Source organism: Arvicanthis niloticus, unplaced genomic scaffold (genome assembly GCF_011762505.2).
Source record: "Arvicanthis niloticus isolate mArvNil1 unplaced genomic scaffold, mArvNil1.pat.X pat_scaffold_65_arrow_ctg1, whole genome shotgun sequence".
Taxonomy (NCBI): domain Eukaryota; kingdom Metazoa; phylum Chordata; class Mammalia; order Rodentia; family Muridae; genus Arvicanthis; species Arvicanthis niloticus.
The window spans coordinates 26,146-98,234 of record NW_023046273.1 but is presented as its reverse complement, the minus strand read 5'-3'; the positions used below and the strand labels follow the sequence as shown (position 1 = coordinate 98,234).

The window sequence follows — 72,089 nt, the reverse complement described above, 5'->3', positions numbered from 1 at the left end:
TTTCTTAGGACCATGTGCTTGAAAAAAATGTTTTCCAGCTTTTTATTCTAAGGTAAAGTCTGTCTTTGTCACTGAGGTGAGTTTCCTGTATGCAGCAAAATGCTGGGTCCTGTTTACATATCCAGTCAATTAACCTGTGTCTTTTAATTGAGGAATTGAGTCCATTAATGTTAAGAGATATTAAGGAACAGTGATTGTTGCTTTCTGTTATTTTTGTTATTAGAGGTGGAATTATCGTTGTGTGGCTATCTTCTTTTGGATTTGTTGGAAGAGGATTACTTTCTTGCTCTTTCTAGGGTATAATTTCCCTCCTTTTATTGGAGCTTTCCTGCTATTATCCTTTCTAATGCTGAGTTTGTGGAAAGATATTGTGTAAATTTGGTTTTGTCGTGGAATAACTTGGTTTCTCCATCTATCGTCATTGAGAGTTTTGCTGCGTATAGTAGCCTGGGCTGGCATTTGTGTCCTTTTAGGGTCTGTATGAAATCTGTCCAGCATCTTCTAGCTTTCATAGTATCTGGAGAGAAGTCTGTATAATTCTGATAGGTCTGCCTTTATATGTTACTTGGCTTTTTTTCCCTTACTGCATTTACTATTCTTTCTTTGTTTTGTGCACTTGGTGTTTTGATTATTATGTGACGGGAGGTATTTCTTTTCTGGTCTAGTCTATTTGGCATTCTATAGGCTTCTTGTATGTTTATGGGCATCTCGTTGTTTAGATTAGGGAAGTTTTGTTCTATAATTTTGTTGAAGATATTTATTGGCCCTTTAATTTGGGAATCTTCACTCTCATCTAATACCTATTATCCTTAGGTTTGGTCTTCTCATTGTGTCCTGGATTTCCTGGATGTTTTGTGTTAAGAACTTTTTGCATTTTGCGTTTTCTTTGACAGTTGTGTCAATATTTTCTATGGTATCTTCTGCACCTGAGATTCTCTCTTCTATTTCTTGTAGTCTGTTGGTGATGCTTGCGTCTATGACTCCTGATTTCTTTCCTAGGTTTTCTATCTCCAGGGTAGTCTCCCTTTGTGATTTCTTGATTGTTTCTACTTCCATTTTTATGTCCTGGATGCTTTTGTTCAATTCCTTCACCTGTTTGGTTGTGTTCTCTTGTAATTCTTTAAGGGATTTTTGTATTTCCTTTTTCAAATTCTTTGAGAGTGTTATTTATGTTTTTCTTAAAGTCCTCTATCATCGTCCTTAGAAGTGATTTTAAATCTGAATCTTGCTTTCCTAGTGATATGGGGAATTCAGGACTTTCTTGTGTGGGAGAGCTAGGTTCTAATGATACCAAGTACCCTGGGCTGCTGATGCTTATGTTCTTGGGCTTGCCTTTTGCCATCTGGATCTCCTTAGTTTTACCTGCCCCGTCTCTGACTGGAGCCTGTCTTTCCTATTATTTTGGTTGTATCAGAACTGTGTGGGCTGGGTGTTGCTACTGGGGTTAGAGCTGGGGCCCAAGATCTGCTCAGTGCTCTGGCCCAGAACTGGAAGGAACCAAGGCTCCGGACCAAGAGTGTGACTTCCTGGGTCCTAGTGGGTCCCAGCTACTCCCTGTCTGGGGTGTGTGTTGCTCTCTCCTTACCAAAGATACTGCCTGGGTTAGAGTTCCTGGAAGGCCCACTTCCTCTGGTTACTGTGAGATTGAGGGCAGAGCTGCCACCTGGAATATGCTCAGTGCTCAGGCCCAGACTGAAAGGAACTTGACATTTTCATAAATGTATATAATTGATTCTTATCACTGTTAACCATTCTATTCTATGTTATTTCCTTCCTACCTCTTGTTAATCCCTACTCCTTCCTACAAATTTCTTCCTTACATTCTTATTTTGTTGTTGCGTGACCCACTGAGTTTAATTACAGCCATAGGTTGGTAGCCTGGTTGGCTCACACATGGATATACAGCTGAAGACAATGACTCCTCCTCTCCCAGCATCCATTCATTGGCTAGTAGTTCAGAAGGGAAGGTCAGACTTCATAAGTTCCTTCCCTGTCATTGCTCATTCATTGACTGTGCCAGTCTTGTGTCTATTCATCCTTGATTGTAATGATTGAAGTGACCAGAAGATGACAGTAAATAGATCTTCTTTTCTTTCACATTCTACATTCTTTCTTTCTCTTCTGTGATGGTCTATGGACTTAGAGATTGCAACATAACTCTTTTTTAGGTATAAGACAGTATCTTAAAACAAGTTCCCTATTCCCCTGGATTTGAAGATTCTTTCAAACCACCTTACACAATGAAATTCTATGCAGACAGCCTTCTCCTGAACCTAAGTCGTGTAAGAAACTGTATGTGTTTCAGATTTAACATTTAAGTCTTTGACCCATTTGGAGTTAATCCTTGTGTGTTGCAGTAGATACAGGGCTAATTTTATTCATCTACATGTGGACATCTCATTTTCCCAGCATCATCTGATGAAAATGCTTTCTTTTCTCCAGTTTATGGTTTTGGTATCTTTGTCAAATATTAAGTGGCTGCAGTTACATGTATATATGTTCACCTTTCAGATTTGTTACACGTGACTATTTTTGTGGGAGAACCAAATTATTTGTATTACTATGGCTTTGTGATTTATCTTGGGATCTGGAAAACAATTCCTCCAGCATTGTGCTTTTTTGCTCAAATGTTTTTGGTACCATATGACTTTCATTTCTCTTTTTGTAATGGACGAGATGAGTATTTTGATGGGCCTGCATTGAAAACTTAAATAGCTTTTGGTAGAATGGTAAAATTCACAATATTAATTTTACCAACTTATGACCATGAGAAGTCTTTCTATTTCCAAATGTCTTTTCTGTCTATTTCTTCAGAGTTTGAAGGACTTAATTGTAAATATCTTTCTACTTGGCTAGGCTTATTCTGTGACATTTCGTTTTCCTTGAGGTTACTGTGAATGGGAATGTATCCAGGAACTCTTTCTCTCTATATTTGTTGTTGGTGTATAGAGAAACTATTGATTTGTGCAAGCTGTATTCTGTATCCTGCCACATTTCTGAATTTGTTTATTATTGGTAGAAGGTATCTAGTGAAATTGTTGTAAGTTTTATGTATAGTATCATGTCATTTTTCCAAAGCAACAGTTTGACTTCTTTTCCTAATTTAACCACTGAACTCATTGTACTTGCTTTATTGATCCAGCCAGAGCTTTAAGCACAGAAAGTGTTCTTTCTCTCTTTATCTTTTCTTGATAATTTTGGTTTGAAGTCTATTTTTATCAGATATTAGGGTAGTGACTCCTGCTTGTATCTTAGTACTATTTGAATGGAATACTGTCTTCAACATGTTACTCTACTGTGGTATCTGTATTTCAGCTATCATTTGTTTCTTGTAGACAACAGTTAGATAGATTTTCCTATTTCTATCAATAAAATAAAAATAAAGATCAAAAACAACAACTAATATAAGGATTTTATACAGCATATTTTGTTCACATTCTTTTCTTTAAACCAACTCCTTCCAGATCCTCCTTTCCCTGACCAACAATCTTCATGTTTTTTTCTGTTTCTTAAATACAAAAATAGACCAAAAAGCATGTGTCCCTGTGATTTGAAGGTCTGAAATTTTTATACGTGTGCTTCCTTTATGTAATAAATCTATCCTCTGTTGTAAAATAATTAAACAATTATATTTTAGGAGCTGGGCATGCTAATGTATATCTGTAATCCTAGCTCTTGGGATGTGGAGGCAAGAAGAACTAATGTCTACTGTTATCTGTAGCCACATACCTAGTTTGGAGACAGCATGGACATAATAAAGCCCTATTTTTAAAAGAAATTTTTAAAATTTCACTTACTCTCTCTGGTCATTTCCTGCAGGGCAAAGAACAATTTTGAAATGAGACAAAAGAACTCAAATGAACAAAAAAATGGAAAGTTTACTTGTCCTAAAGATTTAAATACTAATCAATCTGAAACAGATGAGATTAATATACTAAACCATAAGGTATGTTTTAATTGGTTTCAGGGTAAAAAACTAGTTACTATAATTCTTTCAATTATTTTATCTATGTAACAAAGAACTATAAAAATTTTATCACCAGAAGTCATTGAAATGGTTAGTTTTCTATTCACATATATATGCTATACATTTATTTCTGTCTTTACACTGGGCTGCGACTTAATGCCAGGTCTGTGAGGTGGTGGCATATACCTTTGATTCCAGCACTAAGGAGGCAGATGCAGAGGGATATTTGTGAGCTTGAAGCCAGTTTGGTCTGCCTGTCAAGTTCCAGCCAGCCACAGCTACATAGTGAGACCCTTTTTCAACAACAACAAATCAAACGTGGTTGTCTACACTTGAATCAACCCTAAATCACAACTATCAAGTCATAGATTCTCCATTCTCTTGAATAAGTTTTTTGCATTTACCATCTTTTAGTCAACAAATATGGAAGCATAATACACTTAATAGGTCAACACAAGGATGACAGAATAAATTGTTCAACTTACTTGAAGAAGTTAGTCTAGGGCAGAAAATTTGAAAGTCACAAAGTTGAGGTAACATGTCAAAAACAGTCAAGGCAGTAGACTGAATTTCCAATATTAAGAGTCATTATGTATAATATGGAAAATTATGTGTTCCAACATAACATGTAATGACATTTGCAAATAAATGAGCTAGAAATAAAAAATAATAAGCTGTAGTAACTATATAAAAATAGAGAACATGTTCTCAAGTTCTTTATGTTGAAAAGACACATTTATTTTATCAAGGAGAAAACTGAAAATGAAACCAGGCATAGTTCAGTGTCATAGTTCTTGACTAGACTGTGTTTATATCAAAGGTTATTTTTAAAAAAATAGTGAATTCATTATTTGCTCAGGGTGTACAGGTTTGCATACACATGTGATTGGATGCATGTATAATAGTTTGTATGTGAAATGAGAAGTCAACTTAACTTACAGAAGCTAGTTCCCTCCTTCCTGCCATGTGGGTCCTGGGGATCAACCTTAAGTTTCCAGGTTTGGAGACAAGTACCTTCTTCACCTGTGCAGTCATTTTCTCTCCTGATTATGGTTTAAGTCTTAAATTGATTTCTTGTCAACTTATTTATTTATAGACACTATTAATTTCTTGATGCAGATTGATCGTGCCAAAAAGAGCCTATCCCAAGTGTCATTTAACTGTGAGAGACTTAAAAACGAAAACCAGTCTGTGCATCAGGAGATCTTGGCTAACACAGCCTTCCAGGAGAAATGCAAAATGCTTGAAGAGAGAGAGGAGAAGCTGAAACAGGAATTATCAATCCTTGAAAATGACATGCAAAAGACTATGATAGACCGAAGAGAGGCAGAAATCTTATTGCAAGAGACTGAAGAAAGATGCAGACTCCAACTAGAGGAAAAGAATCTTGAAATCACTCTGTTTTTACAGGTTAATATGGTTATCTTTCAGTGTGCTTTTTTTCATTACAAGCTGTATTTTCAATGTACATTTTCCATGAAATGTTTTCTTCCTTTATAGCAATTTGTTTTATACACTTTCAAAATAAGTCTACTTTTTCTATTAAATGTTATTGTTCATAATATTAAGTAAACATGCCTCTTGAGAAAATGTTCTGAAGAATCATCTGAGTTTTTAAGATTAATTGGCAAATATATCTGCTTGCAGAAAGTTAAATTGTATGCAGAAATTACTATCTTACTACATTGTTCATAAAGTTCATTATTTAGTAGAAATTTTTGCACTCATATGATTACTTTCATGGTCAAGTAGTTTCTTAGTATGGACAAGGCGATGGACACATGATGAAGTATGGTCTTCGTCTGTAGAATATAATTTTCATTAAAAAAATAATTCTTAGCTGCCAGTGCTGGTACACAACTTTTATCCCAGCACCCAGGAGACAGAGGCATGCAGATCTCTGGGAGTTTGAGGACAACCCGGTCTACAATAATAGTCATAGGTTAGTCAGGGTATATAATGAGAAAGCCTGTTTCAATACAAAAGTAATTATTTATTGCATATGATATTGAATATAACTATTACTTTATTCCTTTACATTTATATGATGTTTGTATTTAATCATGATTTTTTTCTGGTGTCTTAATTTATTTATACCCCAAGTGCTGCCCCTCCAGGTGCTCCCTAACAGAATCCATCCCATTATCTCCCTTCCCCTTCTCCTCGAGATGGTGGGGCACCAGGCATATTCCCTTACCCCAGCATGTCCAGTCTCTGGAGGGTTAGGTGCATCCTTTCCCACTGAGGCTAGGCAAGGCAGCCCTTTTGTGGAATGAATTTCACAGACAAACAACAGCTTTAGGCAACAGCCTCTGCTCTAGTTGTTGGGTGAGCCACTGGAGACTGAACTGCACAGGTTCATATGTGCCAGGGGCCTCAGTCCAGCCAATGTATGCTCTTTTGTTGTTGACTCAGTCTCTAAGAGCTCCCAAGGGTCCAGATTAGTTATGTCTGTTAGTGTTCCTGTGGAATACCTATCCCCTTTAGGGCCCTCAATTCTTCCCCCAACTTTTCCATAAGAGTCCTGAACTTCATCCGATGTTTGGTTGTGAGTGTCTGCTTCTATTTCAGTCAGCTGCTGAGTGGAGCCCCTCAGAGGACAGCTATGCTGGGCTTCTGTTTGCAAGCACAAGAGAATATCACTAATAGTGTCAGGGACAGGTGTTTGCACATGGGATGGGTCTCATGTATGGCCATTCCCCTAATTTTTGCTTCATCTTTTGATCCTACATTTTCTTAAGGCAGGACAAATTTCGAGTTGAAAGGTCTGTGGGTGGGTTGATATCTTTATTCTTCGACTGAGTGTCCTGCCTGGCTATAGGATATCTCCTCTTCAGATTCCATATCCACACTGAAGGCTATTTCAGTATACATATTTTAATGAATCCTGTTGCAGGGTTCCTTCCCGCCTTAGACCATATATGTTCCCAAATGAAAGGCTCATGCACAGCCTTTATTATTTAGTATGCCTTAAGCAGCATAATAGTTGGGCCACTGCCTAACTTCCATGCTGTTAGAATCTACCTCCCACAGACAGCTCCAAGTTACTACCTACTAATTTCTATTTGACTTGACTGCTTTTGTTCAAATTGAGTAGCCCACGGGTCTGTGTTTTGTTAGCCCATTTACATGGCAGCTATTTCTTCCTCCTGTGTTACTACTCTTCCATGGCAGCTTCTCTTCCTCCTTCCTCGTGGTTCCAAGTCTGAAACCCTAAATCCTGTCCATGTCTCCTCTCCCCAGATATTGGCTACTGGCATCTTTATTTACCAACCAGAATTAGCTGGGACTAGATTCCTGGAAACTATGTGCAGATACTGTTGTGCAAACAGTTTTGGGGTAACCAATTAGCATTAGAATACAAGCAGCTACAGGCTAAGGATATCCACATTGTCTCCTGGGAGGCTCCTCCACCCCAGGTCTCTGGCACTTCCTAGACATTCCCCCCAACCTGACCTCCAGCTTCTACTAGCTGCAGATTTCTATTTATTCTCCTGGAACTCAGGCCTCCTCTTCTGTGCCTTCTGAAACCTGATCCTGAATCTCCCACTATTCCCCCTCCCCTTTCTCACTCAGTTACCTCCCTCCATTCCCATTTTATTTTACCTTATATGGGAGATTCAAGCATCCTCACTTGGGCCTCTTTCTTGTTTGGCATCTTTCAGTATTTGGGGTATATCATAGGTATCCTGACATTTATGGCTAATAAAAGTGAGTACATACCATGCATGTTCTTTTAGACCTGTGTTAACTCACTTAGGATGATATTTTCTAGTTCCATCCATTTGCCTGCAAATTTTATTATGTCCTTGTTTTTGATACCAGAACAGTATTCCATTAAGTAAATGTATTATATTTTTTGTATCCATTCTTCAGTTGAGGGATATCTGGGTTTTTTCCAGCTTTTATTAATATAGCTGCAATGAACATAGTTGAGCAAGTGTCCTTTTAGTATGATGGAGCATATTTTGGGTATATGCTCAGGAGTGGTATAGCTGAGGCTTCAGGAAGAAATATTTTCAGTTTTCTGAGAAAACTTCAGATTGGTTTCCAAAGTCATCTTATAATTTTGCAATCCTTCCATTTGTGTAAGAGCGTTCCTCTTTCCAAGCATTCTGTCCCACATGTGCTGTTTCTTTCTTTGTTTAGGCTTTGTGTGGTTTAGTTATTAGTGTAACTGTGGTCTCAGAGAATGAATTTGGAAGTGTTCCTTTGTTTTGGCTTTGAAGAGTATTAATATTAGTTCTTTTTTGAAAGTTGTGTAGGGTTCTTTGCAAAAACCATCTGACCCTGGGCTGTTTTTGTTGGGAGATTTTTAATGACTGCTTCTATTCCCTTAAGGGTTATTGGGCTGTTTAGATAGTTTATCTAATCTTGATTTAACTTTAGCAAGTGAAATCTGTCTAGAAAATCATCCATTTTATGTAGTTTTTTGAGTTTTGAGGAGTACAGGCTGTTGAAACAGGCCCTAATAATTTTGTTTTAATTTCCTCAGTTTTTTTTTTAATTTTTTATTGGATATTTTATTTATTTAAAATACAAATGTCATCCCCTTTCACCATTTTCCCTCCCTAGAACCCCTCCTCCTTTATGCTTTTATACCATTTTGATTACATGCATGTATTAAGGTCAGTTCTAGGTTGAGGGACTAGCAATAAAATAGATGCAAATAGTCAAGGAGCAAGCAATACAATAAACACAAATAGTCAAAAAAAGCAAGGCATTAAACACAATTACATGAACACTCCTGTGATCACTGTTTTTAAGGGCTTATTAGGATGACCAAAGTATCTGAGCCTACTTCCCTATCCTAGCACAAGGTCATTTTCATGTCTGAAGCCTACTTCCTTGTTCTAGCCTAAAATTTAGAATCCTGTCTGAAATTACTTCTTTGTTCTAGCCTAAGATTTAGATTCCTAACTGAAATTACTTCTTTGTCCTAGCTAATGTCAGATTCCTGCCTGGAGCCTACTTCCTTGTCCTTGGCCAATGTCATATTCCTGCCAAGCAGCCCATTTCCTTGTCCTTGGCCCATGCCAGATTCTTGCCAAGCAGCCCCAAAGGCTCTCTGCCCCTCCCCTTTCATATTTCATTAGCAAGACTGAGCCAGTCTTAGGTCATTCTGACAAAAATGCCTTCCTTACCCATCATGGAATATGAATTATCAAAAACAATGCACCTCTGTCTTAGGTTGGCAAGGCTCTGTGGAGAATCTTACCTGTTCTTGGCTTGCCAGTTCATTAATTTAATAACTCTATCTGGGGGTCCATTTTTCAGGTTCAAGCCTTATACTTGGCTGCCAGCATGTTGCTGTTGTTAAAGAAAAGCTTTAACACGATGGGCAGGAATAAAAGTATTCCCAGGACAAAAAGGACTAGCATGATAAAGATATATGTGCCATTTTTGAAGCTTGACCAAAATAGAAATATTGACCTCTGACCATGGGTAATTTTATCTGTAGTAGCTACTGCATCAATTCTCAGCAAAGCAGCATTTTTGAAATTCATAAGCTCCCTATGTATCATTAAATCTTCAGGCGGTGTTAAAATTATGCTGAATACACTGCAAGTGTCATTAAACTTCTTCCTAATTATAATGACTACCACTATAAATTTTAGAACCAACATGAATCCAAAGGTATTTGGCCTGACACTCAAGATGGCTACTTACCCTTAAATTCTGTACCTCCTTCCAGTAATTTGAACAGGATAAATGCGCCAATTTTTTTCTTCCAAATGCCTATCTAAATCCTCTTGTCTATTCAACACATTAGTAACGTTTTTTGCTAAATGATTAACAAAAGTAGCTGTCTTAACTTCTTGTGTCACAGCAATTGCAGAAGCAGTGGTGCTAGCAATTAATATAATTAAAGCTGTTTCACCAGCAATAATCAAGCCCAATACCCTCTTGCTTCTGCTTAAAGCCTACCTTATTTCTTCCAGTACTTGAAAGCTATTTTTAGAATACCAAGGTTCTGTGATACTCTGGGCACTAAAACAAAAGCTAGATGATAGACCTCCATAACTGACATGCTGGATTTCAAAACACAAACACAATTAGAAAGTGTACAGTCAAGGCAACTTACATTAAATACTGTAGAACTAACAAAAATACTTTTAACTTGACAATTAAAAGAGCCTTAACACATGTGCTAACACCTGTTTGAAATGTAGATCCTGCCTCAACATTATCTCCTGCTAACATAACATCCTAGAGAACTGCAGCTAATTTCCATATATGTCTTTGAAAATGTCCAGAACCAGACTTCCAAATGAAGACTGTTATTTCCAATATTGGATTGACTTCTAGACCAGTCCATGATTGAGCTTGAATAACTGGTCACATTTAATAACAATACAAGAGGCATTATAACTTCTCTTTTTGATTCTCTGTTCCAGAAGGCCTAAGAGGCAAGGCAGCTTGTCCCATCAGGGGTATAGGTAAGCAATGGTGGGTGGGGAACTTATGTCCAATACAGATTCCAAGTCACCATTGTCACACTCAGCAAGCTGACAGGTCAGCATCATTCTTTGTCCTGCCATCAGCATGTCTCACCCATCACTCTGACAGCTGCCATGCTCCTTCAGCACCCTGCAGAAAAAAACACAAACATGCCCTCTTCCCCATATTAAACACCTGATTGGGATCTTGCCTTATGCCAGAAAGTGGATCCTTCCCTTTCATCTAGGCATAAGAATTCCTAGCTGTAGAGCACTATAAACATTCAGCAAAAAGTTCCTTGGAATTTGAATTTGTTTCTAAAAAATAAAAATAAAAAATAAAAAGAACATGATTTAAATAAATTTGTGGTTTACACGGATATATCTTCCTCTTTTTTATTTTATGAAGATACTGTTTTAAAGTTCCATGGGTCCGTTCCACAGTCTTTGTCCTTGACAATTATAAGGAATCCCCGTAATATGGGTAATGTTAAATTGCTGCTAAAAAATCTCAAATGTTTGCTGCCATAGTCAGTTCCATTATCTGTTTTTGTTTATTTATTTGTTTTTCTTTTCTTTTTTAAATTATTGAGTATTTTATTTATCTACATTTCAGATGTTATCCCCTTTCCCCATTCCCCACCCCCAGAAACCCCTTAACCCATCCTCCCTCCTCCTATTTCTATGAGGGTGTGTCCTCACCCATCTACCCACTCCTACCTCCCTTCCTTCAAATTCCCCCTCACTGGGGCATTCAGCTTTCAAGAGACCAAGGCCAACATCTCCCACTGATGCCCAACAAGTCCATCCTCCTCTACAAATACAGCTAGAGACACGGGTCCCTCCATGTGTGTTCCCAGACTAGCTGTTTAGACCCAGGGAGCTCTGGTTGGTTGTTATTGTCACTCTCCTCAAGGGTCTGCAAATCCCTTCAACTCCTTCAGTCTTCTCTCTAACTCTTCCACTGGGAACCCTGTGATCAGTTTGATGCTTATCTGTGAGCATCTGCTTCTGAATATGTCCGGCTCTGGCAGTGCCTCTCACGAGACAGGTATATCAGTCTCTTGTCAGCATGCACTTCTGGACATCCACAACAGTGTTTGAATATGGTAAATGCATGTGGGAGGGATCTCTAGGTGGGGATGGTCTCTCCTTCAGTTTCTGCCACACACCACACACACTGTCTCATATTTGCTCCTGTCTAAGAAGGACCAAAGCACCCACACTTAGGTCTTTTTTTTTTCTTGGGCTTCAAGTGGTCTGTGAGTTATATCCTGGGTATTGTGAGATTTTGGGTTAATATCCACTTATCAATGAGTGCATACCATGTGTGTTCTTTTGTGATTGGGTTACCTCACTCAGGATGACATTTTCTAATTCCATCCATTTTCATGAATTCATTGTTTTTAATAGCTGAGTAGTACTTCATTTTGTAAATGTACCACACGTTCTGTATCCATTTCTCTGTTAAAGGACATCTGGGTTCTTTCTAGCTTCTGGCTATTATAAACAAGGCCGCTATGAACATAGTGGAGCATGTGTCCTTGTTATATGTTGAGCATCTTTTGGGTATATGCCCAGGAGTGGTATCACTGGATCCACAGGTAATTTTCTGAGGAACTTCCAGACTGATTTTCAGAGTTGTTGTACAAATTTACAACCTCACCACATTCATGCCAGCATGTGCTGTCAACTGAGTTTTTTTTTTTTTTTATCTTAGCCATTCTGATTGGTGTAAGGTGGAATATCAGGGTTGTTTTGATTTGCATTTCCCTGATGATTAAAGATGTTGAACATTTCTTTAGGTGCCTCTTGGCCATTCAGTATTTCTCAGTTGAAAATTCTTTGATGAGCCTTGTATCCCATTTTTAATAGAATTATTTGATTGTCTGGATTCTAATTTCTTGAGTTCATTGTAAATTTTGGATATTAGCCCTCTATCAGATGTAGGATTGGTAAAGATCTTTTCCCAATTTGTTGGTGGCCATTTTGTTTTATTGACAGTGTTCCTTTCCTTACAGAAGCTTTGCAAGTTATGAAGTCCCATTTGTCATAGAGCATAAGCCATTGGTGTCCTGTTCAGGAACTTTGCCCCTGGTCCCATGTGTTTGAGGCTCTTCCCCTCTTTCTCTTCTATTAGTTTCAGTGTGTCCAGTTTTCCATGAAGGTCCTTGATCCACTTGGGCTTGAGTTTTGTACAAGGAGATAAGAATGGATTGATTTGCATTTTTCTACATGCTGACCTTCAGTTCAGCACTGCCTGTTGAAAATGATGTTGTTTTTCCACTGGATGGTTTTAGCTCCTTTGTCAGAGATCAAGTGACCATAGGTAAACAGGCTCATTTCTGGTTCTCCAATTCTATTCCATTGATCTTCTTGCCTATCTCTGTACCAATAAAATGCAGTTTTTATCACTACTGCTCTGTAGTACAGCTTGAGGTCATGGATGGTGATTCCCCCCAGAAGTTCTTTTATTGTTGAGAAGAGTTTTTGCTATCCTGGTTGTTTTGTTACTCCAGATGAATTGGAAATTTTCTCTTTCTATCTCTGTGAAGAATTGAGTTGAATTTTGATGAGGACGCATTAAATAAGTAAATTGCTCTTGGCAAGATGGCCATTTTGACTATATTAATCCTGCCAATCCATGATCATGGGAGATCTTTTCATCTTCTGAGGCCTTCTTTGATTTCTTTCTTCAGGGACTTGAAGTTCTTATCATACGGATCTGTCACTTGCTTAGTTAGATTCACACCATGGTATTTTATATTATTTGTGACTATGGTGAAGGGTGTCATTTCCCTAATTTTTTTCAGCCTGCTTATCCTTTAAGTAGAGGAAGGCTATTGATTTATTTGAATTAATTTTAATCCAGCAACTTGGCTGAAGTTATTTATCAGGTTTAGAAGTTCTCTGGTAGAAGTTTTGGAGTCACTTAAATATACTATCATATCTGCAAAAGTGATATTTTGACTCCTTCCTTTTGAATTTCTATCCCTTTGGTGTCCTTTTGATGTCTAATTGCTGTGGCTAGTACTTTGAGTACTATATTGAATAGACAGGGGGAGGGTGGGCAGCTGTGTCTAGCCTCTCTTTTTAGTGCAACTGCTTCAAGTTTCTCTCCATTTATTTTCATGTTGGCTACTGGTTTGCTGTATATTGCTTTTACTATATTTAGGTATGGGCCTTGGATTCCAGTTCTTTCAAAATTTTTACCATGAAGGAGTGTTTGAATTTTGTCAAATGCCTTTTTAGCATCTAGTGAGATGATCATGTGTTTATTTTCCTTTGAATTTTTTTATATAGTGGATTGCATTGATGGATTTCTAAATATTGAACTATCCCTGTATTCCTGGAATAAAGCCTACCTGATCATGGTGGATGATTGTTTTGATGTGTTTTTGGATTCGGTTTGCTAGAATTTTATTGAGTACTTTTGCATAGATATTCATAAGGAAGATTGGTCTGACATTCTCTTTCATTGTTGCGCCTTTGTGTGGTTTGGAATGAGCGTAATTGTGGCTTCATAAAATGAAATGGGTAGTGTTCCTTCTGTTTCTATTTTCTGAAATAGAGAATTGGTATTAAGTCTTCTTGGAAGGTCTGATAGAATTCTGCACTAAAACCATCTGGTCCTGGGCTTTTTTTGTTTGGGAAACTTTTAATGACTGCTGCTATTCCTTTAGGGGTTATAGGATTATTTAGATGGTTTATCTGATCCTGATTTATCTTTGGAACCTGGCATCTGTCTAGAAAATTGTCCATTTCATCCAGATTTTCCAGTTTTGTTGAGTATAGGCTTTGTAGAATCACACTCTGTCTGGTCTCCATTCTTTGCGTCCATCCTCACTCTCTCTCTCTCTCTCTTGCTGAACCCCAACCTGCAGACTAGAGCAGCTTGGGGCAGTGCAGGCTCTAAAAGTTTAGCCCTCAAGGCTTTTGGCAGTGTGGGTTCCAACACTGACAGTGTGGTCCGTGACATTTTTGGCCCCAAACATGAGGTAGTGCCCTTCTCAACATCTGGTTATTTTTTAGTGCTATCTTCACTCACTATCTCTGACTAGAAGCTGTCTGTCCTGTTCTATTGGCTGTGTCAGAACTCCTCAGAGTCCAGCTGTCTCTGTGATCCTGTGATCCTGAGACCCTGGTTGTGATAGATCCTGGAAATCAGGCTGCTTCTGGGCTCCTGAAACCCTGGTGTGCCCAAGCTCCTGAGATCCTGTGATCTAATTATCCTTTGTTCCTATGTGTTAGAGCTCCTGGGAGTCCAGCCTCCTCTGGGTTTGTGGGGGTTGAATACAGACCTGAAGCCTTAGAACTGCTCCAGGCTCAGGCACAGACAGGAAAATTTCCTCAGTTTCTGTTGCTACATCTCCCTTTTCATGTCTGATTTTGTTCATTTGTGTACTGTCTCTCTGCCTTTATACTAGTTTTGCTAAAGGTTTGTCTATATTGTGGGTTTTTCTCCATGAAACATGCCTTGATTTATTGATTCTTTGTATTATTCACTTTGTTTCAAATCAACTGATTTCAGCCCAAGTTCAACTATTTTTTGATATCTACTCCTCTTGGTTATATTTGCTTGTTTTTGTTCTAGAGCTTTCAGGTATGTTGTTAAGTTGCTAGTATGCCTCCATTTCTTTATAAAAGCATTTAGTGCTATGAGCTTTTCTCTTGGCACTGCTTTCATTGTGTCCCATAAGTTTGGGTATGTTATGCCTTCATAGTTACTGAATTCTTGGAAGTCTTTAATTTATTTCTTTCCTGAGCAATTATCATTGAGTAGAGAGTTGTACAGTTTCCATGAGTATGTGGGCTTTCTGCTGTTTCTCTTCTTTTTGAAGTCCAGGCTTATTCCATGGGGATCTGATAAGATGCAATCTTTTTGGATCTGTTCAGATTTTTTTGTGTGTGTCCAATTATTTGGTCAGTTTTAGAGAAGGTTCTATGTGGTGGTGAGAAGCAGTGTTTTGGTGAAAGGTACTATAGATGTCTATTATGCCGATTTGATCCATAACATCTGTTAATTTCATTGTTTCTCAGTTAGTCTACTTTTGATGACCTGTTCATCTGTGAGAGTGGTGGGTTGCAGCCCCCCACTTTCATGGTGTAGGGTTTCATGTGTGATTTGAGCTTTAGTAATGTTTCTTTCATGAATATGGTTGCCTGTAAGCTTCTTTTTCATTTATAGCCATCTCATTGGGGGGGGGGAATAGCGGAGCTAGGGAATTTGTTTTCTATACTTTTGTTGGAGATATTTTCTGGGATTTACTTCTGGGAACCATCAACATTAACTATTCCTATTATTCTTAGTTTTAGTCTTTTCATGGTGTCCTACATTTCTTGGATGTTTTGAGTGAAAACCTTTCTTTGATTGGTGCATTAATTTCTTCTGTTGTATCTTCTATGCCTGAGATTTCTCTTGCATCTCTTGTATTCTGTTGGTGATGCTTGAGTATGTAGCTCCTGTTCTCTTTCCTAGGTTTTGCATCTCCAGACTTGTCTCCATTTGTGTTTTTTTATTGCTTTGATTTCCATCTTAGGTCTTGAACTGTATGATTCATTTCTTTCACTTGTTTGATTTTATTTCTCTCTACTTTTTAAAGGGATCTATTCATTTCCTCTTAATGGCTTCTACCTATTGGATAGAATTTTTCTATATTTCTATAAGGGACTTATTTAAATCTCCATTTCAAGGCCTCAATCATCTTCAGAAGATGAGATTTAGGGTCATAGTCTTTTCTTCAGGTATGTTAGGATATCCAGAGCTTGGTGTATCCCTTTGGGAGAGCTGGGTTGTAAAGATGCCATATTGCACTGGCTTCTGCTTATTGTGTTCTTATATGTACCTTTAGTCATCTTGGCCATCTCTGGTATTGGCTGGCCTGGTAGTCTGTGGGACTCTGAGACTGGCTTTCTCAGATTTAAGCAAGCCTCCACAAAGGCAGGCAAAGCTATGGGGTGGGGAGTGTGGTGCTGATCCATGACTGTAGGTAGAGGTTTAGAAGCGAAGGAAGATGAAATGCTGAAAGGGAGAGATAAATATTGCAAGTCCAGCTCCATTTGTAAACACTTAAAATTATCTGTTTCACCCATTCAATTAAGGATAAATTTATATGATAATTATTGGAAATAGTAATTCTTTTAAAATTTAAACTTTTTTAATGTGTATGAAATTGTTGTCATTATATGACTGTTTGTCACCTGGGTGTCTTGTATCTTGTGAAGCCAGAAGAGGAAGAAATAAGATCCCTTTGAACTGGAGTTGAGCCATCATGCTGAGAATCAAACTTGGATCTTTTAAAATAGCAGCAAGTATTGTTTGTTGCTGAGCTACTGCTTCTACTCTGAATACACTGTTGTGTTTTTCTTTAATCACATGTTATGTGGAGGTCAGGCAACAAGCAGATAGAGTTGGTTATGTCCTTCTACCATATTGATCCCAAGGTTCAAGCTCAGGCCACTAGGATTGGCATCAGGTGCCTTTACCCATCTTACCAGCCTAAGTTTTACCATGTAGCATGTGATTCTTTTTAGACATGTTTTGAAGATCGTGAGCAATCAGAGCAGAGGAAAGAGAATCATCTTCATTCGAAAAGACGAGAATTAAAATGCAGAATCAAAGACATGAAATATAAGCTCATTAGAGCTAAAGCTCATGAAGATTTTGTCAGGTTCAAGCTGGGAGTATACCAGCAATGCTACCATGACCAACGGAAGGTTACAGCATCACTAAAAGAAATAAAGAAGTAAGTCAAACTGAGTCCCAGAAAATAGAATATTGATAAATTTGATGGTAACCCAAATATTTAGTGCAAAGATCTTCATGAAATCAATAGGAAGTAAATGTCAAGTCGACATAATTTCATAAAATAACTTCCCTTAACAAAAATCTGGAGAACAGGTAACATTTTTTTCTTTTGCTTTCTTCTCTCAATATTTCCTTAAAATAAAATAAAGCTAGATATAGCTTTCTAATTAATGCAGTTCTCTTTTTATATTTTTCCTGTCAATATTCACTTACATAGACACATTGACAGGTTCAATTATGTAAGTGGCAAGTACAAATAATCCCAGGCAGTTCTAGCACCTCTCCTCTGCTACTGCATGAATTAACTCTGACTGTGACCTTAAGAGTTATCTTGATGTAATCTGCAGTCTGTTTTTTACTTTGACAGTTTTTTACTTTACCTAAAGCCGTGCTGGTGAATGATAAAGTATGATCTGATACATTTAAATGTGAAGCAGGTTCTTTTTTTTTTAAATTTAAATATGATTTTATTACTTTTATAACATATTTAGAGTTAGAATATTTATAGATATATAATTTTCATAGATCTTTTTTTCTTTCTTTTTTATTTTTTTATTAGATATTTTATTTACACTTCAGATGGCATCCCCTTTCCCCATTCCCCCCACCCACCCTCCTTAGGAAACCTCTATCCCATGCCCCCTTTTCCTTTTTGCATTTATACATTTTTTAAAAATAATGTTAATCATAGGCTTTATAAGTTTGGAATTGTTCAATCAGAGGTGTAACCCACTGACCAACCTAGATATAACAACTATCTTTGACTGGTGGAGATACTTGAACCTCTGCCTCCCTGTCTCCCCCCCTCTTTATCTCTTTCTTCACCTAGTTTCTCCTCTCTTTCTTCTTCTCCTCTTCTTACTCCTTTTCTTCCTCTCAGTACTCCTCCTACCTTAGCTCCTCCTACACATCACCCTTCCTGTTAAAATGAAACTTTTCTCTCAAAATACAATTAGAACATAATTATGCCAATTTGTACCAGTGAGGTACAGGATAGTCCTAATACCCAGTCCATCCTTTTGTTGACTAACCAGCTCCTCTGTCATCTATTCTAACTAAAACATGTAGTTCTGAACCTGGCTTTAGGATGAATGTCAACTGACGACCATCCACTCAAGTCTTTTCTCTTAAGGTCAATAGCTATATGTTTTCAACCCCATCAGAAATCCAGAATGACTGAGTTAACTATAATTGTGGGAAGCACAAATCATAGTTTCTAAAACTTAGCCAATTTATAGAGACCTCTGAACACCTGGACAGTCTCTCTACTTCAAAACGTTGGAGCATCTGTTCTTCTGCCTTCTGGCCCAGGATCATCTGACAGACCTTAGTGCTGCAGAATTATTAAGGGCTGATTACTCTGTCTAGGCAGATATAATCAGTCGACTATTCTGCAAGTGTGTCCTTTTCTGGACAGTAATTTGTCTGTAGAAGGAAAGTGGCAATTCTTGCCTAGTGGCTGTCTCACCACAACTGGAGTAACTCCAAGGATGCTCAATTTCTTCTTAGAGTTCAATATAGGAAGCTGTCTGGAGCAGACAGGTCTCTAAGGAAAATGAACATTAATACTGAAATGTTTGTCATGTCAATTCTAAGGATTTCTGATGTTTCGAAAACCAGCTATCCATGTAAGGTAATCTGGACTGTTGCCTGTTAACTCCACTCAGCTATTTCTAAATAAAACATAGAGAACACCCTTATAATAAACTCCAAGCCATGAATTTGCTATAGTCCCTTAACTCACAGGCTGACCATCTCAAATCAGTTAAAAAAGTTAAAGAAGGACTGGGTCTAAGCTTTGTATTCCTAACTGTGTTATACTGGTACAATGCCTATGGGAGTAACAATATTCATCTCACTCTTATATCACTAAGAAGCTCATGCCAGTGAAAATCTTAAAATTTGTAAACAAAGTAAATTGGTGCCATTTAAGAATTTATATCTTCATCTTGATATTAATTATACAGATTTCTACTAATAGGTTATGGCTATGCTGTAAACCCTAGCTAATCCTCTCTATTCCAACAAAACCACTACTTTTCCCTAGAGAGACAGCCCAACATTTACCACGTTAGTCCCCATGCCCAGGGAATAGGGGCACTGACTCATCATTAGTTTCTTCAAGCTGATTATGGGCATTGAGATATTAGAAGAGGAGTGGGGGGGGCGAGCAAGTTGACAATCCTCTGATGCTGTGTCTTCGCTGCCTCCAGATGGAATTCCCGGACCTCAGAGGTTTGAGCAGGTCTGCCCAGCTTGCTTGTTGAGTAGATACACCAAGGCTGATCATTCTGCAATATACAATTCTCAAAACAACTTTTAGTATCAAGATAGTTTTTTTTTTTAAAGAGGGCTGACATTTTATTAAGAATGTTGGTTCTAACCGCTTTTCTATTTTTTCCCCTCTTTTATTGGATATAATATTTACATTTCAAATTTTATCCCCTTACCATATTTCCCCCACCACCCAGGAACCCCTTATCCCATCCCCCTTCCTCCTGCCTCTATGAAGGTGTTTACCCACCTACACCCAGCCTCCCTCCCCACCCTCAGATTCCCGCCCCTCTGTGCTCAGCCTTCAGGGTACCAATGATCTTGTCTCCCACCTATGCCCGACAAGGCCATCCTCCCCTACATATACAGCTGGAGTCATGTGTCTCTCCATATGTGCTCCTAGGCTGGTGGTTTAGACCCTGGGGAGCTCTGGCTGGTTGGTATTGTTGCTCTCCTCACAGGGCCACCAGCCCTTAAGGTTCCTTCTACTTACTCTCTAACTCCTCCATTGGGAACCTTTGATCAGATTAATGGATAGCTGTGGGTATCTGTCTCTGGGTATGTCCGACTCTGGGGGACCTCTAAGGAGATAGCCTTATCTGGCTGCTGTCAGCTTTCCCATCCTGACATCCCTGTCAGCGTCTATTTTTGGTGACTGCCCATGGAATGAATACCCAGATGGAATGGTCTCCCTACAACCCCCCCTTCAGATTCTGTCCCACACTTTGACTCCATATTTGCTCCCTTGGGTATTTAGTTACTCCTTCTAAGAAAGACCTAGGCATCCTTACTTGTTCTTTCTTCTTCATGAGCTTCATGTAGTCTGGTAGTTGAATCTTTGTTGTTTCAGATTTTTGGGCTAATCTCCGCTTATCAGTGAGTAAATACCATGTGTGTTCTTTTGTGATTGGATTACCTCACTCAGGATGATATTTTCTGAAGAAGTTTAGGGGTTGTTCTTGCACTAGTGCCTCTTTTGTCTAATCCATCCAGATAGGTCTTGGCTGCACTTTGTATGTTCTTTTGCCTTGGCTGGTGACAGATGCCAACAGAGCCTCACCACACACTGTAGAGGGACTGCCTTTCATCCTCTGTTCAAGCTCTTCCTCATCATGTTTCCTTCTCAGTATACTATGTCTTCATCTGGGACATCTTCCTGGACCAACAGATTTGATAACGTAACTATGTATCATCTCAACATTTATGTGAAGTTACATTGTCTATACTTGTTGTACTTCCCTGTCTCTTAGACTTTAAGCTGACTCAAAACAGATATATTTTCTTTTCTTTTTTTGTTGTTTGTTTGTTTGTTTTTGTTTTTCGAGACAGGGTTTCTCTGTGTATCCCTGGCTGTCCTGGAACTCACTCTGTAGACCAGGCTGGCCTCGAACTCAGAAATCTGCCTGCCTCTGCCTCCCAAGTGCTGGGATTAAAGGCATGCTCCACCACTGCCCGGTTAATATATCTTCATTTTTATACTAAAAGTTTATTATAATGTATTTTAGTTTGAAGTTACTCATTACACATGTACTAAGCATATGAGTGTGCATCAAAGTGGACATTGTTTTATTATACTGAAATATCTCTTGTATTTTTTTCTGGTTACTCCACATCAGGTTCTTGTAACCTACTGGTGGTTTTCCATTCAACTTATGTGCATGAAAGACTTGTCAACGTAAGCAGAATATTACCTGGAATTACTTACATATAAAAAAAAAAAAGGTACAGGGAGTTGTCAGAAGGAGAAGACAGAAAACCTCACCTAGAGATTTAAGGAGCAATACGGTAAGAACTGTATCACTTGAGGTAGGGTATCTTGGCATTAAAGAAATGTTTTATATGTTTCCATCATGCTACAGATGTGTAGGGAGACTAAAGAGTTACTTTTAGAGTTTTGTAGGGAAGAGAATTTCTGACTCATGCAAATTGAGAAGATTATACAAATGACACAAATTAATCATAAATATTTTCATAAATAAATGCATATTCTTCAAAGTCATAGAAATCTCATTTTGTATTTAAATTTTTTGTGGCATCATTAATGCTTCAGTCAACATCCCCAATGAAATACTTCTAAATGCCTAATATTTTACTAAGTTCTTCAGTACAGAAATGATTTAAAGTAAAGAATCTTTCACAACCCTTACTTACCTCTGGCCTCATTCTTGTGTTCTCACACATGCTAGGCAAGCACTGTACTACTGAGTTGTATTCCCAGTACTATTTTCTTTTTATTATTATTTTTTCTTTTATAAGATCTTTTGCTAGTTCATTGATGATTTACACATGAGAACAAAGTGTTTTGGTTGCATTCACCCTACTCTCCTCAGATCTACTTTTACTAATGACTCTCACCCAGCTTTAAAGAGTAATCTATATAATTTAACTTGTGCTGCCTATATACTTTTGTGTGTGGCCATCTACTAGAGTATATGAGGTCATCTTACTCATGGCTACACCCTCAAAACCCTGATTATCCTCCCTAGTAGCCAATCCTCAACACTGGACCACACTTCAGCCAGGAATGAGGCTTTTGTTATTTCTAGTTTTTAAAATAAGTGTCAAATTTTTAGATTTTTTTTAAAATGTTCATTTTGCTCTATAAAATTTTGATACATGTATATAATGTATCTTAGTTGTAATCAGTTTACACTCTCTGTTTCAACTTCCCCTGCCATGCCTACTATCATATCAGCCTTGCAATTTCATGTCCTCCTTTGGCAATTTTTTGTTTATTTAGCATTGTCCATATCAGTCCAGTAGGTACATACATGTATTGGTGTGGGGTCCTCCACTTTGGCATGAGGAGGAGTCTTTAACTAGATCAATAGGAAGCATAAATTAGTGGTTTAAATTAGTGCATTTAGTGCGTTAAAACTAATAGCTGCAATCTTTGAAATTGAATTGTGTCTGACTCAGTCTCCAAACTCATGGGTCATGAGATTTCTTGTGTGTATGTGTGTGTGTGTATGTGTGTGTGTGTGTGTGTGTGTGTGTGTGTAAGAAAGAGAATTTTCTACTGAACACCATCTCCAACTATGTTTTTTCCTTAACATATATGAAATAAGAAGTAAAATGGAAATAACTAAATAACTTATTGAATATCTTTCACATATATACAAAATTTATTAATGTCAAAAGCACAAAGTACTATTCAATGTACCTAGGTATTAGTTGTTGTCTTCCTACAGGTTATTAAAATATTTTATAGACATATACTGTTTATAAAGGTTAACTGAAAGCATTAGAAACAGAAGGGACTGTACGGATTATATTTCTTTAAAACCCTTTTGTTTTAGTAATGTGCAGTATATGTCAGATAAAAACTGAAGGAAAGATTTTACACAGTAAATATATGTAAATTTATATGATTTTAGTAGAATAATTTATTTCTAGTGAATTTATAAAATAGATTTGAAAGAAAACCTTACTTCTTCTTTTTTTCCTGTTTTTACTTTGAAAACTAATCCATAAAGTTCTTATGGTATTCGTCAGATTTAATTTAATGATCTTTTTCATTTTCTTTTATAGATCAGTGAAACAGTAGAATTGTAAAACTTTATGTAATTGTAAAACTTTATGTAATTACATACAGTTTTATGTAAAACTATATGTAATTTAAATGATAGAACTATTAATAAAATGTATGAGAATACAGACCCTATTTTAAAGTTAGGGAAAATTAACTTCCTGTCTGCAACCACACTGAGGAGCAACCTCCCTACCCTGGGTACACCCAGAGACAGTGTGACCCCCAGAAGTTCTGACACAATCAGGGTCTCAGGTGAGAACCCCCTGCCCCAATACCTGGCTTAACTGGGATCCCTCCTCATCCCCTGCCCAGGGGTTTAAAGGTTGCAGGACCTCCATACTGCACACACTTTCCTTTTGGTCCACAACTACATGTGGAAGCACACTGCATGTTTCAGCCCTCCTACTGCCCCACCCAGAGACAACGTGATCCAAGAAGGTCCATTAGGCTCACAGGAGAAACAGACTCCAGTCAGAGACAGCAAGGCCAGTTAACACCAGAGAAAACCAGTTGGCAAGAGGCAAGTGCAAGTACATAAGAACAGAAACCAGTGTGACTTGGCACCATCAGTTCTTCCACCACAGCAAGCCCTGGATATCCTAACACACATGGAAGGTAAGATTCTGACCTAAAATCCCATCTCATGAAGATGATAGAGGACCTTAAGGAGAGAACATAAATAATTCCCTTAAAGAAATACAGGAAAACACAGGTAAACAGGTAGAGCCCTTAAAGTAGAAACACATAAATCCCTTAAGAGAAATACAGGAAAACACAATCAAAGAGGTGAAGGAATTGAACAAAATCATCCAGGATCTAAAAATGGAAATACAAACAATAAAGAAATCACAGGGGAGACAACCCTGGAAAAGGAAAACCTAGAAAAGAGATCAGGAGTTACAGATGTAAAAGCATTATCAACAGAATACAAGAGATAGAAGAATGTCAGACATAGAAGATATTGACAGAACAGTCAAAGACAATAGAAAGTGCAAAAAGCCCTTAACTCAAAACATCCAGGAAATTCAGAACATAATGAAAAGAATAAACCTAAGAATAATAGGCATACAAGAGAGTGAAGATTCCAAATTCGAAGGACCAGTAAACATCTACAACAAAGTCACAGAAGAAAACTTCCCTAACCTAAAGAAAGAGATGGCAATAAATGTACAATAAGCCTATAGAACACCAACTAGATTGGACCACAAAAGAAAATCCTCTCATCACATAATATTCAAAACACTAAAAAGACAGAACAAAGAAATACTATTAAAAGCTGTAAGGGGAAAAGCCAAGCATATAAAGGAAGACCTATCAGAATTATACCAAGTTCTCAATGGATTCTCTTATAGCCAGAAGATCTTGCTGAGATGGCATGCTGACCCTAAGAAAACACAAATGACATCCTAGGCTACTATACACAGCAAAACTCTCAATCATCATAGATAGAGAAACCAAGATATCCATGACACAACCAAATTTAAACTATTTTTTCACTAATCCCGCCCTAAACTTTAACACAAGGAGGGAAACTATACCCAAGAAGAAGCAAGAATTTGCTTTTCCCATAATACCCAAAAGAAGAGAAACACACAAACATAATTCCATCTATAATAGCAAAAGTAACAGGAAACAACAATCATTGATCCCTAATATCTCTCAATACCAATTGACTCACTTCTTCAATAAAAAGATATAGGCTAACAGACTGGATATGTAAACAGGACCGTTAATTTTGCTGCTTGCAGGAAAAACACCTCAGTGACACAGTCAGTTACTACCTCAAAATAAAAGACTGGAAAAATTTTTCCAAGCAAGTAGTCCCAAGAACCAAGTTGGAGTAGTGATTCTATTCTCCAATAAAATGGACTTTCAACCAAATGTTATCAAAAAAGAATGGGTACAGAGCTAAACAGAGAATTCTCAACTGAGGAACCATGAATGGCCAAGAAGCACCTAAAAATGATCACCATCCTTAGACATCAGGGAAATGCAAATCAAAATGACCCTGAGATTTTAGCTCACACCAGTCAGAATGGCTAGGATCATCAACTCAGGTGACAGCAGATACTGGCAAGGATGTGGAGAAAGAGGAACACTCCTTCATTGCTGGTGGGATTGCAAGCTCATACAACCACTTTGGAAATCAATTTGGCCATTCCTCAGAAAATTGGAAATAGTTCTACCTGAAGGCCTGGCTATAACACTAGTGGACATAGACAAAAACAGCTCCAACATATAACAAGGACACATGCTCCAGTATGTTCATACAAGCCTTATCTATAATAGCCAGACACTGGAAACAACCCAGATGTCCCTCAATGGAAAAATGGTTACAGAAAATATGGTACATTTATATAATGGAATACTATATACCTATAAAAACAATGACATCATAAATTTTGCAAGCAAATGGATGGCATTAGAAAATACCATCCTGAGTGAGGTAACCCAGTCCCAAAAGGACACACATGGTATGTACTCACTAATAAGTGGATATTGGCCCTCAAACTCCAAACACCCATGATACAACTCATAGATGAAACTTCACAAGAAGGAAAGCCAAAGTGTGGATGCTTCAATCCTGCTTAGAAGAGGGAACAAAATAATCACAAAGGCAGATGGAGGGAGAAACCTGGCAGGTAGAGTGGAGGGAAAGGGAATAAATTGAGCAGAATTTGGTATGGGAAGAGAAAGTAGGGAAATTCAGAGGGCTAGGAGAAGAAATAGAAATATTTAGCAATGGGGAGTGGGAAACAGGGGTAGCACTAGAAAGTCCCAGACACCAGGGAATCGAGATGCTCCCAGGAACCATTGGGGATGACATTAGTCAAAATACCCAACAGAGAGGAGTTAGAATCTGAAGAGACCACCTCCAGTAGTTAGACATGGCTCCCGGTTGAGGAATGGGGCCACCCACCCATTTCAAAATTTTTAACCCAGAATTGTTCCTGTCTACAGGAAACAATCCCCTTCACCTCCTTCAGTCCTTCCTCTAACTCTTTCATATTGGTCCCTGACCTTAATCCAATGTTTGGCTGTAAGAATCTTCATTTGTCCCAGTCAGTTGCTTGTAAAGACTCTGAGGACAGCCATGTCAGCCTCCTCTCTGCAAGCACAGTATGGCATTAGTAATAGTGTCAGGGTTTGGTGTGCATGCATGGGATGGATCCCAAGTTGGGTCAGTCAGTGGGTGGCCTTTCTCGGTCTTTGCACTATTTTTATACCTATATTTCCTTTAGACAGGAACAAATCTGGTTTAAAATTTTTGAAGATGGGTAGGTGGCCCTCAACCTCAATTGGGGGCCATGTCTATCTACTGAAGGTGATCACTTCTGCTTCCATTTTCACACTGTTAGCCATTTTGGCTAAATGTCATCCCCATTGAGTCCTGATAGCCTCTCACATCTCAGGTATCTGAGACTTTCTAGAGGTTCTCCCTGACACCTAACTGCCACTGCTGCATATTTCTATTCATTTTCTTGGCCTTCTGTGTGTCCCTCCTGTCTTTCTCCATACCCGATCCTTCCCCTCTTTTCACCTCTCCCCTCCTCATCTCACAGAGTCTCCTACTTCCATCTGCCTCCCATGATTAATTTGTTCCACTTCTATATGGATTTCAGGTACCCACACTTGGGCCTTCCCTCTTGTTTTACTTCCTAGGTTCTATAAATGGTATCATGGGTGTTCTGACCTTTTTGGCTAAAACCCACTTATTCGTGAGTACATACCATGCATGTCCTTTTGGGTCTGGGTTACCTCACTCAGGATGATATTTTCTAGTTCCATCCATTTGCCTGAAAAATTCATAATGTTCTCATTTTAATAGCTGAATAGTTAACCAGTAGAAATAAGAAAGAGTGCTAGAAATATGACCATACATGCAAGAAATACAAATCATAAGAATGATGCATTAACATTAACATCCTTTCTGTAGTCATAGTAAAGTAGGATAGTCATATTTGGGATGAGGTCTGACAATACTGCAGGCCTCGTCTTAACACTGAATTCATCCATGTGTTTTAATTATGATGCATTAGTGTTTTGACTTCATTTTTAATTTCTTTCAGGCAATTCCTATAACTGTAAAGACAGCGACAATAAAATTGTATTTCTTATTGCTTTGGATCTTTCTTCATAATAGTCAGCATGTAAAATGTCTGTTTCCTTAAATGAAATAACAGCCTTAAAATTATTGTTATTACAGATGCTTCACTAATTTTGATTTTTTAAAATTTTGTTTCATTTGTACATGTGGTTATTTTGTCTGCATCTTTGACTATATAACCTGTACCAGCCTGGTACTGTGGAGGTGAGAAGAGGGCTTTGGATCATCTCGGACTGGAGTTATAGACGGCTGTTAGAAGCCATGATATGTTCTGCAATTGAGCCAGGACCATTGGAAGAAGAGCCACTGATCTTAACAGTTGAATTTCTCTCTAACCTATGTCTTGCTAATTTTAAACTCAGTTTTTTACATTATAGTTAAATTTTTAGATGTGCATGGTTTTATATATCAGAACCATGTAGTTCTTTGTTTTATTTTGAAAAAATTAGAATATATGATAATGAACACTTAGATAGACAGTTAATTTTTATATATATAGATTTCATTCTGATAACTGGCCTTTAACATTTTCTTCCCTTTGTGTTGGAATTAAATTTATGGATGGCTGCATGCCACATAAAATCCATTTGCTCCTCCTGCCTGTTTAATGAGAGTCTGGAAAATGTACTACAGTTCTATCAAAGGTAAAACTCTCACTTGAAATTTGTATGGTTAAACTTGTCTAACAAATTATACTGAGTGTGGTAACCCAGACCCAGAGGGGAAAGTGCCACATTTCTTCCTTATTTGTGCTTCTAGAAATGTGACCCTATAACCTGGAGCAAAGGAAGAAGCCAGGAAATTAGAAGGCATTTTGTGGAGAAGGGAGCTCTAGAGGGAGTTAGTAGGATGCAGGTCCTATGAAGAGGGAAATGGGGAAAAGGGAAGAGGCTCTAACTGGGGAGGGCAGAGGAAAGGTAATACAAAGGGAGAGGAAGGAAGGACAGATACACAGAATTAAAGATGCTTGAAACTACCATAAGGAAATATTGTTTATTATTACAGAAAGGTAAATCTACTATATATGTTTGTATATGGAGTTTAAATTGATTTATGCTACATGTGGTGATAATGATTCCACTAATAGTCACAGACTAATGCAAATCAGAGTGCCATGGGAAACCTCACTTTGTCCTGTTGGTCAGAGGAGGGAGCTGAGAGACTCCCTAAACAATTTATGCTATCACCATTGTCCTTGGTTATCTATCAGAACATGAAGGATAGATCCTGTTGCTGAAGGCACCATACAGTTTAGACAGAGGACTATGAGGACTCAGACTAGAATTGATCTGGACACCTTCTCCTCGGAGACAAGCTCTCATGGTATTGGAAGGAGCTAATAAGTAAGCTGGTAAGGGAAAAAAGAAATCAATGGTCCTAACCAGCTGTAAATTCTGTGAACATCAACAATGACCAGACTGGCAAGACAACACAGGGGTGCAATGGTGTTATTTTTTACCTTGAGGTTGACCAATAGTTGTTTAATTGTACTTAGGGCCCACTAATAGAAGGAAGTTCATATAGAGCACTGCAAACTTAGCCAACTACTACTGCTTGGAGAGTCATAGACTGGAGAGTAAAACCTGTTATTGCCCATTTGGTACATCAGTATAATGTCTAACTACATTCTATGTTCTTGTCTTTATATATCCATAGGTGTGTGTAGCTCTCAGCCCTCATCAAAGAAGCTTCTTTTGTAGCACATGGAGACTATTATTGGAGTTTATAATTCACCAAACTGCAGAGAATAAGCAACTGAGGTATGCCATCCCAAACGGTACATCTCTAACACAACCCCTACACCTAAGGCTCAGGGAATGCCATGGAAGAAGGAATGAAATCAGTGTAAGAGCCAGATGACTAGGAAGTCTGCTGGGAGACAGTGTCTTCTAGTTCTGGAACAGAAGCTGCATTTATGAAATGTCAACACTGGTTTGAGTTTTATGAGCCTTCAAATATATGCAGTATTGTGCATTTTAAGTAAAAAATAGTGTAGATGGGTGTGCTGGTTACTTTGTGTTGCTGTGACATATCATCTTGACTAAAGTGACCTGTGCTTTATGTTTCCAGAGTGTGAACCATAATGGTGAAGGAGGCATGGCTGCATCACGAAGTTAATAAAGCATATATTTAACCATATGTGGAAAGAAGAGAGAACAATATGAAAGTGGGACAAGGCTATAAACTATCAAAGACCACCCTCACTGATGTCCTCCAGCAAGGTTCTATATGCCAAAGATTCCAAACCTCCCAAACAGCATTGCACCTGGGCACCATGTGTTCAAATGCCTGAGCTGCTGGAGACATTTCTCTCTCAATCATCACTGTAAGAGACAGATGCAGGAACTAGAGAAAGACCTGTCACTAGACATGTCACATGGCACTGTATATTCATTCCTCTTGTTCTGTGTCTAAACCAAAGAATCTGCAGTTCTGGATAAATCACATGGCAATGTATGATGTCATGGTTATTGTTTCTCTCTACGCGCTTAGAACTTCAAGGTCCTGTCAGTGGAAGCAAGCAGAGAACACTGATTCCTTGTGATAATATGTCCAGTAGCAACAGAGTGTAGCTTCTACAAATGCTTCTACAGATGTTCAAAGTTGTTAATTAGGCTCTTACCTTTGTAGTCAGATAATAAAGCAACAAAAAACAAGTCAAACACAAAAAAAAATGCTTTAAAGTTCTTCCATGTAATTTAAGGGCTGGAAATCTAGTTCATTGACAGCATGCTTGCCGGGAATGCATGTGGCTTCATGTTTAATTTCCAGTGCGTGCACACACACACACACACACACACACACACACAGAGAAACGTAAACAGTTCAAAGGTTAGACTCAGATGGTGTTTCTCCAAGTATCTTTCCAAGTATAATTTGAAAACACTCCCAAAAATCATGCTTCTGAGCAAAGAAAAGGTACCAGTGGTCCATTTGATGAGTCCAGGGATGCATTCTCCCTCTGGTGTTAGAATGAACATCTTATCATTTGTACTTCTGAAAACAGCCAATAACAAAGTAAAAAGCCTAAAACATAGAATTTGGGAACTTGGGAGGGGTTAGAAAAAGGCGGCAGGAAGAGGTCGGAGGGAGAAGAGAGGGGAAAGTAATGTAGTTCTATTTCAATGAAAAATGTAGATCAAAATTGTCGAGGGTGTGTCTTTTTTTCCCAGCTGGGTAGTTACAGATAAGTTTCCCAGCATCTAGTAAATAATGTACTATCCAAGATCCTGCAAGTAATTTATTAAATTAAGTGGGTCGCACAGATTATAATGTTAAGAATAAGGAGGACATGCTGAAATGAGAGAGTTGGTAGCAAAGAAGCATAAAATTGACTACAATATATTTCACATATCTTTTGATATTATACAACAAAATACTAAAACAAAAAATAAGAATATAGCCAATTATAGAATAAAATGAAAACAGCCACATAGTATGTAGCATTCCCTTTGAAAGAAAGGCTCGGGATATATAAGTCCTGGCTGATCTATAACTCACAACATAGAGCAAGTTGACCTACAATATGATATGAATTCCCTGCCTCTACCCTTATTTGCCTGGACTACAGGAGACACAGCTATGTCTGGCTCAGTAATTCAAATTCTCTGTGAAGTAGCATTTATCAAGTGGGTCTGATTAGATTGTGGTCCCAGCATTTGATCTGTGGAGGCAGGAAGAACAGGAGTTCCATGCCATCCTCCTTGCATAGGGACTTCAAGGTCAGCTTGGGCAATGTGAGATCAATCCTAGGAGGAAAGCATAGCAGAGCCAGCTACAGTTCTGGTTTCCAATGCAACCCAGTGAAAGGTGAGTAATCCCAAGGTCAGGGCAAGGATGCCTGGGAGACAAACTGGAATATGGTTTTTATCGAGTAGTGTACAAACCAGGCCTTGCCTTAATGAAGGGCTATTTTCTTGAGCCTCATTGGAGACATGGCAGAGCTGCACAAGAAAGGGTCAGCAATGTGCAGGCTTGGTGACACTGACTTGGCAACCTCCATCCAGCAAGTGGGACAGAAGTACCTCACAGAAAGTACACATTTTACTGACTGGAAGCGAATCAAGGGAGTGAGCATGGTGACAGCCACAGCTCAGAGAATTGAGGAGGAAGGCCTTCTCACACTGCAATAAGTAAAACTGGCAATGAGAAGTAAGGGTGTCTTGTCTATATACATTGTCCCTAGGGGACATCAGTGCCTGCCCCACCAGGACAAAAAGTGGGTTAGCTCATTCTGTGGACAACTGAGCTCTCTCCCTGTCATCCAGACTCTGGAAGCTAGAGTTACACTTAATCTCCAGCTACACAAGGCACTGCCCTAATTTCACCTTGGCTGCAAGGAATGCACACAGGGTGGCTTCAAGACAGCAGCTAATTCAGCATGAAGACATACTTGGTATGTTTCCAGAATGGTGTGGTGAATATTGAGGACACTGTGACCTGGCTCAATTGTATCTGTGACATACTTGCACTTTCGGTGAAAGGAACAGGCTGTGAAACCACCTAGAGTGGAGAACAGAAGTTCAAGATACAGCTGTGGGAGTCTAATGGGGCCAGTTTAGGCTATTACCCTCAGCCTACTGGGGTTCTCAGAGGTGACAGCAGGTATAAGATGCCATCAAAATGTGGAGTAATGTGGTTTCAGGACTGAGTAGCACAGGTGTTTGAAATAACATGTAAGGACACCTGTGACCCTCCTGTTGCTAGGTGTCTAGTGTAAACTTGTTATCCAGTCCTTGTGAGAGGGTCCCACAGCAGCTCCCCATCTGTGAAGCTCAGCAAAGGGCTTGGTGGCTCACTGAGCACTGGGCAGCCTGCGTTTCCAGGCCTAGAACACTGCCCGGAACATTTTAAAAGGAGTACTCAATAATCTATGGTTTGAAAGCCAAGAAAACTGGTTCTACCTCAGAAATTCCAAGGAGCTGTAAAGTGTTAAAGGAGCATGGGAAACAGGCCAAGGAAGAGGGCCTTCATCGTTTGGGCTCATCATGTACAAGTTAGAGAGTCACAGGACAGTGCTTGTGTCTCCCTCACTCCATGCCTCTTACTTTGCTGTGCATTTTGCTAGTTTCTCATGGTCTAGAGAACAGAAGAAATAGCAGGAATTGTTCCATATACATACCTTCTACATTGCTAAAAATCTGGAGATATGGCTATAAACGTGTGTAGATACCTAAAGAAGCAGAACATTATGAAAATGCACACTTAGCATGTGCGAGATGTATACATTGATTGTCCTTGTCAGCATGATGGGTCATTATTCACATTAATTCTGGTGAAGCATTTCTTGCTGCTTCCACTGTACAATGGAGAAAAACTTTCTTAAAGTTCCCAGTAAGTCACCAAGTGAAGTCCCACAGAAATGTGAAACACTTTCCTCACATCATCCCCATTCACCGGATTTTCCAGCCTGTGCTCAACCAGAAACCAGGCTGCCTTTCATGATCCTACAGGTGTGTTGGAACCCAAGAGGGATCTCTCGCTTCTCAGTGAAAAGGAAGATGTGGGAGGGGCTGAATGTAAGAGAGACTTGGGGCAAGAGGTCTTCCTGGATGTAAAGTGAATAAACAAATTAATGAAAAAAAATAAAAAATAAAAATCCAAATTAGCAAACAACAAACACTCAAACATACATATTGTCTTTAAGAAGGAGGTAGCAAAAAAAAAAGAAGGAGGTAGCAACCTGTGAGGTAAATAAACTTCTTTTTGTTTTAACATTATGCCACTTTAGGTATTTTATAACAGTAATAAAAAATGACCAAAAAAAGGAGGAGGTAACAAATTGTATAGAAGACAGAGACCATACATTTTAGGTTATGCTTCCAATGACATGAGTAACTATGCTGAATGCTCTATAATTTCCTGTTCAAGTTGATCTTATGTCCATAGAACTGCCCTTCACTCATCATGATTTCATGGACCTACTGAGCTACTGAGATTTCTATTTAAAAACTATATCTAACATTAATACATCTGAAAAGCACTTCCACAGTTCTGATGGAAACTATAACCATCTAGTTTAATATCAGACGGTTCAATTTTATATTTACAATCATCTCACATGAAAATAGTGGTTGGTGACTTGTGGAACATTTACCTTAAATTCCTTGAATTCAGAAACTCTTCACTGCTATAATTCTCACAGGCTGTGCAAAGCTGCCAGGAGATAAATGTGTGGACAGAGGTGCAGTTGCAGTGGAGGGATGATTCCCAAGAAAGTGTATGCTGTATTCTTTGACTGGAAAGTCAATTTCTTCTTACAATACCACAAACTCTACCAAGTTGTGAGGACTTCACATGAGTATGGAATCCACATTAAAGACTCCAATGAAACTACGGTCTCATTTGATGGGTCTAAGCTGGAAACCAGTGATAGCGTCTACACTCCTGATCAACAACTCTGGAACACCACCAAGTTAGGAGGTAGAGGTAAAGGAGAAGCCATGGACCAGAGGCCAGAGGAGGAATTACATTTTTGAGAACAGAGGGTAGAAAGAAGGCAGCTCTAGGAGACATGTTATTTTAAGGAATTTGGATTTTTGTAATTGAACAACTCATTAAATTTTCTAAACTTCCAATGGATGAATGTCTTTGTGAATTGGTTAAAAACCAAAAACATTTTGGTTTTTAACATGAATTTAAATATACATATCAAATGAATTAGAATGTTTTATATGTCCCCAGAATGTCAGCAAAAACAGCTCCAGAGAGCTTCTCTATATATCTGCTGACATTAGGCATTAACTAGCTGCTTTTAAAGTATGTATCTTCATGTGCATTGATGTTTTGTCTGCATGTGTGTATGTATGAATGTGTCAGATCACCTAGAACTGGAATTACAGACAGCTGTGAGTTGTCATGTAGGTGCTAGGAATTGAACCTAAGTCCTCTGAAAGAGCAACCAGTGCTTGGCACCACTGAGCCAACTCCCCAGCTCCTGTAGCTGCCTTTTTATTGCAGAAATTCCTTTATTCTAAGTCCCAAGTGCTTGGAGTAATTAAATACCAGAACCAGGTAGGAGGAATATAGAAAAAGGAATCTTTAGATATTGTCACAGATACACAGATACGCACAGAGACACTGATAGGCATAAAAACACTGTCTTAGAAGGGGTTTTACTACTCTAAAGAGACCTCATGACCAAGGCAACTTTTATAAGGAAAACATTTAATTGGAGCTAGCTTATAGCTTCAGAGTTTCTGTCCATTATCTTCAAGGTGGAAGCCTGTCAGCTTTCAGGCAGTCTTTGTGACAGAGAATCTGAGTGTTCTACGTCTTGCTCCAAAGTCAAACAGAAGTCTGGCTTCCAGAGAGCTAACATGAGGGTCTTAAAGACCACACTCACAATGACACACTTCTTCCAACAAGACCACACCTACTCCAACAAGACCACACCTCCTAGTAGTACCACTCTCTGGGCCAATCATATTCAAACTATCACAAACACCAACACAAACACACATAAATATACACACAGACATAAATAGACATGGACACAGATACAAACATACATACTGATAGATAAACACAGGTACAGGCACAGATACACAAGAAACACAACATATATAGACATAAACACAAATAACATACGGACACACACATACATAAACACAGGCATGCATACTGATATACAAATAAACACAGGCAGGTGAACATACACAAATACACACAGGCAAACACATACATACTGACACACAGAGACACAAGTAACCACAGATATACATTCAGATATACACAAATACACAGGCAGACTGACACACACTTAGTAAAAATAAAAATAATGTATGCAAATAACAGAATTTTCTGTAAACATTTTCCATGTTTACTGCTGTGTACAGCACAGGCATTCCTCTATCTGGAAATCTCTGTATGTTTTTGAATGGTGGAAAGAAATGGAGGGTGTCCTCAAACTTGTCAGCAGCTTGCAAATTACTAATCTGGCCATTTTAGGCATTTCCTAACATGCCAGAGACTGCTTAGAGATCACATCAAATGCAGCATGTCTGTCTGTCTGTCTGTCTGTCTGTCTGTCTGTCTGTCTGTCTGTCTGACTATGTCTCTATCTATCTATCTATCTATCTATCTATCTATCTATCTATCTATCTACATACCTACCTACCTACCTATTCATTGGTATTACTTTCCTCATTGCTGTGACTAAGTAAGAAACAGGAGAGAAGAGAATGATATACTTTACCTCATCATATAGGAAGGGGACAAGGGCCCTAGTGTCTGGGAAGGCATAGGAGCAGGAAGTAGGAACAGACAGGAAGTAAAGCTAGGTGGCAAAACCTCAAGGCCTATTCCTAGGGTACCCACTTCCTTCAGTGGGGCTCTGCTCATTAAAGGTTTCAGAAACTTCTGTAACCATGCCAAGAACCCAGGACCAAGTGTTTAAGCACATGAGCCTCTGGGGATATTCCCATTTCATACACAACCACAACAGTCTGATTTTCAAAGCAATGGGAAATTACCACAATTCCTTGTCCTATATTCTGTGTCCAAATTTAAAATGGCACCCTGACCATATCCTCCAGAGATCTTTAAAGTGCTGTGAGCTTCAGGTCTCTCAATGGAATGTCTACATGGCTAAACAATCTATAGCACAGCCAAGGTGTTAAACACTGTGGTATTGAAAGCATATAAGAAGATATGCATTGGCCAGAACTGCTTCCCCCAATGCGTTTTCAGAAAAATGAAAATTGTGGAATAGCACAAAAGTATCATCTCAATAGGGTTACACAAAAATAGATATACAGATTTATGTAATTTTATATGTATAAAATGTAAACTTATTCCTAAATTTGTGGAAAATGGTCCGGACTTTATTACCGCTTGGTGTTCTGAGACCACACAGTGTGATCTAGCGAGACTCTGATTTGGTCTACCTCCCCTCTTCATGGGTTACCTACTAGAAAACAAGATAATTTGGGAAATGGGGCTATAGGTCAATGGATACAACATCTGGCACACAACTATAAGGCCCAGAGTTTGAATTCCTAGAGCCTCCCCAAGCAGTTTGGCATGCATCCTTGCACCCAGGAAGCAGAGATGAGAAACTCAGGACAAGCTTGCTAAGGAAACTGTCTGCAATCAGGGAGCTCCAGCTGCAGTGACATATTTTGTCTCAATAAATAAATATGGAGCACTATGGGGAAAAGCCCTGAAATCAGTGAACCCTGGACTTGCACATATCTGTGCACATGCACCAACATGTACACATGCATACGGGGCACACTGAGAAGATATGCAAAAGAGAGGATGATCTAGTTGGCGGAGTGGCACACCAATGTGCAGGCCCCTTAGTGGTAGGGAATCCTGCATCATCAGCTCTGAAAAGGGTACCAGCTGGAACAGAGATGGTACCAAATCATGTGGAGGACATTTTCCTGGCCTAGACCTATAAGGTGGCAGAATCAAACTACAAGGAAAGGAATCCACAGGTAAACAGGCTGCAGAGGCTGGAACAATGTCAGCCAGAAAAGGAGATGTGCCTCAGAAATGCCAAGGGGGATAATGTTGATGGTTCAGGGATAGATGAAAATCTCATTTTCTCAGTGGTCACATGGCCTAGCAAGAGAATTGTGAACTCAGAATTTTGAGATCTGGTCTCAAAAAAAAAAAAAAATCAAAACATCTCTAGAACAATGACTAATGTGCTAAGACTTGAATATAAAATGTAAACTCATGTAAAAGAACATGTCTTCATGGTTTTAGAATAGGGCGCCTTTACCTGACACAGAGCAGTCTAACCATCAAAGAAATTGAGGTTCTGGGAGTCAATAGTAAAGTGCTTTCCAGCATGCATCACGTTCTCGGTTCCACACCTAACACTGTAAAAGGAGAACACAATTTAAGGTTGAATACATTAAATAAGACTTTCTGGTTGTAAAAACCTATAACACAAACAGGGCACTAGTTTTTGAAACATACATGATTAAGACTTCAAAAGTATCATCCACAGTTCATAAAACCCTATACATCAAGTGTTAGAGAAATAACTGGGTGGTTAAGAGAACCCACTGCTCTTTCAGATGACCCAATTTGTATTCCCAGCACTCTTATGGTGGCTCACAACTGCCTGTAACTTCAGTTCCAGAGGACTTGATGCCATCTCCTGGCTTTTGTGGACACTAGGTGCACATGTGATATACATATAGGCAAAACATCCACACACATAAAATAAAAATTTAAAGTTTAAAGAAAAAAAATCACACGACAGGGAGTTAATCAAAAAATATATAGTTATGACTATATATTAGAAAGCAATATTCCCAATAATCACATGAAAACCTTTTTTGTCTCATCCAAGTCAAGTTCATGAAATACTATACAACTGGTGTGCTAGATGCGTACCTGGAGAAATCTGGCAACAGATGCTAAAGAAGATGCAGGAGATTCTACGTATGTCCATGATGGATAGTGTGTGAACCTGATCCTAAGCATAAGTTGGGGATCTGTGGATGGAAGCTGGTGAGAAGGGCTCTGTGATTGTCACACATAGTGTCTGGAATGATTCCTGCTTATGTGCATGGAAGCCAAGAGAGCCATTAGTCTCCTTGTCTGGGGAAACAGAGTCTGGTGATGACAGGGTAGACAAGAACCCACAGTACAGAGCTCTGAGGGGAAAGAGCTAGGCAGAGGCTGGGGCCTGCAGAGGCTCCTCCCAACTCTCTGTCCTGAGCCTGAAAGGGGGGTAGATAACTTAGGGAATGGACAGGAGGAATGTTCCCTTGGTCACCAGGTCAGGAAGAATTTGCATTTCTGACTGCTAACCTGGAACTCATGTATGATTCACAGGCGGCCATCAGAGTATTGGAAAGGTATCCACTCCTTTAGCTGCAAGCAGATCTTCCTGCAGTGAGGAGACCACAGGCTCATTGCTTTTGTGACAGGCTCTGAGTCACAGGACCCTATTAAACCAGAGCTGGATTCCTCATCCACAGACACTATGGAGTTATCAATGCCTTTTGACACCACTAAGTCAGGAACTTGTTATGCAATACTATATAACAAACACATCCATTACTTTTGTGTGTTAATCTAGCAATTTATACAATCAAATATCCAATCAGCTAACAGCATAGTCAGGTACTATATTATACTATATAGCTGTGGAGAAGTAAGGGGCGGTGGGGCAGTGGGTTGTGAGAAGCAGCTGGGTGCTTGGTCGAGCATGAGATTGGAACCCCGGACCATTATTGGACAGCAGGAGTTCTGCTCTGTTCCCAGGCCCTGGTTCTTTTCATCTAGCTTCAGCTCTTTCCACAGCCCCTCCCACAGAGAGATCTATGACCATCAAACAGGAGGAACAAGCCTCAGGCCCTAGAGAGATTTACATACTAATGAGATATCTGAAGGCCAGAACATGGAGTCAATTAAGCATTCTTTCCCAGCCCCTCCCACTCTTAGGTGTAGTTGAAATGCCACTGTGGATGGTACTGTAAAAGGATGGTGAGCCACTATCCAGAACACACCTGTATATTAGGTGTGACAATCCACCCAGAGCTTTGCATACATGAAGAATATCCTGGCCTGGTGACTATGAGACATTGTCTCCATCATTCCCAAGTTGTGTCAAATGAATCAGTGGTTTCCACAAATCCTAGAATCTGTAGACCTAACAGGTGTGGTCTAGAAGTAAGTACTCCCAGGTTCTTGAAGCTCTACATGTTAGAAATAAAGTCACCTAGAAGACAGCTCAAATGGGCATGTTCACTAGCAGGATGAAGTACTTCTGTCACTACTGCTTTGGTCGCTAAATGGAAGTGTGCTAAGCCTGGTCTGAGGAAGATATGTACTAGTTGAGGGGTTGAAGAATCTAGAGCAGTTGGTGGAGGGGGATGATGAAAGAGATTGCAGCTCCAAGGCCAGATGCTATAGAAGATCCTGTGCCTTCTGAACCTCCTTCTTGTAATCTGGTCCAGGGAGAGGTCCCTATATCTCAGAGGAGATGCTGTGGGCTCTGAGTTTAACAGCTAAAAGCATATGTCTTCTGTGGGTGCATTGTGGCAACCACTTATATGCCCTCAAGGAGAGAATCACATTTCAAATCCCTAGAGTACATAGATGCTTTTAGTTCAGAGCCTGGTGGGCTGTCCTGAGCCACAGGAGATGCCTCAGAGAGAATCTGAACTGTAATAGCCATTTATAAAAATGAATTCTGAAAGAATAACACTACATTCATTACTGATTTTCTGACAAGTGTTATAAATTTTGTTGTGCTAGGGAAATGTTAGTGATCCCCAAAACACAAACAGGAGCCAATCTGATTCAACTCACAACAGGGTCTTTATTCTATCTGCGCTAGCCTGCCCTCTCTCCTCACCCCCTAATGCACAACTGTCATGCAGAACAGTTTTAGTTGTGGGGGAGCCCTGAATGTCTAGTAGAGCAAAGCTTTGTACTAAGCAGAAAGCAGGAAGTACATGTTCAAGCCTCTAATTTGAAATCTACTCTGGCCTTTAACATATTGGCTGGTGCTGTAAGTCATATCATAAACTTAACTTCTGCTCCCCTTGTAGGAACTAAATGTAAGGCATTCAGTTCTTGGTTTGAACTTAGAATTCACTGCCCTGGGACGAATTCTGGGAGGAGTATCTCACTTAGCCAGAGGACACTTGCTAGATTAACATTCAGAGGAAAAAGAGAGAGGCTGATTAACATTCCTCAGACCACAGGGAAGGGAACCCACCTGCATGCCAGAGAGCCCCAGTGCACTGGTATCAATAAACCTCATGTGATTGCAGTGAATCCCATTCATGAGTGTTTCTGGGGGAGCGCATCCCCTGGCTTTGGATCTTAAAGTCCAACACCCTCTGCATTGGTAGATGTTAGGCAATGGTAGGCTTGTAACTTGGGGTGCAAGTTTGTTGGGGAAATAACCTGGAAACACTGGTCTTGTTGAGGATGTAACCTGGGAACTCTAGTCTTGTTGGGGATTAGTCTAGAGACTGGAGCTAGACTCAGGTTTTCTTGAGGGACAATTTGGAAACTAATGTTAGGCACCAGCCTGTTAGTTTATCTGAGTTCAAACTTAGGTCAGGTTCTCTAAAATGGAGTCTGAACTTTAAAGATTTGGCATCTTAATTTTAAGGTAAAAATGTAGGTATAATGGTGTATGCCTTTAATACTATTGCTCTCCAGGCTGAGGTGAGAGAATCACAGGTTAAGGCCAGCCTGGATATCATAGGGAGATATTGTCTCAAAACAAAAGCCTTTGTTAGGGTTTATTGCTGTGAAGAAACACCATGGACAAGGCAACTCTTATAAGGACAACATTTAATTGGAGTTGACTTATAGGTTCAGAGGTTCAGTCTATTATCATTAAGGCAAGAGCATGACAGTGTCCAGGCAGGCAAAGTGCAGGAGGGCCTGAGAGTTCTATATCTTTTTCTGAAGACCCCTAGGAGAAGACTGACTTCTAGACATCTAGGATGAGGGTCTTAAAGCCCACAACTGCCGGGCGGTGGTGGTGTATGCCTTTAATCCCAGCACTTGGGAGGCAGAGGCAGGCGGATTTCTGAGTTCGAGGCCAGCCTGGTCTACAGAGTGAGTTCCAGGACAGCCAGGACTACACAGAGAAACCCTGTCTCGAAAAACAAAAAGAAAAACAAAAAAACCTAGCATATTTTATATATTACCAGGTACAGTTTGTCATAGGGACATATATTTAAAGATTTCAAGAACAGTCAGAGAGAATACACACACACACACACACACACACACACACACACACACAAGGTTGCATATTCCATGGTATATATAGTGAGATCAGAGGACACAGATGACAGCCTTGTTCCTGCCATCTTAGTACTAGGGATGTCGAGACAGGCAGATCTAAATGAGGTCAAGGCCATCTTGCTCTATGAAATGAGTTCCAGGCTAATGAGGACTAGAGACCATGAAAAGAAGAGTAGGAGGTTATCTTTCTGGAATCAGTTCTTTGCTTCCAACTTCATATATGTTCTGAAGCTAAAATTCATGCCACTAGGCTTCTGTGATTAGACCCATTAAAACTGAGCCATCTTGCTGGGCATTGGCTGGAAATCTTAAAGTTTAATTCACTTATAGTAGTAGGATAATGAAGAATGAGGATTTTTCCCATGTAGTATGGGCTGGCCTTGATCTTGACTGTTCTTGCCTCAGCCTCTAGAGCACTAGGATTAAATGTCATCATACTCATAGTGGCACAGATGTAAGTTGATAAGACCACTTTTATTCATCTGTGTCTACTATACTTCAAGAGGCAGATAGACCATTGTCCACCCATTTATGCTGAGATAAACATCCAAGAGTAATTCTTTTACCTGGGCTACTGAGTCTGAAACTCTAGAGAACCTATGTTTGGGTGGCTCTCTAGAGAAGTCTGTTAACCAACCAGGCTGAAGAACTGTGGCAGAGAGATCTGCCCTTTCTCTGTTATGAGCACCAGTGTGGGCCTCACTGTGGTCTGTGGCAATGGGTACTTGTGCTGCCACAGGATGAAGATCCCTTTGTGAAGATCATCTTAACACCTGGAACCTTACCTGCTTCCTATTAGCTCATTCTTAGAAACTCTAGAGGCCACGAACAAGGGTGAAACTTAATTTGAAAGCTGTTTTTAATTTATTGTATGTGTGGGATTTTATGAATTTTTGTTACAGCCTAAGTAGTCACCTATTTTTTAGTAAAAAAAAAAAACTATCAATTGAAGTGAAAATTAAATTATCACATTAATAGTTATGTTAATTATTATCAATTATTATTATATTAATAACAAGTATTAGAAAATTCTCCAAAAAGTCCAAGGCAAATTTCTCCATTTTCTTTCATATGCTTTCCCTTGGGTTGGGACCTACTGAAGGGCATTCTACCTTTAAATGTTTATCACATTTACCATTTCCTCGGGAATGAGCTGAGATGTAAATCTAAATAAAAACTCAAGTGTGTTCTTTATGTGCTATTGCAATGGGCTCGTGGCTTTCTTTTTATAGTTACTGTAATAAGTTTGTGTGCAAGGAGAACATGTAACAGGCTATCTGGTTAGAGAATTATTTTGTTAAAGTAACACATTGGCTTTTGCACAATCCTGCCTACATAAATGACACCATTAACTTTTCAAAAGAGCTTCTAGAGAAGCCCAAGCACTTCCTGAAGTGTGAAAGGGACATCGACATGGATGGTGGAACACTGCTTGAATTAATCACTTATCTGTTGGGTGAGTTCATCTTACACAAAATATTAGTGGTAATAGTCTTTGAGAGAAAAACCAAGATAAAAATGACATACAGATGTTTATCCTTTTTAGTGTTTTTATTGGATATATTATTTATTTACATTTCAGATGTTATCCCCTTTCCTCATTCACCCCTCATAAACCCCCTATCCCATCCCTCCTCCTTTTTTTGCTTTTAATCTTAATTTAAATTTAATTTAATTTTTAATTAAAAATAGGAAATACAGTAAAGAAACAGACGACTGCTGATGAATTAAATTAGGGGCATGAAAGCATCTGGCTGTGCCTTAAAGAATAAGAAGGATTCAGCCATTGTTCACATAGACGTCAGAATGCTCCGGCCCATCTAGGGAAGTCTTATTTTCTGCAGAAATCTTCCTGGGAGCCTAGTATTCAGTGGTCTTTTCTCTCATTTCCTGTGGCATGTAGTATCCATGCTGAGAGGGTTTGTTGGCTTCTAGAGCTATGTCCTTGGTGAACAGAGACCAGGTGATCACCTCCAAGTTTTACTGGTGCTCTCTATATAGCACGGAGTCAGAAGAGCAGGCAGCAGCCAGGAGTTGCTGAGCCACCACCTTTGTTTTGCTCATAGGAGCCTACCTTGTACCTGGCCTGGATTTCATGTCCTTTGTAAAAGCGTTTGGGCATGACTTTATTGTCCTGACACTCTACAACCCATTGAAGGCTGTGTGCATTACCATGGCAACAGTGAGACAGGAATTTTTTTTTTAAAGTGAGAAGTCTCAATTATCCCAGGCTTCCCTGGAGTTCACCGTGTAGTTGCAGATGAACTTATACATCTGATCCTCCTGCCTCCGCCTCCCCAAGTGCCACACCTAGTTGATACAGTGCTGGAATCAAACCCAGGCCTTCCTGATCCCAGGGACTCCTACTTGCTTGGCAAGTGCTCTCACCACCTGAGCGTCATCCCCAGCTTGAATGGAAATCTTTTAAAAAATGAAAAAAAATCAATTTAATGATTCAGAAAGTCGGGCAGTGGCCTAGTTTTCCAGGACTGGAGTCGATTGTGTACTGTGTCTTTGGTCTTAATGGCAGATAGAATACATTTGGAATAGGACACTTGTCTGCTTTTCTACTTTATGAGGCACTGGTTCTCATGAGAGATCCATAGAAAGGTTAGCTCCCTGCAGACTCTGCCTTCCTCAGCCTGGGGTGCTTGTCTGTCCTCACCTCAGCTGTCACAGACTGCTTCCTCTTATCTAGAGTGCCTGTCGTCCTTCTCCACGGCTGATGACCTCTGCCGGAAGCTGGAGGATCTGCAGCAGTTCCAGAAAAGGGAGCCTGAGAGTGAGGAAGAAGTGGATATCCTCAGCCTGTCAGAGCCACTGAAGACAAACATTAAAAAGGAGCAGGAAGAAAAGCAGGAAGAAATGAGGTTCTACCTGCCACCAACCCCAGGCTCTGGATTCATTGGTGACATCACTCAGAAAGTGGGAGGTTAAGGCTGTGGTACTGTCAGGTCACAGACCACACATTCTGCCTCATGAGCTTAGACACCAGTCTGCCCAGCTGACATGTGATTGGCTTTTACCCATAACTTAGGTGTGTTCCCACTCTCCCATGTAAAAAGGTTGTGTTGGCTACAGAGTAGAGGAGGGTCGTCACAAAGACTTTGCTCCTGGGTTTTTTTCTCATCTGCTTCAGAAGTACTTCTTCTTTTTGAGGCATATTGTGATGTTTTCAGGTCATACTTGAATGAGCCGTCCCCATCCATCCCATACTGTCAACTCCCCGACCCCCTGCATACCAAAGCCTGTGTTCCCTTGTTACTTGGGAGAGAGCTATCCAAACCTGATGCTAGCCAGCAGCTCTTTAGCATGAGCCTCTGCTAGCTGCTCAGGATCCAAGGGCAAAGGCAGTGTTCGCCCCCACCCACACCTGCAGGGTGCACACTGGAAGTGGGACGGTGAGTTTCCCAAGGGCTTTGCTTTGCGTCTTGTAAAAATGGCCCTGGAGTCTTGATTTTAGGCCTTCCAAAATATTGCTTATATATTATGAATTCTTGGGAGATTCCATTGGTTCATGATGAGATATTTGGGGATAAAAGCATGATTACATATAGTCCAGAGTGGTTGGAGAGCCCTTCTTGCAGCCAGGGGCCCGTGTGTACCAGAGAAGTTCACTCGATTGGGAAAAGGCTTGCTTCTATTGCTGATGGGACAAAGGGCCTTCTTCTGCTCTTGCAGATCGGGATCACCCTGCAGCCTGTGGCACTGCACAGGAACATGTATGCCTCAGTCGTAGAGGACATGATCTTAAAGGTAGGTACCTGGTAGCACTGTGACCAAGGCTGGCCAGTGTGGATTCTAGGTCCTTGTGAGGAAGGGACAGGAGGGGAACAGAGAGGATGACTTTCAAGTCCCTCGTCTCACTTAGGTTTTATGTTTCCTCTTCTGTTTTCTTTTTCCTACTTAAAGTACATGAAGTTGTGTTCTGTCTAAGAATTGAGGGTTTATTGTGCTGAGGATAGAACCCAGGGTCTCATACATTCCAGGCAGGTAGGCGGTCTGCCATGGAGTCCCCTGGCTGCCACCTCTATCCTTATGTCTATGAAGAAGTATCCTACTGTGAAAAGTGTCTGCTCTTCGGATAGATAGGGAGAAAACACAGCCATGGCTTTCCCCGGCTTCCCACAGCAGAAACAGCCACAACTGTCCTGTCCCTGGGCAAAGGGTTAAGGAAGATACGGCTTCCGTGCCGAGCTTGCTTCTTACCTCAGCTCTTCTTTTCCATTTTGCATCCCTCTGCAAGGGAGGCTTCGGGAGCAGCCCTCACTCACAACCTGTTTTCCTTAGAAAACTGTCCAGTTGATAAAAACCCTTAGTCCAGTTTCTAATATACCTACATCATGACCTCTTAAACAAACAAAGTTCAATTGTTCTTGAGAACTTTGTAATATTTAGTTGGCAGTTATTTCAGAAGTTCGGTAAAGAATGAGGTTGGCTGCATCTCTCCCACTAGTGAGCAGGCGGCTCTTCTGTCAACACCAGTCTTCTATTGTAGGCCACGGAGCAGCTGGTGAGTGACATCCTGAGACAGGCACTGGCGGTTGGATACCAGACAGCATCTCCCAACAGGTACTGGTGCTGATAGTGGAGGCTGAGTGGGTCAGTTACTCTTGAAGATGTTCGTTTTACCCATATGTCAGTGCAGGGCGAGATAGAGTAGGCTGTACTTGAGACGTTAGAGCCTGACAGACTTGGGGATCTATTCTGTAGTTCTGAGGGAGCCTCTTGACTTGAAAGCCTGGCTGTGCCCTCCCAGCTAGTACTTCATAGACCTGCAGGTCTGTTGTATCACAGGGTAGAGCAGGCAGCAGGCTCTCACATTAAAGACAGTATGGTTCATGTGGCAGATTCTAGGGTCGAGATTGAGAAATACTACCTAAGGTGTGTGTCACTGCTGACACACTCTTCCTCTAAGAAACTGGGAAACTAAGCTCTGAAAGGGAGTTGTCTCCACTGCCCTAACTACAGGTCCCATAGTCAGACTCCTTTCATCGCTGTGGACCCTTGGGCTCACTGCACCCCTCTCCTGAGCAGTCAACTGTTGAGTGGGATGCAGTTCCCAGCCTTCTAAGAGATGCAGCTCACATCCTTTTTTCCCTCTTACTCAAAACAGTACTCTTCCTACTATGTGGAAGGCTGCCTTGACACTGTAATGTAGTACCTCAGGTCAGGGGCCCCCAAATGAGGATATTAGGTCAGATATACACAGATAACACAGAGGTCTTGAGTAAATGAGGAGGGGAGGAGGAAGAGGTGTTAGTAGCAGTAGTTGAAGAAGTTGGAGTAAAAATTTCCAGGCCTCACCCTGCTTGAAAAGGAGGAGGAGCCATGCTTTCTATGTTCCTGACTGGAGATATGGCAGACTGGGTGATTTGAATGAGAGCGTGTAACATCACTCTTGGCTGGCCTCCCATCCTCTGAGATAAGTGATGGATCTATATCTTTATGGTGCTTTGAAACAAACTTCAGTCTGCTAAGACTTAGATGCACACCATTCTCTTCTGTCTGCAACCTCTTTTTTTTTCTGTCAGCTAATAATTTGGCCAGCATGGCATCCTCATTCCTTTGACCAGAAAGTAAGATTTGAGTCCTGGGTAGGACTACAGATGGAGAAGAATTCATGAAAAGTGTGAGAGGCTGGCTTCAAGCCTTTGCTGTCACCTCCTTCTATAAGAGACGGCCCCTTCAGTATAGTAACTGACTAAATTATTCCTGAATGCATTTGACAAATTGCACCTAATTATACTTTTGGATTTGTTTTGTTTTGTTTGGTTTTGTTGGACTAGGATTCCCAAAGAAATCACAGTGAGTAATATTCATCAGGCCGTTTGCAACATTCCTTTTCTGGATTTTCTCACGAACAAACACATGGGGAGACTGAACGAAGATCAGTGACTGCAGTGAGGAGATCCCCGAAAGGCGGGATGGAAGCTGTGTCTGCACTGTGCAAACTGTGACCCTTGTGCTTGGGGAAAGTTGGTGTTCTCTGTTGGAATGCCATGGCTGCCAAACCATTCCTTCCATCTAACTGCGTGTTACACAAGGGCATCGAGTCCCAGGAGCCCCCCTTTTAAGACAGAGTTGTTTCCAATTCTGGAGGGAAGCTGAATGGACACAGTTCTGTCAGTTTGCATTTCTTTACTCCGACAAGGCTCTGCAGAGTCTTGGTGTGAGGCAACCTGTTCTTTGTCTACGCATACACAGGGTGCTTGCCCCCTCTTTGGAGTGTGCTTGGATTCACCTGAGGCCTGCTTTTCAGAAGGCAAAAATAAGCCCAGCATACTGGGCTGGGGAACTCAGAACAGAGCAAGCAAGTACCTTCTCCCACCTTGCTTCAGCATAGAAGGGCTACACTCTTGGCCAGTGTGAGTCAGCTACAGAGGGGGCAATACACCATGTGGCAAACCCAAGGCCAAGGAGGCTGCACTGAGACTGTCACAACAATGTTAAGGGGTCCCAGCAGAGTTCAGAAGGCATCAGGCCTGTGCCCGTGTAACCCAGGAACTACAAGTGTTAGTGTAGGTATTGACCTCAAAGCCAGGCCCTTGAGCCGCGGATGATCCTCCTATTCATGTGGGCTTCAGAAGCTCCTGCTGCTGCCTCATGTCAAGGGGAGGGAGGCAGCCCCAGTGCAAACTTTACTAGGATTGTCCTTTTGGTGGACTGGAGTCCTGTCCTTCTCTGCCAAAGAGTTTTCCCAAGATGAAAGGGTTGAAACACCTGTGAGTGCCTTACCGTGGGAAGAACTGCTCTAACCCAGTGTGCTAATCTCAGGAGCAGAGCCCCTCAGTGAGAGGTGCAGACAGGAGGCTCTAGCACCAGTACACAGCGCACAGACCCTGGGGACTCTCCAGTCCTCCTAACTATTATGGGGACACAGGAAAGACCTCAGTCTCAGTTGTAAACCTGTTCTTTTTCTGCTCAAAGGAAACTTGAAATATCTGAGTAAAAGTCAAAGAAATTTACTTAAGCAACGTAAAGCCTGTTCTCTGAGGTCCTGTAGGGGTGTGTGTGTGTGTGTGTGTGTGTGTGTGTGTGTGTGTGTGTGTGTGTCAGGAAACACTGGAAACAGTGCAGGGAGGATAAAATAGACCTTTAATTCAGCACCTGGGAGCTGTAGGTACAGAAGGGACCCACCGTGCAGGGGCTGGGCAAGCATAGCTGATGGTATAATTGGCTTAAGAATTTGGTCTACAGACCATACAGCAGATTGACACAGATTTGTCCAGAAGTGGACAGATACCTACATGGTAGAACATCCCAATGAGAGCAGATTCATTTGTTGTGATAAAAACGTAAAGAAATTACTTTTTTGCTAAAAAAAAAAAAAAAAAAAAAAAAAAAAGATTTAATAGTTTCCGTGTATGTTAAAGTTTCAAGTGTTTTTTAAAATCATAATGTGTAATAATTGTGTATCATTTTGTCTACAATAAAACGTTTAGTATTTGCAATGGCTTTTCAGAGTGGAAGCACTGTACTTAGATGGGCTCGTTGGGAGGTGACCGTGGTATAGGTCTTTGCGGGTTTAAATTGATGTCTTTCCTTCCTTAAAAAAAAAAAAACGCAGCCATGCAATATACAAGGGTCACAGTTACATTCAGGTCACTTTAATTGGTGACCATGGGCATAATTATTTCATACAACCTGCGGTAAAGGGAAATGCATAAATGGGTTGTTTCTCAGAAAAGCAGAGCCCTTGTCTAAAAGCTAGTTTATCTGGTGAGATAACGTTGGTCTGTAGTGAGGTCTGAATCCCTCCTGTGATGCAGTTCTTATAAAAGAGTGTGTAACAGTGCAGACCCTGCAGAACTAAAGGCTCTAAAGTCCATGCCTTTTACAGGGAGTGTCTGTGAAGAGGTATTGGGATGCAGACTATAGAGATAGCTGGCTGGGAGGCAACTTGACAGAGGGCTAGCAAGAAAGCAGAGCCCTGGAGAGTAAGGCTAGCCGGGGGCATAGGTCCGGTGGCATACCCTATCCAATAGAAGCCGGAAGTCCTGAGTTCTGTCTCTCGAAGCATGGAGAGGTAAGACCTTGCTTCAGCATAAATGGACTTTCAGGCTTTCTGATTAGTTGGCCTTGTAATGTACACACACCTGATTGAGGCAGTTCCCACATTGGTCACTGTGGTTATGGAATAATTAATATTGAATACTCTTCTCAAATTAACAGATTAAAGTCTTTATTGTTCAAAACTTACAGAATACAAAAGTTACTAAATTTTATAGGAATTTTAGCAGGTATGATAAAGTATTTTTAAAAATTTGAGCTGGAGAGATGGCTCAGTTGAAGTGCATGCAGTACCTGAGTTCAGTCACCAGAACCCACATAAAAAAGGCAGGCATGGTGGTGCACACTTAAAATCTGAGCACTGGAGAGGCAGAGATGGGTAGATCACTTGAGGCTTGCTATACAGCCAGCTTAACCTACTTGACGAGCTCTGGACCAATGAGGGAAGTGAAGGATACCTGAAGAATACTTTTGAGTTGTCTTCTGTCCTCAACACATGTACCTGCACATACATGAACACACATCCCCATACATACAGGAGTACACACATATATGTACCTACATATACACCATATGCACACTCGTTCTCAGAGATGAGCCCTGCTCATCCTCCAGTGTATTTTTCTGGTTTTTGTGCACATTGTGTGTAAGGTGGACTCAGGACCAAGAGAAGAAGGCTGACATTGGTCTTGGTTGCTTCTTGGGCTGCTCATGGAACCGTGTGGCCGTACTCAGATCTGCAATGAGGAGTGCCTTCCTAAGAGCAAGTTTTCATTTCTCATGAGGACTGGCGGCACACTGCTGAGGTTCTAGACAACCTGTGATCTAGCAGAGGTCAGCTTCACTTCATGGCCACTATAGTATGACATTACCAGGAAGGGACTGGTGTGCTTTTTCTATCCAAATGCAGCAGGGTCATGCAACTCTACACCAAGAGTGAATGCAGGGCTGGGTTTGTTGTGCATGTGGTGTGGTCACTAGCAGAGTACAGCTGGGGGCTTTTAGCTGGGGCATGCCAGAGTCTACAGCAGGACCAAGAGGACCAGGAAGAGTTAAGCAGAAAAGGACAACTGAGCCATGCTTGACTGGCTTTACCTGTGAATGTTCCCAGCAAGCCAGCAGGGTGGTGTAGGTTATAGCAGCCTTACTTTCAAGTGCAGAAGTAGAAATGCCCACTGTCCCTGCTAGTGAGGAAGCAGCACAGATGGCTCCTTTTCCCACTTAAGGATGCAGGAGAAGTGAAGTGGGAAGAAGGTAACACCCACAACGCTGGAGGCATCTGCAGCCCGGAGCAAGAAGGGTTTGGAGTTCACAAGCTTCAAGGATATTAGCATAGTTATACTATATTGTGGTCATTATTGAGGTGCCATGGAGATGGGATATGCCTGTGTTTATAACAAGTTGCTGCAGCACAGTTTTGCATTTTACTAAATTGTTAATCTGCCCAGCAGGCAATCTTTCCCTCTTAGGAACACTGAGCATACAAGCTGACAAATCTAGAGTAACAGGATCCTTGGTGTATGCATATGGTTTCAATTTTCCCTTTAGAAACAACAACATTTCCTGGACCTAAGAGGGAGGCTGGGCCTGCTAACACCTCTGAGGGGAGGGATGCTGTGTGGGAAGTCTGAGCTGCTTCCTCAGCCATGGCTTTGAAACATGAGCCTCACCACCAAAACTAGACACTCCCATAGGGAGAGCCTGGGAAGAAAAGGGAACCACAAGGAAATCCTTATAGTTCTTACCAAACACTGTGCCAAATCTCTCAGACATAGGCTCTTTCTAGTGTTTGAAGGGTTGTACAAAGGGGAATGGGCTTGTTCCACACAGACATGCTTGCTTGGAATTTATGGAGATGAGTTTTCCAAAGAGAAGATGAGTTGTCCCCTCAGCATGGTAGTGAGTAGCTAAGCAGAGTTGGGGAGCCTAAAGCTCTAAAGGAGATGCTCTCAGACATGCTGCCACTCCTCATGAGTATGCAGGGTAGGCCCTTTGTGTTGAGGGGAGACAAATTAGTAAAACAGGGTTCAGCCCCTAGCAACATGGGATGGGTGCCGTTCATGCTTACAGTGTCCCACTTCTAGGAATTGTTTGCTTGAAACAGAATCATCTCGGCTATAAAGAAAGTATGTTTGAAATTGAAGATATGCATGATCTCCCTGGATACATATCACTACCTTGAGAGTTGTGTGCAAGTGATTATATATTAAAACACACACACACAGACACACACACAAACCCCTAAAGGGTTTTGTTGTTTTGAAATGGGGTGTGTAGCCCTGGCTTTCCTGGAACTTGTTATGTAGACCAGGAAGGCATTGAGCTCAGAGATCCTTCTGCCTCTATGGTGCTGGAATTAAAGGCATCACTCCTGGCAACCTAAGATGGATCCCCCCACCCCCCATCCTCATTTGTTTTGAGGCAGAGTTTCTCTGTGCAGCTTTGGCTGTCCTGTCACTCGCTCTGCAGACCAGGCTGGCCTCAGACTCAGAGATCAACCTTTGTTTCCAATGGGATTAAAGGTTTTGTGCCACCACTGCTGGGCTAAATTACTTAATGGTAAGCACTGCAAAAGGATGGGGATACTGCCTGGGGCTACTGTAAGTCATCTAAAGAAAAACCCAAAAAAAACAAAAATTGTGCATCTTGGGAAAACCATCCAAAGTGTGAAACCAACCTACCAAAGGCTTGATAGTGGTCACGTTTCTTAGTCTGGAGTAGTTCAGGTCACAGCTGGATGGATCATCAGATTTAAAAACTGAAGGATGTCAAATGACAAGACAAGAAAGTTTCCCTCCCTGCCACTTCTGGAGGACAGATGGAGAAGCTTAGTGCAGCAGGTGGTACACTGTCCCTCTGCCTCCACACTATGCCCAATGCCAGCAGCCACGCTAGTCCTGTAAGCAGAGGACCAGGCCAGGACTCTGCCTGGTGGTTCTGGCTTTCCCAACCATGGTTTCCACTGGTCACACATTGAGAGTCTGAGGAGCTGATGTCTGAAAGATGGCTGAGGGATTAGGTGTGAATTTTCTCACCTCTGGAACCTGAAAAAGAAAGTGTGGCAGTGTCAGTGGGCTTCTCCCTCAACCTGTCCCAGTCCCTGGCTCTGAGAAGAGAACTCCTTGCCCCTTGCAGCAGTTCACAGTGGAAGTTAACAGAATGAACTGTCACTACTATGGTGGATCGTGGGGAACATGAACCTGTTCTGCTTCCCTCTGCCCTTTAGTTGGGATGAAGATGCTAAATAGTCCTGTAGTGCTGGGAGCCTCACATTGAGTCAGTTTGGTTTTAGTATTTCTTGAGTCAGTTTGGTTTTAGTATTTCCACAGGGAACAGGGCTATACTGAGAACAGAAGTTAGGGCCTGTGTATGTAGTCCACCACTGAGCTACGCTCCCACACTTGAAAGTCACTAGCCCTAGTAGTAGTCAGGACACAGGCTGGGGTTTAGGAGGACAGACACTGCTCACTAGGGAGTCCAAAGATGCTACCTAGCCAATGACAGAGGAGCTTTTCTGAGGTATATTTTGTTGGATATTCCTGTCCTTAACCATCATGCCATCAAAACCTGATTCTGAACAATCATCTGTCTCCCCACCTTCAGGCTGACCTGGAAGCTGGCCCCAGGGCTGAGGTCCCATCTGGAGCTGTGAGTTGTAATGACTCTGGCTGCTCTGGCCTTTGTGGATCTTAAGGGCTTCACTCCAGTCCAAGCTTGGAATTCCTGTCTGCAACAGAATACAATCGCAACCTTGCACAGGGTCAGTCATTCATTTTCTGCACCTTTAAAGAAGCCCTGTTCACTGCTGGTCTGCTTCACTTCCTACTGAGTCCTTATCCTCCTGCACAAGCAGGACCAGATGCACCAGTTGCTCTAAGCAGATGGACCATCTTAGGAAGAGTTGCTCTTCCGTTCTGAATGCTCCACCAAGAAATCTCAGCCACTCAAGCCCAGGAGGGTAGCGGCAGAAAACTTTCATGCAGGTGAACATCAGGCAGCATCCAGCACACATCTGCCTTACAGACAGACAAGCCCCAGTGCTCACAACCCTCCTGAGACCTGACACTGCCCTTCGGGATTACAGGCCACTTAGTAGGGAGTCCAGAGCCAGTGAAGGCTGTCACCTTCACGCCCACTTAGGTGCAGAGAATTGTCAGTGTGGACAATGCCCAGCCCAGCAATGGTACATCTGCTTACACCTTGGAAGAAAGAGAAGGCTTAGCCATAAGCAATGGTCAGGACTCACATGACAGAAGGAAAGAGTCCCACCAGTCTTCTGACCTCCACATGTGGGTTGTGATGTATGCACATGACATGCATGTACATACGCAGGCACAACAGATGTAAAACAACCCAAAAACTCCTTGGTAAATCACAGGGTTTGATAGATGACTTAGCAGTTATGCGTATACTCCTTTTGCAAAGGGCTGTAGTTGGGTGCCCAGCACCCACACCTCACAATCACCAGGAACTCCAACTTTAGGGGACCTGCTGCCCTCTTACTGGCTTGTCAGGAACCTGCCCTCACAAGCACAAACAGAAATACACATGACTTTTAAAAGTAAAACGAAATCTCTTTTAAAATGTCTTTTTGAAAAGAGAACTACAGTAGCCATCTCAAAACAAAAACCTTCAAGCTGGTCTGAGCTCCCATGGGCCTCTTCTCTGGAGGGAAAGGACAGGTTAACTCAGGCCCCTGTCACTCACTGAAAATGCTCAATTCTTCTACTCCTGGAGACCTCTTAATCTTGTCAGAGTCCCTCCTAAATGGTAAACTCGAAGGCCGTTGTATTGTATCATCCCCCCATGACCACAGGCACGGGGCTCAGCCAGCCAGGGCCAGTGCCTGCCTGTGCTAGGCCCTCCCTACACTGGTCCAGATTATACCCTGAAAACAACAAGGGATTCTTTTCTTGGCAGCGTCAGAGCTGATCCTCGCTGGGCAGGCAGATGGCATGGGCAAGAGGAGCTGTTGTCTGCTGTGGTCAACACTCAGAAATTTGGGTATAAGGAAGAGCTGAGCCAGGGCCTGTCATAATTTTTGCTTCTTGAAGCTTCAAGGTTCTAAAGACCAGCTGTCTAAACCACATGCTGTTCTCATTCTCCTGGGAATGCAGGGGCTCCCCATGAACATGCCCTTCTGTCCCCAACTATCTCTGAGCTGTGCTCCAGGCAGCCTAAGACAGTTTCTCTGAGGTGACAGCTGGGGACTCAAAGCAGGAAGTACCTATAGCAGTCCCTGGGGTGTTTCAGGAGGTGTTCCAATCAAGAGGGCTTGTGGTGGAATAGAGAAGCAACATCAGAGGTGGAATTCCCAGAGCCCGGCTACTCACGGAGGAGTATGAGTAAGGTGAACTATAGCTTACACCAAGATTAATGAAAAAACACAAGCCTCACTGTGCTTCTTACAAAGCATCATGGGCTCAATTTGTAGCCTTGGCTGCCTGGAACTTGCTATACAAACCAGAGCTGACCTTGTACTCTTAGAGATCCACCTGCCTCTGCCTCTCAAGTGCTGGGATTAAAGGTGTGCACTACCATACCCAGGTACTTCTTTCTCCACATTTTTCATGGACCTGACCAGCCTCGAAGGAATTTATGGAAGCACTGTTCTGGGAGGAGCTAGCCAGATAGCTCCAAGGCAGCTGTTTAAGGCTCTGGTGCCTATCTGGCCAGACAAATAAGGCAGATCATTCTTTCCATGATGACCAGAAGCCAAGTGAAGCAGGACCTGTTAGCAGGGAGAGATGCAGGCCCTAGCGGACCCATGGCAGTGAAAGACTATAGGTCAGGAGTGGCCATAAACCTGTTTCATTACTTTCGGGTCTAAATTGTTTTCTGAATGCCTATAGCAGTTCACTTGGGGGAAGTACATTTCAGAAGATGGAAGTCAGGATGGGATTACTCCAGCCTCTGGGGTCCTAGAGGCCAGAGAGTTTAGTGCTGGAGAAGGTCAGTCATACTCCTGGGCTGGTCTTGGGGGTGACTGGCCAGCCAGGATCTTACTATTCCAGTTCTCCAGGGAAGGCAAATGTTCCAATGGCAGAGTTTACACTGGGAAAGGCAAGCCCCCATCTCTCAGTGATTTTCCACTGCTGGCTTCAAGACTCAGATAAGAAACTGTCTCCAAGGAGGTGGCCAAAGCTGTATAAGCTGTGTTAGGGAAGGAGAGCCTGCGGGGACTACACAGTTGGTGCCTGAGTCCCACTCCTTCCTATGCTGTTCAGAGCCATGTGGTTTGAACTACCAGCTCAATTCCTCATTTGCAGAGGAAGTGCAATAACAGGCCATGGGCGGGGTGGGGGGATGGGGGGGTAGAGACATCAGGTTAAGTGGAGAGCAACAGCTAGCACCTTGCCACCAACAGAGCTTAGAGGACCCTACAGGACATTTAGGGTGGGTAAAACAGCTTCTCATAACCAGCCATGATTTTCTGGAATATCCCCCATGAAGAGTGGCTTGCACCAAAGTCCCCAAGCTGCTAAATGGTTGTGAAAGGTGGCTTCCTTTCTTCCCTGCAAGCCTGCCATTGTTTGACTGCTAGAATCTCAAGCCACTGCAAAGTGCTGCACATGCAGGACCACTGGAAGAACCATGAACATTCAGACCTCTCCTGAGAAGGATTCGGGTTCTAGGAGTCAGTAGGCCTATCTGCTCTGTCCCTAGCTGTGCCAAGCAGCTCCACGAGTCCAAGAGCACAAGGCCTTGTCCTGCACTTTGCTTCTTTGACATGTGTGTGTTTGAGATTCACCATCTGCCTGTAGGGCTTCACAGCGTCCCATCCCCAATATCAGGACAGCAGGGCTGTGACCATCTACCTGTACAACGTCCCCATGTGCCATTTTTATTGTTTTAAGTTTTATTTTTAATTATGTGTATGTGTGTGCATCTCTTGAATGTTGAGTGTGTGCAGTGAGTGTGGATGCCCCAGAGGCCAGAGGTGTCAGATCTCCTTGAAGCTGTTGTTACTGGCAACTATGAGGTGCCTGGTCTGAGTGCTGGAACTCCAATCCCACACAAGAGTAGGGCACTCTCTTAATCACTGAGCCACCTCTCAGCCCCATTACCTCTTAGTCCTGAGCTTTCATCCTACCTACAAGCAATCTACATGACAAAATTCCTAAAGTATTTAAACACCTGTAACAAATGTGTGGTAGTGTTTAAAATAGTCCCAAATTGGGAATCACAAATGAGACAAAAATAATATATATATTGGGCTTCTGCCTATGGCTGTATGCCTAAGAAAGGGCTAACATACAATACAGTAATTAACATTCAGAACATCTATCTATGGTCAAACATTACATTAAGTTTTTAAAAAGGTAATGTAGTTAAATGTTTGTCAGATGGCTCAGAAGATGTGACTGCCTGGCACAAGCCTGACAGCCCGAGTTGGATCCCTGGAACCCAAGGCAGAAGGGGAAGAGGAGTGACTTTCTAAAGTTGTCCTCTGACCTGCTCACCCCCTTCTCCCCCCACGCACTAATATATATTAAATATTTTTAAAACATTGCGACAGCAAGAATAGGATCATGAAAGAAGCTGAATGTGTATGAATTCATTTTGTACTAAGAATTAGGATGATCCATCTGTTTGGGAGGGGAGGTGTGAGGGTGTTAAGGCGGTATTTGTTATTTTTATTCCTAATTCCCCCACTATGAGCATTCATTAATCTTCTGTGTAGAAAGAGAGGCAGGAAGTCCTCAGCTGTTCAAAGCTGAGCAGCTAAGGGAGCAAAGGACCTTCCTTCAGTGGGGTCTTGAACAGAGCAGGCACTGGTCCTGGGCACAGCGTGAGGCGTGGGGTGGGGGGCCATGCACCGCCCTCAGTGCTCACCCCACAGAAGTTAAAAGAGAACTATCTGAGAGGGAAGGAGGAGGAACCGAGGAAGGGGGTACTCCCTTGTGAGGTGCGCTCATCCTGGATCCCAGGGTAGGGAGCAGACGGGAAGGCAAGGCTGTGCCTACAGTGTCAGGAAGGGATGACACTGAGGCTCCCCTGCCACTCTCCAGATCCTGTGGTATTCAGGCTCCATGCTCTCCTCGCCCCCCACCCCGCTTCAGGACTCCGGGACTCAGTTTCCTCCCACCGCAGGTCGAGATGCCAAGTGTTCCTTTGCCACAGTCAGCTACCCACATGGTTGCTACTACAGCTGTGTCCGCGTCCCCGACCGGAAGCACGTAGACCGTCCGGGTTGGGGGCGCCAGGGACTGGCCCCTGCGGTCGCCAGACCCCGGTGTGCGCTCTTGAGCCACATCCCGGGACCCCGCGCGCGCAGTTCGCACACCGAAATCCCGCTGGTACTGGGTGAGCGGCACAGCGCGGCTAGGCTCCCGCGCGCCTGCAACCGACGGGCTCCCGCGGGAGACGCTGCAGTCCGCGCCGGGCTCCTCGCTCCCCGGGTCCAAGTAACCGTGCAGAGTCAGCGGCACCGCTACGTCTAAGCGGTCCAGCTGGTTCCAGCGCCGGGCCAGTCAGCACAACCGGCTGATGCAGGGCCACGCCATGTCGCTTGGCCGCGCGCCTGTCACCCGCACATTACCCCACAGCCCCTGCGCAGCTCTGTGCCTGACCAGGACTGCCTGCGGGCAGTCTTCATGGTTAAACCCAGAGTTCCTGTTGAGGCCCACATTCTGCCTCAACACTTCTGCCTCAGCACTTTTGGGGCTCAGTGCTCTGGTCAAGAGAGAGTGTGGCTCTTGGGGCAAGAGATGCGAAGAATGGAGACAAGACAGAGATTCTGATCAAGTCTCCTTTATTGAAGGGAATTCTGAGCTATCTTTAGGCTTTTGCCACGTGCCTTGTAGGTGTTGATATGACGTAAGCCTTACAGGCGTCTATAGCGTGGACAGCACGTGCACCGCAATGCCTTGCAGGCGTGGATAGCACGTGCGCCTTACAGGCATGTATGGCGTAGATAGCACGTGGACAGCACGTGAACCGCATGCCTTGCAGGCGTGACCACCACGTGCACCTTGCAGCTGGGGGCAGTAAACAGCAACACAAAATATGTGGGATATCAGAGTGTGCTTCAGCTGTTGTAGGCTATTGAAAACCAAATCTTTCCGTCAGGGTATATGGTTCCAGATGGCTGCAAAGTTGATCTAGCCGCTTTCTACTAAAGTCGGCTCCCAACAAGTTCCCCCGAATGTGAGCTCAGAAATCAGACCTGGGCTTCACAGAGGGCGAGGCCTGAGGGAGGCATTTCCTTGGGGTCACTCTGCCTGCTTTTCTTTAAAGGAACAGTCCATCAAGAAGGCTCCGATGGCGGAGCCAGGGGACTCTGATGAGGCTTGTGGACACGGGTGGCTGCAAAATAGAGTTTCAGCTGTGCTAAGGGGGCTCGGTGGTCACCCTGAGTGGAAGTAGTGGTCAACAAGGAGGGTGATGCAAGTGAGGACTTGGAACCATGTTTTCCGAAAAATCCATTTGAGTCAGCTCGTGAACCGCCATTTGCCATTTACTGTGCTGTTTTAAATGGGTGACAACCAATCCAGTTTTCCAGTGAACTGTCATGAGCTCCCAATCGTCCTTTTTCTAGGTTGTAAAACCCCAAACTGGTTTTCTTTTCCTGATATGCATGTGTGCTTGTTTCATTGCAGAGCTATATTCCAACCTGAATGAAGGTCAGTTAAATACAGAGACAACCTCCAGCTGCCCTCCCAAGGCTTCCCAAGTGTATCCTGCATGCACTTAGACCTGCAATCATACAAGTGGTGGTAGTTACACTAAGTTCTGGCTGAACCTGGAAAGTATCCAGTCTGCACCTCAGAGGACTGCCCAGTCTGGGCCAGTTGGTCAGCTCATCTCCCTCAACTTGGTTAGCTGGAAGTTGTACTGGAGTGGCATACCATTGCTGGTTTAACACCCCAAGTTTGGCTATGGCCCCATACTGACAGTTAACTCTGGAGCTGGAAAACCTGTACCAAAGGAGCATTCATGGGTGTGGTGGTTAGAATAAGCTTGGCCCTGGGAGTGGCACTATTAGGTATAGCCTTGTTGCAGTAGGTGTGGCCTTGTTGGAGGAAGTATGTCACTGTGCGGGTGGACATTGAGACCCTCCTCCTAACCGTGTAAGAGTCAGTCTTCTTCTAGTGGCCTTCAGATGAAGATGTAGCTCTCTCAGCTGCGCCTGCACCATGTCTGCGTAGATGTTGCCCTATTCCCACCTTGATGATAGTGGACTGAACCTTAATGATAGTAAGCCAGGCCCAATGAAATGCTGTCCTTATAAGAGTTGCCTTGGTCATGGTGTCTGTTCACAGCAGTAAAACCCTAACTAAGACAATGGGGACCCCCAAAAGTCTTCTCTCAGTCAGAACCAACTGACTTTGTGAAGCAGGAACTAGTCTTTGGATTAGTCAACCTGGCAGATGAAGGTTAGGTCTGAGAAGGAAAGTGTTCATTTCTGTTTATAATGGAAGCCAAGGCTTGAGCTGGAGGCAGGAAATTGGAAGCAGAAACTCCAGAAGCGTCCATGGAAGACTAACATTCTTTCCTGTCTTGTTTCCAGGCTCATGTTCAGTCCCATATCACACTGACATTATTACCTAGAGAATAAAGAAATTACAGGGCTCATGAGAAGTAAAGGAGCAAATAATTAAAATGTTGAAAATGTTCCTAAGTCAAGCAGACACATCCAACAGCATAGATGCAGTGAAGGAAAGACACCTCCACAGGGCAGACAAAAGACTGGATGGCTTCTCATTTATCAGGCTAAGTGGTGCTTGTTTCTGCTTAAAAAAAAAGTTGCAAATATGGCTGGATGTGGTGGTGCATATTGTTAATCCTGGCATAAGGGAGGCAGAGGCAGGCAGATTTCTTTCATTTCTGGGCCAGCCTGGTCTAGTAAGTGAGCCCATCCAGCTCTCTGTTATTGAAAGCCCATATTGGAATCAAAAATACCTCTCCAAATCAACAACAAAAAACAACAAAAACAAAAAAACCCCAAACCACACCAAGTAAACAAACAAACAAACCAAAAACCCAAAATAATGTCACTGCTTTTGGAGTCACCAAAGTCGTCTTCCTTGCCTAATGACTCCTGCTAAATCCCCATGGACAACAATGGGGCCACAGTGGTTTTGTTTTTGTTTTTTGTTTTTTTGTTTTTTGTTTTTTTTGCCTTGGGAAGGAAGTCAAAGAAAGGGCAGTTTGACTGACAGGTTTTTAGGAAACTGCTCTTGGAGACTAAACCAGTGCTGGCTTCAGCAGGCTCCATCAGTCCCAGCGAATGTGTGGTTTCTCAGATCCAAGGCTAGACTGAGCTGGATCCAATTTCCCAGATCAGGCCATGAGCATAAACAGCAAGCACTGCCAGCGCTAGCACTCCCCTGCCGCCACACGCCCCTCTTCCGGTCTGAGGCCTGGGCCGGACCTCTGCCAGGCCAGCTTGTGGGGTACCCCGGATTCCGCCAGACACATTCTGGGGGAATCCATAGAACCCATAGCCAGTGCTAGCACTCCCCTGCTGCCACGCGCCCCTCTTCAGGTGTGAGGCCTGGGCCGGACCTCTGCCAGGCCAACTTGTGAGTGCACCCCGGATTCCATTCCGCCAGACACATTCTGGGGGATCCATAGAACCCATAGCCAGTGCTAGCACTCCCCTGCCACTGCACGCCCCTCTTCCGGTCTGAGGCCTGTTGGTGAGTGCACCCCAGTTACTGCTGCCAGACACATTCTGGGGGCTCCACAGATCCCACAACCAGCTTTAGGTAGGAAAACCCACATATTACCCTGAACTCATAGCTGGGTGCCCTGAGTGCTCAGAATCCAGCAGATACCCCCCCCCACCCCTGCCGGCTAGCACCCCCCTTCAGCCCATCTCCCGGGTCTGAGGCCTAGACCAGACCTCTGCCAGGTCTGCAGTTGTGTGGACCCCTGATTCTGCCTGAGACATACTGGAAGGTCCACTCAACCCAGAGCCACAGAGGAACAACTGAACTCAGAGTGTCAAACAACATATCCTGAGATATCCAAGAGGAGACACTGCACCCAGAACAGCAGACAAATAGCTGGACTGCTACCTTGGAGGCACCATATCCTGAGGCATTCTAGAGATACCACCATAATCAGTGCAGCTAGAAAAAATCATAGAGACATCTGGACCCCTAGAAGACCAAACACAAGCGAGACAACTGGAAAGGCAGGCTACAATCAGAGACAGAAGCACAGGTAGCACTAGATTTAACCAGATGGCAAAAGGCAGGCACAAGAACGTAAGCAACAGAAACCAAAGTTACATGGCATCATCAGAACCCAGTTCCCCCATCATAGCAAGCCCTGAACACCCCATCACACCAGAAAAGCAGGATTCAGAATTAAAATCACTTCTCATGATGATGATAGAAGACTTTAAGAAAGACATAAATAACACTCTCAAAGAACAGATAGAAACCCTTAAAGAGGAAACACAAACATCCCTTAAGGAATTGCAAGAAAATGCAACCAAACTGGAGAAGGAATTAAACAAAACCATGCAGGATCTAAAAAGGGAAGTAGAAACAATAAAGAAATCACAAAGGGAGAATACCCTGGAGATAGAAAACTTAAAAAATCGATCAGGAGTCATAGACACAAGTATTACCAACAGAATACGGGAGATGGAAGAGAGAATCTCATGTGCAGAAGATACCATGGAAAACATTGACACAACTGTCAAAGAAAATGCAAAATACAAAAAGCTACTAACCCAAAATATACAAGAAATCCAAGACACAATGAGAAGGCCAAACCTAAGGATAGTAGGAATAGATGAGGGGGAAGACTCCCAACTTAAAGGACCAGTAAATATCCTCAACAAAATTATAGAGGAAAACTTCCCTAACCTAAAGAAAGAGCTGTCCATAAATATACAAGAAGCCTACAGAACTCCAAATAGTTTAGACCAGAAAAGAAATACTTCCCGCCACATAATAGTCAAAACATCAAATGTACAAAACAAAGAAAAAATACTAAAAGCAGTAAGGGAAAAAGGCAAAGTAACATATAAAGGCAGACCCATAAGAATTACACCAGACTTCTCACCAGAAACCATAAAAGCCAGAAGATCCTGGACTGATATCATACAGACCCTAAAAGAACATAAATGTCAGCCCAGACTACTATACCCAGCAAAACTGTCAATCATTATTGATGGAGAAACCAAAATATTCCATGACAAATCCAAATTTACACAGTATCTCAACACAAATCCAGCACTTCAAAGGATAATTGGTGGAAACCTCCATCACAAGGAGGGAAACTACAACCTAGAAAAAGCAGGAAAGTAATCTTCTAAAAACCGTAAAAGAAGGTAGCTACACAAACATATCTCCACTGCCAATAACAAAAATAACAGGAAAAAACACTCATTTTTCCTTAATATCTCTTAATATCAATGGACTCAATTCTCCAGTAAAAAGACATAGACTATCAGACTGGATACGTAAACAGGACCCAACATTTTGCTGCATTCAGGAAACACACCTCTGTGGAAAGGACAGACACTACCTCAGAGTAAAAGGTTGGAAAACAATCTTCCAAGCAAATGGTCCCAAGAAACAAGCTGGAGTAGCAATTCTAATATCAAATAAAATCAGTTTTCAACCAGAAGTAATCAAAAAAGATAAAGAAGGACACTTCGTATATTCATCAAAGGAAAAATGTACCAAGAGGAACTCGCAATTCTCAACATCTATGCCCCAAATGTAAGGGCACCCACATATATAAAAGACACTTTACTAAAGCTTAAAGCATACATTGCACCCTACACAATAATAGTGGGAGATTTCAACACCCCACTCTCAGCTATGGACAGAACATGGAAACAGAAACTAAATCGAGACACAATGAAACTAACAGAAGTTATGAACCAATTGGACCTAACTGACATCTATAGAACATTTCATCTTAAAAAAAAAAGAATATACCTTCTTCTCAGCACCTCATGGTACCTTCTCCAAAATAGACCATATAATTGGTCACAAAACAGGCCTCAACAGGTACAAAAAGATTGAAATAATCCCTAGTACCTTATCAGACCACCATGGGTTAAGACTTGTCTTTGACATAGACAAAAACAACAGAAAGCCCACATACACTTGGCAACTGAACAATGCTCTACTCAATGATGACTTGGTCAAGGAAGAAATTAAGAAAGAAATTAAAGACTTTTTAGATCTAAATGAAAATGAGGACACATCATACCAAAACATGTGGGACTCATTGAAAGCAGTACTAAGAGGAAAAATCATAGCTCTAAGTGCTCACAAAAAGAAAGTGGAAAGAGCATACATTAACAACTTGACAGCAAACCTGAAAGCATTAGAACAAAAAGAAGCTAGTATACCCAAGAGGAGTAGACGGCAGGAAATAATCAAACTCAGGGCTGAAATCAACCAAGTCGAAACAAAAAGAACTATACAAAATATCAAAAAAACCAGGAGCTGGTTCTTTGAGAAAATCAACAAGATAGACAAACCCTTAGCCAGACTAACCAAAGGGCACAGAGACAGCATTCAAATTAATAAAATCAGAACTGAAAAGGGAGACATAACAACAGAAAGAGAAGAAATTTAAAAATTATCAGATCCTACTACAAAGGCCTATACTCAACAAAATTGGAAAATCTGGAGGAAATGGACAATTTTCTAGATAGATACCAGGTACCAAAGTTAAACGAGGAGCAGATAAACCACCTAAACAGTCCCATAACGCCTAAAGAAATAGACACAGTCATTAAAAATCTTCCCACCAAAAAATGTCCAGGGCCAGATGGTTTCAGTGCAGAATTCTTTCAGACCTTCAAGGAAGACCTAATACCAATCCTCTTCAAGTTATTCCATCGAATAGAAACAGAAGGAACACTACCCAATTCATTCTATGAAGCTACCATTACACTCATACCTAAACCACAGAAAGACCCAACAAAGAAAGAGAACTACAGACCAATCTCTCTTATGAATATTGATGCAAAAATACTCAATAAAATTCTCGCAAACAGAATCCAACAACACATCAAAACAATTATCCATCAAGATCAAATAGGCTTTATCCCAGGAATGCAGGGATGGTTCAATATTCGGAAATCCATCAATGTAATCCACTACATAAATAAACTCAAAGAGAAAAACCACATGGTCATCTCACTGGATGCTGAGAAAGCATTTGACAAAATTCAACATCCCTTCATGTTAAAAGTCTTGGAAAGATCAGGAATACAAGGCCCATATCTAAACATAGTAAAAGCAATATACAGCAAGCCAGTAGCCAACATCAAACTAAATGGAGAGAAACTTGAAGCAATCCCACTAAGATCAGGGACTAGGCAAGGCTGCCCACTCTCACCTTACCTATTCAATATAGTACTGGAAGTCTTAGCCAGAGCAATTAGACAACAAAAGGAAGTCAAAGGGATACAGATAGGAAAGGAAGAAGTCAAAATTTCACTATTTGCAGATGATATGATAGTATACTTAAGTGAACCTAAAACTTCCACCAGAGAACTCCTAAACCTGATAAACAACTTTAGCAATGTGGCTGGATATAAAATCAACTCAAACAAATCAGTAGCCTTCCTCTATTCAAAGGATAAACAGGCAGAGAAAGAAATTAGGGAAACGACACCCTTCACAATAGCCACAAATAAAATAAATTATCTTGGAGTGAATCTAACCAAGCAAGTGAAAGATCTGTATGACAAGAACTTCAAGTCTCTGAAGAAAGAAATTGAAGAAGATCTCAGAAGATGGAAAGATCTCCCATGCTCCTGGATTGGCAGGATTAACTTAGTAAAAATGGCTATCCTGCCAAAAGCAATCTACAAATTCAATGCAATACCCATCAAAATTCCAAATCAATTCTTCATAGAGATAGAAAGAGCAATTTACAAATTCATTTGGAATAACAAAAAACCTAGGATAGCAAGAACTATTCTCAACAATAAAAGAACCTCTGGGGGAATCACCATTCCGGACCTCAAACTGTACTACAGAGCAGTAGTTATAAAAAAAACTGCTTGGTATTGGTACAGAGACAGACAGGATGATCAATGGAATAGAATTGAAGACCCAGAAATGAACCCGCACACCTATGGTCACATGATCTTTGACAAGGGATCTAAATCCATCCAGTGGAAAAAGGACAGCATTTTCAACAAGTGGTGCTGCCTCAAATGGAGGTCAACATGTAGAAGAATGCAAATTAATCCATTCTTATCCCCCTGCACAAAGCTCAACTCCAAGTGGATAAAGGACCTTCACATAAAGCCAGATACACTGAAACTATTAGAAGAGAAGTTGGGGAAGACCCTCGAATACTTAGGCACAGGGGAAAAGTTCCTGAACAGAACACCAATGGCTTATGCTCTAAGATCAAGAACTGACAAATGGGACCTCATCAAATTGCAAAGCTTCTGTAAGGCAAAGGACACTGTCAACAAGACAAAACGGCAACCAACAGATTGGGAAAAGATCATTACCAATCCTACATCCGATAGGGGGCTAATATCGAATATTTACAAAGAACTCAAGAAATTAGACACCAAACAACAAAATAACCCCATTAAAAATGGGGTACAGAGTTAAACAAAGAATTCTCAACTGAGGAAACTCGAATGGCCGAGCAGCACCTTAAGAAATGTACAACATCCTTAGTCATCAGGGAAATGCAAATCAAAACAACACTGAGATACCACCTCACACCAGTCAGAATGGCTAAGATCAAAAACTCAGGTGATAGTAGATGCTGGCAAGGATGTGAAGAAAGAGGAGGACTCCTGCATTGTTGGTGGGGTTGCAAGCTGGTACAACCACTTTGGAAGTCAGTCTGGCGGTTCCTCAGAAAATTGGATATAGCACTACCTGAGGACCCATCTATACCACTCCTGGGCATATACCCAGAAAATGCCCCAACAAATAACAAAGACATATGCTCCACTATGTTCATAGCAGCCCTATTTATAATAGCCAGAAGCTGGAAAGAACCCAGATGCCCTTCAACAGAGGAATGGATACAAAAAATGTGGTACATTTACACAATGGAATATTACTCAGCTATTAAAAATAATGAATTTGGGAAATTCTTAGCTAAATGGATGGAACTAGAAAATATCATCCTGAGTGAGGTAACCCAATCACAAAAGAACACACATGGTATTTACTCACTGATAAGCGGAGATTAGCCCAAAAATCTGAAACAACAAAGATTCAACTACCAGACGACATGAAGCTCATGAAGAAGAAAGAACAAGTAAGGATGCCTAGGTCTTTCTTAGAAGGAGTAACTAAATACCCAAGGGAGCAAATATGGAGTCAAAGTGTGGGACAGAATCTGAAGGGGGGGTGTAGGGAGACCATTCCATCTGGGTATTCATTCCATGGGCAGTCACCAAAAATAGACGCTGATAGGGATGTCAGGATGGGAAAGCTGACAGCAGCCAGATAAGGCTATCTCCTTAGAGGTCCCCCAGAGTCGGACATACCCAGAGACAGATACCCACAGCTATCCATTAATCTGATCAAAGGTTCCCAATGGAGGAGTTAGACAGTAAATAGAAGGAACCTTAAGGGCTGGTGGCCCCGTGAGGAGAGCAACAATACCAACCAGCCAGAGCTCCCCAGGGTCTAAACCACCAGCCTAGGAGCACATATGGAGAGACACATGACTCCAGCTGTATATGTAGGGGAGGATGGCCTTGTTGGGCATAGGTGGGAGACAAGATCATTGGTACCCTGAAGGCTGAGCACAGAGGGGGGGAATCTGAGGATGTGGAGGGGGGCTGGGAGTAGGTGGGTAAACACCTTCATAGAGGCAGGAGGAGGGGGGATGGGATAAGGGGTTCCTGGGTGATGGGGAAAATATGGTAAGGAGATAAAATTTGAAATGTAAATATTATATCCAATAAAAGGGGAAAAATAGAAAAGTGGTTAGAACCAACATTCTTAATAAAATGTCAGTCCTCTTTAAAAAAAAAAGCTATCTTGATACTAAAAGTTGTTTTGAGAATTGTATATTGCAGAATGATCAGCCTTGGTGTATCTACTCAGCAAGCAAGCTGGGCAGACCTGCTCAAACCTCTGAGGTCCGGGAAGTCCATCTGGAGGTAGACACAGTATCAGAGGATTGTCAACTTGCTCTCCCCCCCCCACTCCTCTTCTAATATCTCAACGCCCATAATCAGCTTGAAGAAGCTAATGAAGAGTCAGTGCCCCTATTCCCTGGGCTTGGGGACTAAGGTGGTAAATGTTGGGCTGTCTCTCTAGGGAAAAGTAGATGTTTTGTCGGAATAGAGAGGATTAGCTAGGGTTTATTGCATAGCCATCACCTATTAGTAGAAATCTGTATAATTAATATCAAGATGAAGATATAAATTCTTAAATGGCACCAATTTACTTTGATTACAAATTTTAAGATTCTCATTGGCATGAGCTTCTTAGTGATATAAGAGTGAGGTGAATATTGTTACTCCCATAGGCATTGTACCAGTATAACACATTTAGGAATACAAAGCTTAGACCCAGTTCTTCTTTAACTTTTTTAACGGATTTGAGATGGTCAGCCTGTGAGTTAAGGGACTATAGCAAATTCATGACTTGGAGTTTATTATAAGGGTGTTCTCTATGTTTTATTTAGAAATAGCTGAGTGGAGTTAACAGGCAACAGTCCAGATTACCTTACATGGATAGCTGGTTTTCAAAACATCAGAAATCCTTAGAATTGACATGACAAACATTTCAGTATTAATGTTCATTTTCATTAGAGACCTGTCTGCTCCAGACAGCTTCCTATATTAAATTCTAAGAAGAAATTGAGCATCCTTGGAGTTACTCCAGTTACTCCTAGTGGTGAGACAGCCACTAGGCAAGAATTGCCACTTTCCTTCTACAGACGAATTACTGTCCAGAAAAGGACACACTTGCAGAATAGTTGACTGATTATATCTGCCTAGACAGAGTAATCAGCCCTTAATAATTCTGCAGCACTAAGGTCTGTCAGATGATCCTGGGCCAGAAGGCAGAAGAACAGATGCTCCATCGTTTTGAAGTAGAGAGACTGTCCAGGTGTTCAGAGGTCTCTATAAATTGGCTAAGTTTTAGAAACTATGATTTGTGCTTCCCACAATTATAGTTAACTCAGTCATTCTGGATTTCTGATGGGATTGAAAACATATAGCTATTGACCTTAAGAGAAAAGACTTGAGTGGATGGTCATCAGCTGACATTCATCCTAAAGCCAGGTTCAGAACTACATGTTTTAGTTAGAATAGATGACAGAGGAGCTGGTTAGTCAACAAAAGGATGGACTGGGTATTAGGACTATCCTGTACCTCACTGGTACAAATTGGCATAATTATGTTCTAATTGTATTTTGAGAGAAAAGTTTCATTTTAACAGGAAGGGTGATGTGTAGGAGGAGCTAAGGTAAGAGGAGTACTGAGAGGAAGAAAAGGAGTAAGAAGAGGAGAAGAAGAAAGAGAGGAGAAGCTAGGTGAAGAAAGAGAGAAAGAGGGGGGAGACAGGGAGGCAGAGGTTCAAGTATCTCCACCAGTCAAAGATAGTTGTTATATCTAGGTTGGTCAGTGGGTTACACCTCTGATTGAACAATTCCAAACTTATAAAGCCTATGATTAACATTATGTTTAAAAAATGTATAAATGCAAAAAGGAAAAGGGGGCATGGGATAGGGGTTTCCTAACGAGGGTGGGGGGGGGAATGGAGAAAGGGGATGCCATCTGAAGTGTAAATAAAATATCTAATAAAAAAAAGAAAAAAAACATAAAGAAAAAAAACAAAAAACAGCAAGCACGCTGACAACTCCTATCATAGTAGTTTGATCCAGGCGTTCCAATTGGTCAGCGTGCGAATGCCTGTGTTTTGATGCGTTGCTTGGCAACAGTGGGATTGGACTTCGGTTGACAGGAGTACCTGTGCTGCCTGGACTCTATCCTACTGAGCTTGCTTTGTGGGTGCTTTGTCGTGGTGGTGGTGGTGGTGACAAAGCTCACTTGGCTTCCTTTTGTGTTGGTTGAGAGTGGCCAACAACCAAGGGGGAGGGGAAGAGGGAGGGGCAGGGAGAGGGTGACTTGGGGTGGGTGGGTGGGGGAGTTCCACCATGAAGAAGTTCTTTGGCAACTGGAATCTAAGGCGTTCTTCCTCTGGCCCCTCCACCAGCCAGAGGGAGTCCTTCCCGAGCCCTGATGCTATTGTTCCCCACGCCTTCAGACAGCTCAAAAGCTACAATGCTTTTGGAAAGATCCACAAGGCTGCGAGCCGGGGTGCTGCTGTCATAGTTCAGTGCAGACTCATGCTTGAAAGAAATGGTGTCAATGACCGAGACAAGAATGACAGGTAATTGGGACTGAGAGTCACGGCCAAGGCACAGGTTGGGAGTCGAGTGGAGGAAGATGTGTCAGCTTTCCTAAGTAGCCCAGAAAACTAGAGAGGAGGGAACTGCCAATGCCTTCAGTTCTGGTGACTAGTATGTTGACCTTTGTCATTAAGATGTCTTGGGAATCAAAGGTGCTAATCTCTGAACTTGGCAGTTATTCTACTGTTCCATGAATGCGGGGTGGGGGTGGGGACGCTGCTGACCTAGAACTGTTCACCACTCAACTCCCTTGATACTTGAATTTCTTTACGTTTTGATACCCAGCCTTCCTTTTTTCTGTGATTGCCTGATGTACCTGTTTCTCTCCCAGGCTCTATAGTAGGCTGATACGTTCATGTTATTAAATTTCATTCCTTCAGTGCCCCAAAATAACTCACTTAATAGTAATAACCACGCTTTCAGTTTGGCGTCTGAGTTCACCTATGGGGGAAATATACAGAGAATCACGTATACGGCAAGTATACGTGAACTCCTGCAATGCTAACATTAATCTTTGGAGTCATTTTCAAAGGCTCTTTAGCTGACAGCCAGGCTTCTGGAAACTATGGTCTTATCATGCAGCCCAGGGCAGAAATTCAGGACCACATGTTTATCTTTTGGAAGGCTTAGCTCTCCTCGGCCAGCGGAGAGCCACCCATGCTGCTTCCCCTTCACTCCTTGACATCTCTTTGTGTTTTTCATCATCTGCAAACTGTACAGTAGCTTTGGTTTTCCCTCAGCTCTTTTGTGTAGAGTGTGTTGTTACCTTCATTTTTTTTCAAGCTGTACAATCCAATGAATTCATATCCAATATGTCAGCCTTGTTAGATGGCACCTTTATTTTTTCTTTATCTGTGAATTCTGCCATGAACACGTGGAGAAATATTATTATACATTTATTGGTAATAAAGTATCTCTTGTGACATGCAAGTTTATGACTTTTTTCACATAATTATTTTATACTATTTGTACTGTGTATTATTTTGTACTATTATACTGTATATATTCTAAAAGCAGTTAATGCCTTTAGAAGTAAAGAATAGATCTTAATGGAAAACTGAAAGTTCATTATGCAATCATAGTATTATATACTTACAGGTTTGTTACATATAAATAATTAGACATCATCATTTTAGTTGAAGTTTTCTGAAAATATGACATTGAATATGTTTATCTCAAATACAGGTTTTCTTTCCATTTATACAACTTTTCCTTCAAGAGGTATAATGACTGCAGTCATAATAGTGAGAAGGAAAAATGACTTCAAACTGAAAATCTGTCTTAAATATGCTCATTACTTTTATCAACCTTCTTTTTTGTTTGTTTGTTTGTTTGTTTTTGGTTTTTCGAGACAGGGTTTCTCTGTGTAGCCCTGGCTGTCCTGGAACTAACTCTGTAGACCAGGCTGGCCTCGAACTCAGAAATCTGCCTGTCTCTGCCTCCCAAGTGCTGGGATTAAAGGCGTGCGTGCGTGCCACCACCTCCCGGATTTTGTCAACTTTCAAAAGAAAGTGTTTTAAAGCTGAGATACACAAATCATATGTAGTGCTTCGTCCTAGAACAGGAGGAAGACAAAAGCTTAGGTTAGATATGTTGAAGGAAAAATCAGAGATGTTCACAGAAAAAGCAAAAGTGGCTTCTTCCTAAAATCAGGAGATTATAAATATAGGCACAAGAGCACAAGTATGAGCTTTATAAATTTGTATGCATTTGCATGTTGGAAAATTTAGGACAGGATGATCATTTACCTCTCATTATGCTTGGTAAACACCAAATGGTTATATACGTCCATATATGAATACCAGCAGTTTGAAAATCCAATTGGCATCCTCTGTGACAACTTCATTCTTTCTTAGAGAGTCTGCATAATGCTCTCTATATTTTCACTGGCCATTGTCTTATTTATATCTCTGGTACAGTTTGTATTTTATCTTGAACATCAGGTACTCATCACAAAACTTTTTAAGGGTCATTTTACTATTTCCATGGCTTCATTTCTGTTAGATCAAACACCCTGACAAAGCAACATACTGAAGAAAAGGGGGGTATTTGGCTTACAGTTATAGGTTATAGTTCATCATAGTGGGGAAATCAGAGTCAGGATCTGGTCACACCACATCCACAGACAAGAAAGGAATGAAACAAAAGCAAGCTGTTTGCTCACAGTTAGCTCTCATTACTCAGCCTGTGGAACATTGGTACCTGTAGTGTGTCATTCTACAGTTAACAAGAAAATACCCTATAGACATCCCCACAGCAAACCTGATATACAGAATTCCTCATTTAAGGCTCTGATTCTAGGTGATTTTAAGCTGTGGCAAGTTGTCATTTAAGACAATTTAACATAGCTTCCTGGGTGTTGAAATACATGTTTGTTTCAATAAATGAAATAATGAATGACCCATATTGTAACTATTTAAATGAAAAACTTTCCATAACTGTGGGCCTTGATGTGAAGACAATAAAATAAAGACTTAAAAATTAGCTAAAATTATTAATCCAGAACATACATAGGCACACCTGCGCACACACACACACACACACACACACGCACAAGCACACACACATACACACATTAACACAAAAAAGACAAACACTCCCCACATACATACATGCACACACACACACACTGTACACATGCACACACATACACCATACACACACTCGCAAACACACACTCACAAACACACACACCCCTGAAAATGATAGAAGTCTAGAAAATAAAACTATTGGACATACAAATGCAAATGCAGAGGTTTTGCACTTCATGGACCCATTTGTTGAGGCAATTTTCTCACATTAGGGGAAGAGAATGATTATTGACAGTATTTTACTGTATACCTCCTAAAGCTTGCTGA

The 72,089-nt window shown here is 41.5% G+C and overlaps 2 long non-coding RNA genes and 1 pseudogene across 2 annotated transcripts; 2 read left to right on the top strand and 1 right to left on the bottom strand.

The window, feature by feature from the left end:
- The first annotated feature begins 26,170 nt into the window (after window positions 1–26,170).
- LOC143433934 (uncharacterized) lies at window positions 26,171–29,774 on the top strand. The gene is made up of 3 exons (XR_013070371.1): window positions 26,171–27,773; window positions 28,786–28,889; window positions 29,200–29,774. It is a non-coding gene; the product is annotated as an uncharacterized LOC143433934 (long non-coding RNA).
- A 14,751-nt stretch (window positions 29,775–44,525) lies between these two features.
- LOC117702290 (uncharacterized) lies at window positions 44,526–48,330 on the top strand. Its single transcript, XR_013070370.1, has 3 exons — window positions 44,526–44,628; window positions 45,371–45,444; window positions 46,662–48,330. It is a non-coding gene; the product is annotated as an uncharacterized LOC117702290 (long non-coding RNA).
- Window positions 48,331–51,820: 3,490 nt separating this feature from the next.
- Window positions 51,821–57,392, bottom strand: LOC117702294 (MAP6 domain-containing protein 1-like; annotated as a pseudogene).
- Between the last annotated feature and the right edge of the window lie 14,697 nt (window positions 57,393–72,089).